This window comes from Lepus europaeus, chromosome 16 (assembly GCF_033115175.1).
Source record: "Lepus europaeus isolate LE1 chromosome 16, mLepTim1.pri, whole genome shotgun sequence".
Classification (NCBI taxonomy): Eukaryota; Metazoa; Chordata; class Mammalia; order Lagomorpha; family Leporidae; genus Lepus; species Lepus europaeus.
Genome location: NC_084842.1, coordinates 49,640,590 through 49,710,738, shown reverse-complemented (window position 1 = coordinate 49,710,738; position 70,149 = coordinate 49,640,590). Strand labels below are relative to the sequence as shown.

At 52.8% G+C, this 70,149-nt stretch overlaps 1 protein-coding gene and 1 long non-coding RNA gene across 2 annotated transcripts; one reads left to right on the top strand and one right to left on the bottom strand.

Moving 5' to 3' along the window:
* Positions 1-25,692: 25,692 nt before the first annotated feature.
* On the bottom strand, positions 25,693-50,521 carry LOC133775338 (uncharacterized). Its single transcript, XR_009868230.1, has 3 exons — positions 50,352-50,521; positions 35,913-36,059; positions 25,693-26,408 (listed from the first exon to the last, which is right to left on the bottom strand). It is a non-coding gene; the product is annotated as an uncharacterized LOC133775338 (long non-coding RNA).
* Positions 50,522-53,078: 2,557 nt separating this feature from the next.
* CTSB (cathepsin B) lies at positions 53,079-69,917 on the top strand. The gene is made up of 10 exons (XM_062213223.1): positions 53,079-53,178; positions 63,473-63,623; positions 64,059-64,144; positions 64,982-65,096; positions 66,293-66,411; positions 66,643-66,728; positions 66,983-67,126; positions 67,451-67,567; positions 68,521-68,649; positions 68,965-69,917. Exons 2-10 carry the CDS (start codon positions 63,498-63,500, stop codon positions 69,060-69,062), a joined length of 1,020 nt encoding a protein of 339 aa, XP_062069207.1. The 5' UTR covers positions 53,079-53,178; positions 63,473-63,497; the 3' UTR covers positions 69,063-69,917.
* Positions 69,918-70,149: the final 232 nt, after the last annotated feature.

Below are 70,149 nucleotides of genomic sequence, written 5' to 3'. Positions count from 1 at the left end.
TCCCACAGGGCAACGTTCAACCTGTCGGCCAGGGCCAGCGCTCATCTGAGGACCGCACTGGGGAAGGAACCTCTTTCAAGCTCACTTACCCGGCAGGATTCTGTCCCTTCAGTTCCAGCGATGCTGGACGGAGGGCCTCAGCTCCCCCCAGGCCGGTGGCCAGCGGCCGCCCACCCAGCCTCACCACGCCTCCTGGGCCTCCCAAACCTATGTAATCACAGAGGTGACACCCTCTCGCGTTGGGGCGTCCCGTTCACCAGCAGCAGGCTGCTCACGGGGAGGAAATCACACAGGGTGTGAAACCAAGGCGGGGATCTCAGAGGACCGGCTCGGAAGCCTCGCTGTGCCAGCTCCAGGTGTAGACGGGAAGTCCCCAGCAGAGCTCAATGTGTTGCTGCCTCTCTCCCTCTAGGGGGCACTGTGCTCCAAAGTCAGCCAAGACATCTAAGAGTCCTGGCTCTGTCACGAGTTGAGTGACCTTGAACTTCCTGGACCCTTGTTTCCTAATCTGTTCACTAGGAAAACAAATAACCTCAAAGAGCTTACGTAAGCTAATATCCAGCCGGAATGCACCGACGCGGGCTCAGCAGTTCTTCAAATACTAAGATACTTTCAACCCAGCTGCTAAAATCCTCAGTTCCCCCAGGCTCCTGGCTGTCCCCTGGCCACTCTCGTACTCCCGACCCCTCCCTAGGAACCTTCTCGAACCCCACTCTCCAGAAACTGCTGGAAAACCATCCAGCCAGGCAGCTGACTTCTGAGGACCCTCTGCAGGGCCTGGGGGGGGGGCACTTCCTGTTCTGTCCCTTCCTGGACGTCCGGTGTCTCGGTCACTCTTGGTTGTTCACTTTGAGTGTAAATGTTAGGGTCTCCGGGAGAGCACACCATACACAGAAACTCACTTTCCCGCTTGAACTCTGAGAAACGCTGGAGAAGGCAAATAAGCCAGGTGGTGTCTGGCTTTGAGCTCACTCGCCAAGTGCTAACTGCAGTGTCAGAATCAGCCCAACCAAGCAGGCCACAGAGAGGCTTAGGGAGCCCCTCTTCCCTGGGAGGACGGGGCTCTTCTTCCAGATGTCTTGCAGGCTAACACAGTAGAGAGAGGAGGTTCTGCGTTTGCCCTTGGAGGTCAGACTCTGTAGCCCCACCGCGACTCTGCAGGGGACCCTGGAGTCTCCACCAGCAGCTGTGTGGCTTGAGCAGGGCCTCGTCACCTCTCTAAGAAGCGCTCCTTGCCGTTAGGAAGTGCGAGGACTCTGGCGTCAGACCCCCCGGCTGACTCCCTGGTCGGCCAGCCCCTCAGTGATGCACTGACGCTCAGCCCCGTTTCCGCATCTCTGCTGCCTCTTAGGGTTTGCTAGTGAGCCAATGAACCCTCGCCCAGGGATGTGGGGTTTGCAGCAGGTACTGTCCACAGCCTCTTCACACGCATGGGGAACCGAGACCAGTATCTGCGCATAAGCGTCCAATCAACGCAAGCCATTATTGACAAATATGTAAAGCAAATACAGCGCTTGGAACTTCCCAAGTGTCCAATCATACTTATTTATCATGCCTCAACTTACTCACCTACAACGTGGGGATAACTATACCCACTTCAAAATGCAGAACAGGCTTAATGAAACGCTACTTGCAAGTCAGTTCATCTCATCTAAAGGGGTCGTTTTACAAACCTCCTTTCGTCCTTCCCCTACTGGATGCTAGGGCTAGAGTGACGAGGGCAGTTAGAAAACCAGAGAGCCTGTTAAGGAGAGGGCCTGAGAAACGGGCTCAGGGCAGGGGACAGGGCCAGGAGCCTACTGGGCCTCTTCCCGACATGGCCACCTCTCGGCAGCCCAGCCAGCTGCCATAGTGACCCCTCCCTTATTGGGGGAGAGCTCTGAAAAGTGCTTTTTCCAAGTCTCCTTGGAAGCTGTGAGCACAGAACTGCGAGAGACTGTGGAAAGCACCTGCGCCAGACCCCTCAGTTGACAAAAATGGAGGGAGGAGTCACAGGGTGGCCACGCCCTCCGTGGAGGGAGCCAGAGGACACTCACACGTGCCCAGGGCCAGCTATGTCTACACCTGTCTCCACAGAGGAGGCTGTGCGGGGGCTAGGACGCCCAGAGAAGGAATGGACAGGGCCTGGGCTAAGGAGGCCGGGGTCCAGGCCCAACCCGAGCCCTGCTGTTGATGGCAAGGCCCCTCTCTGAGCCTCAGTTTCTCCATCTGTAACAGACACACCACCCCAGCCCTGCCTACTCAATCTCCCACTGGCCGGCAAGTCCAAACCCCTTTGTTTCTGAACCATTTACAAACCTGGATGAAGCCTGCCTTGGCCTTCGGAGTCTCTGGAAAATGCTTCTCACCCCCATGTCCACGCCAGCGAGTGTCCCATGTCAGGCAGCCGCTCCACCACTGGATGCCTGCTCCGACACGCGTTACACTGATGGGGAGCAGACCTCAGGGCTCCCTTCCTGCTTCGCCATTTGTTAAATGACTCGTCTGGCACCTACTGCGCGTGTGCAGCCCCTGCTGGGCTCTGGGATACAGCCACTGTCGCCAAACGAGGAGAATTAGCTTACCGGGGTCGGGAGCTGACCAAGGCAATGGAACCAGCGCAAGGTTTCTAGGAGCAAGCAGAGGGTGCCTCCCTGAGCTGCGCCGGCCAGGACACAGCCTGGACTGAGGGCTGGGGCTGAGCAGGTGCTGGCTAGCAGGTGCTCAGAGCAGCACACAGAAGCCAACAGCCCTAGCAGCTGAAAAATCGATCCCTATGCTCTGTGTTGGGTTAGAACGCCCAGAGTAGGGCAGGCATTTGGTGCAGCAGTTATAGATGCCACGTGAGACACCGTGTCCCATATTAAAGGGCCCGCGTTTGAGTCTCGGCTCCACTTCCAGTTCCAGCTCCCTGCTCATGCACGCCCTGAGAAGCAGCAGGCAATGGCTCCAGGACCGGAGTCCGTGCCACCCTTGTGGAAGACCCAGACTGAGGTCCAGGACCAGCCCCAGCTGTTCTGTGCCTTTGGGAAGTGAACCAGCTGTTGGAAGATCTCTCTGTCTCTCTGCCTTTCAAATACAAATAAAATAAATATATTTTTAAAAAGTCGACATTTTTAAGGCTTCTTTTGGGGCTCCGTGTCTGGGGCTCTTTTCTTCCTGTTCTGTAAATATCTGAACAGCGTCCTCTCGGCCAAGACCCAAGCTCAAGCCTCTGATGTCTGAATCTTTCCTTTCTCAGACCCGAGTTGCTGTCGTCCCAGCCAGGGGTCTGTGGCCACCCACTCAGCTGCCCCCTCTCGGCTCTGTGTCTGCAGCCACATCCGGGACCCGGGTGTCCCTGAGGAGTCCCCAGGCGGGGGCCAAAGGGCATGCAGGCCACCTCGCAGGGAGACCTGGGGGAAACCCAGGGTGCAGAGCCAGAGGGAGCAGGAAACAGGAAGGTGGAGGTGATAAGGACAGAGTCTCAAGGGAACCGGAATGTTTTGAAAAACAGCAAGGTTTGGGGAAATCCTGGCCTAAAGAATAGCAGTTCCTGGTCACGGGGTCCGGAGCCGAGCTGGCTGAGGAACGCCTCGGCACAGGGCCCCGGTGGGAGACGCGCCCACGTGCCACCACGAGGAGCTCCTCCAGAGGCCGCCCATTCCCTCATTCACCGTGGCATTGTGCAAACACGGGTCTGGCAGGCCCCCTGGGCCCAGGTGCCTGGGAGCAGTTCTCCTGAACCTGCCAGGCACGTTGCTACCCAGGGCCTTTGCCCATGGCTTTCCCCTCCCCTGGAGCTCTCCTCCACCGACATCCACCTCACTCCTTTCCTCGTCTTTGGAAAAGTGTCCCCTCCTTGCTGATCCCTTCCCTAACGCCCTAGTTACAACACCCAGCAACCCCCACCCCCGGTCCACCCCTGAGTCGCAGGCCCTATCTTCCCAGGGAGCAAGAGTGAAATGGTGGTCTCCACAGTAAACCCTGCCGTCTCCTCTTCCCACCCCCTTTCCACACTGCACCTCACACGTACGTGTTGACATCCCTGCCATGTCCCCAGAACACAGGCTCACAGGTACACACACCTGCACCCCATGCCACTCTCTCAAGGTTAGGCCGACAGGAACCCATCCAAGCCTTGGACACGGGCTCAGCGCCGCTTGGGCCAGAACTTCTGAGGTCCTGGGAGTGCAGAATGAAGTCTATAAAGGGGTTCTGGGCTCCCAGTGGGCACAGTCTCTTGACCTGGCAGACTCCTCACCCAGGAAGGGGTAGGGCAGGTTCCCTAAGGCGTGGGTCTTAGGCCAGGGGTCACTCCTGCCCAGTAGGGAGGAGACTGTCATTTCCTGACTTTGAACCAGCAGGTGGAAGATCTCTCTATCTCTGTCTCTCCTTCAGTAACTATGCTTTTCAAATAAAATTAAATAAATTATGTTTTCCAAAAGGAGAATCGTAACTTTTGCATGTTAAGCACAGTTAGCCCTTGAGGCTGGCATCCCATGTGGGCACCAGCTTGCATCCCAGTTGCTCCACTTTTGGTCCAGATCCCTGTTAATGGCCTGGGAAAAGCAGCAGAAGATGGCCCAAGTGTCTGAGTGAGTCCCTGCTACCCCATGGGAGACCAGGAAGAAGCTCCAGGCTCCTGGCTTCAGCCTGGCCCAGCCCTGGCCATTACAGCAATCTGGGGAGTAGACCAGTGGATGGAAAACCTCTCTCTTTCTCTGTCTCTCTCTCCCTCTCTGGGACTCTGACTTTAAAAATAAATAAATCAATCTTAAAAAAAAAAAAAAATCTGGGTTTTTTGCTTCAACCTGGCCCAGCCCGAGCTATTGTGAGCATTAGAAGAGTGAGCCAGCAGCTATAAGATCTCTCTCTTTCTCTCCTATCTCTATGCTTTTCAAATAAATAAACAAAAATTTGTAGGACAGTAATTATATCAGAGTAACAGGATAGCAGGTGAGTCTCACTTTTTCCTTAAACCTTTGAGAAAACACAGGTAATGAACAGGCCACACCCACACATCCCACATGAGCATCTGTGCAGGTTTCAGGCAGGGTGAGCTGGGAGACATGGGAATGGTACCTCCAGCGGCGGTGCGGGGGAACATGTTGGTATTGGGGGGAGGGGCTCAGAGCCCCACTGCTTGGACAGACAGTAACTGGAGTTGAGCCTGCAACCCGAGACTGATGCCAGACTGGGGGGTCTCAAATGACCGCAGTGGCTTTTGGCCTCCAACTTAGCGACCCAGGGGACGCCACAGCCCAGGCTGGATCTGACAGGCTCTGTTTCCCAGGGCGATGTCTCTCCTCACTCTGTTTCACAGACAACAAAGGGCTCACACGCGGCAGAACTGAGTCTGGTACCAGGTCACTCAGTGCTGGAGGACCTGGGTGTCCAGCAAATTGTGGGGCAGAGGTGCAGGCGAGGGTGGAGGTCAGGCCGGGTGGGGGTGGAGGAGCAGGTGCAGGTGGGGGTGGACAAGAGGCAGTGGAAGTGCAGGTGGGGGTGGAGGTGATCCAGGCACCCTCGTGTGCCCTGCAAATGTGCTAGAGGATGGACAGGAGGGACACAAGACAGACAGACAAAGCCTATCCTCAAACCGCACTCCACAGGGTCCAGGAAGAGGGAGCCGCTCTTATGTCACAGGAGCAGAGCTGGAGAGGAGGACCTCAGAGTGCTCCTGCAGCCTCCCAGCACGACCAACGCGGCGCTCTCGCCGCCGCCTCGCACCCGGGTTCACTCACGCGGTCCTCACCCTCGTGAACCAGCTCCACGCTCCGCGGATCGGCCGCTTGGTGGCGCTGCGGCCACGAAAGGTGGGCTCCGCCGCGGGGAGCGCAGTCCGCGCTGGGCGCCTGCGCAGAGCGCTCCGTGCCGACTTCAGGGGTCTTAGCCTGCTCGCGGGCCTGACTCGGGAACCAGGGTGGACCCGGAGACCCTGCCAAACCTGCGTGAGGTGGAGAGGGCAGGACGCCCGGGGGCTGTCCGTTTCGTGGTGGAAGAAGCTATGGCCCCTGGAACGTTGTGGGACCGACTCAGATTTGGCATAGCGTCTCTTCTCGCTGTTTTGTGCACCTGTGTCACGAATTAAAATGGGACTTCGCAGAGACCGGGTGGGTCCAAGCTGTTGCCAGCCGGATCGGGGTGGTAAAGGCCAGAGGTTGGCTTCGGCTGGGAAACTGGGAGGTCACGGGGAGGCTGCGAATCCTGGCTGCTGCTCCCAACCCCCGCTGGGAGCCTGGGTTAGTCCGGCTGTAAAACGACACTGGCCAATGCCGCACCCAGCGCAGAGGGAGGAAGTGGGGTAGGCAAGGAAATGCTTCGTAAATTAGTGCCTGCCCAGTGCGGTAAAGACGTCGGACAGCATCACCCCAGTCATCATCACTGGCAGAAGACCTCAGCCAGCTCCCACAGAGCTACAAAGCCTACCGGGGGAGTCCCCCAAAGACCACCAAACCGAAAGATGTATTTACTTATTTGAAGGGCAGAGTTAGAGAGAGGGAGAGACAGATCTTCCAGCTGCCAAGTGGCCACAAAGGCCAGGACTGGCTGAAACCAGGAACCTGGACCTCTACCCAGGTCTCTCACGTGGCGGCAGGGGCCCAAGCACTTGGGCCTTCTTCGGCTTTCCCCGGGCGCATTAGCAGGGAGCTGGACTGGAAGGGAGGCCCCAGGACTGTATCAGCAGTCTGCTATGGGATGTAGCAAGAGGCAGCTTAGCCCGCTGCGCTACAGCGGCGGCCCCACCAAGCCACACTCCTGCTGCCTCTGTGTAACTCAGACAGCACCTGGTGTTTCCACCTTACAGCCAGATGCCTCAGTCATGTATAAATCAGTCGTTGGAGGGATAGTCAGCCTGGGGTCGTGTGGGTGCTGGCCCCAAAATGTGCATCAGGGTCCTCAAACTCGGTCACCTTCCCGCCCCAGACCCCATTTCAGAGGTTAGGATGCCATGAAGACACCTGCTGAGCTCACCGCTCCCTCCTGTCCCTGTGACTGCCTGCAGCCGCCCTCCACCATCACCATCCCCGTCAGATTTCTGGTAACTGTGGGGGCAGCGAGCCTTAGAAGCCATCAGGACGAATGGACACAGACCACCGCCCGCCCCGCCGTGTGAACAGCTTTCACACTCACAGCACTCTGGATAACTTGCATTGTACACACTCAGAAGAAGCCCAGTTGCAAAACCAGGCAAAAAGCCTGAACACACTCTCCCACACACAAAGATAGCCAACTGAGCTCACTAAAGAATGCTCACCATTGTTATTCACCGGAGAGGTGCACACGGAAGCCCCAGTGAGGCACCCCTGCACACCCACTGGAGACAAGACACGGAAAAGACCGAATGCACCAGCTCTCACGGGGTCCATAGGATGACGAAGTCTCAGTTACCGCTGGTGCTTGGGGGGAGTTTCTCAAAGCTAAACGTACACCTACACAGGGTCCAGTGGTTCCACTTTTAGATACTTACTGAAGGAAAATGAAAACACAGCAACTTTCTCTATAATAGCCAAGAAATGGAAACCCACGCTTCTGCCAACAAGTGAATCTGTAAACAAACCAAGGTCTATCTATTCAATAGAATATCAGCAATAAAAGGATTCCAGCAATGATGTCCCGGCTGCTCCACTTCCGATTGGGCTCTCTGCTAATGGTCTAGGAAAAGCAGCAGGAAATGGTCCAAGTCCTTGGGGCCCTGCACCCATGTGGGAGACCTGGAAGCTCCTGGCTTCTGGCTTCAACCTGGCCCAGCCCTGGCCACTGGGACCATCTGGGGAGTGAATCAGCGGATGGAAGATCTCTGACTCTCTTTCTGAAATTCTAACTTTCAAATAAAAAAATAAATCTTTGGAAAAAAGAATATATAATACATAATTTATGTAAAATTATATTTCTATAAGTCCATTTTTAGACGAGCCTAGAAAATGCAAATGAATCTGTAGTGAGAGCAAGATCAGTGGTTGCCTGGAGATAGAAGCAGATGGAACAGGAGGAAGTGGGTATAAAGGAACAGGAGAAAATTGGGGGGTGGGGGTGATGGATATTTTTGTTGCTGGGATATAGAGATGGCTTCACAATGTAGGAACATGGCTTGAAACTTACCAAAATGTATACCTAAAATACATGCAGTTTGTTGTATGTCGATTATATCTCAATAAAGGTATTCATGTTTTCAATTTTTAGTAAGGAATAAATAATAATAATAATAAACAATATATAACAATCTGAATAATTATCAAAATCATGATGTTGAATCAAAGAAGGCAGACACACAGAACAACGCAATGTCAGGTTTCAGTTCTAACAAAATTCTTGAAAATGAAAACAGAGTTGGGGTCGGCACTGTGGCATAGCAGGTTAAAGCTGCAGCCTGCAGCACTGGCATCCCATATGGGATGCCCATATGCCAGTTCGAGTCCCAGCTGCTCCAGTCCCATCCAGCTCCTGGCTCATGTGCCTGGGAAAGCAATGAAGGATGGCCCAAGTGCTTGGGCCCCTGCACTCATGTGGGAGACCAGGAAGAGGCTCCTGGCTCTTGACTTCAGATAAGCCTAGCTCTGGCTGTTGCAGCAATTTGGAGGGTAAACCAGCAGATGGAAGACCTCTCTCTCTCTCTCTCTCTCTTTCTCTCTCTCTCTCCATCTCTCTGTAACTCTGTCTTTTAAATAAAATAATTTTAAAAAGAAAACTAAAAGCAACATACAGCATGCACCTGGGACAAGGGAGGATTACAAAAAAGGGTACAAAAAAAGGGACAAATTACAAAAGGGTACAAGGCCACTTTTGAAGGTGATGGAAATCTTGGTTGTCTGTACTCGTGGTTTCATGGATGTATGTGTATGTTAGAACTCATCAAACTATACACTATATATGTGTGTGGTTTACCATAAGTATATCTCAATACACTTATTTAAAAACACAACAGTGCACCAAAAATATTAGGACCACAGGTGCTGGAAGCACAATGAATCAATAAAAATCCACAAGTCCACTAACTTGTACATGTATTAGAATTACCTTCCTAGCACCCCGACCTCTGCCCCAAGCCCTGAGTCATTATTGCAGGTTAAGCAGAAGTTTCTACCACAAAACTGTTTAAGGAAATGGAAATGCCCATGCCAACCACCCTGTCTGATCAGTACACATTGAACACATGTAACGATACAGCACACAAACACAATCTGGAGCTGGGCCCAGTATGCATGGCAGAGCAGGTTCAAGTCCCGGCTTCTCTCCCATCCAGCTCCCTGCTAATGCTCCTGGAGAAACAGTGGAAGATGGCTCTATCGCCCACTTGGGAGACCCAAATGAAGCTGCTGGCTCCTGGCTTCAGCCTGGCCCAGCACCAGCCATTGCTGCTGTCTAGGGAGTGCACCAGCGATGGAAGATCTCTGTGTCACCCTCTCTGTCACTCTGCCTTTCAAATAAATAAACAAATCAGTTTAAAAAAAAGATTTATTTATTTGAGAAGCAGAGTGTGGCGGCAGGCAGAGAGATATCTTCTATCCACCGGTTCACTCTCCAAATGGCCACAATGGCCAGGGCTGGGCCAAACCAAAGCCAGGAGCCTGGAACTCCATCTGGGTCTCATGTGGGTACAAGAAACCAAATACTTGGGCCATTTTCTGCTGCTTTCCCAGGCACATTATCAGGGAGCTGGATTAGAAATAGAGCAGTCAGGACTTGAACCAGTGCCCATTTGGGATGCTGGCTCTGCAGGCAGCAGTTTAACCTGCTGCACCACAACACCGGCCCCTCAGATAAATAAGGTTTTAAAAATGGGGCATTTGGAGGCCGGCGCCATGGCTCAACAGGCTAATCCTCCACCTTGTGGCACCGGCACACCGGGTTCTAGTCCCGGTAGGGACGCCGGATTCTGTCCCAGTTGCCCCTCTTCCAGGCCAGCTCTCTGCTATGGCCCAGGAAGGCAGTGGAGGATGGCCCTAGTGCTTGGGCCCTGTACCCCATGGGAGACCAGGAGAAGCACCTGGCTCCTGGCTTCGGATCAGCGCGGTACGCCGGCCATGGCGGCCATTGGAGGGTGAACCAACGGCAAAAAGGAAGCCCTTTCTCTCTGTCTCTCTCTCTCTCTCTCACTGTCCACTCTGCCTGTCAAAAATAAATTAAAAAAATAAAAATGGGGCATTTGGGCCAGCGCCGCGGCTCACTGGCTAATCCTCCACCTGCGGTGCCGGCACCCCGGGTTCTAGTCCCGGTTGGGGTGTTGGATTCTGTCCTGGCTGTTCCTCTTCCAGTCCAGCTCTCTGTTGTGGCCTGGGAAGGCAGTGGAGGATGGCACAAGTGCTTGGGCCCTGCACCAGCATGGGAGACCAGGAGGAAACACCTGGTTCTTGGCTTCAGATCGGCGCGGCGCACCGGCTGCGGCGGCCATTTGGGGAGTGAACCACGGAAGGAAGACCTTTCTCTCTGTCTCTCTCTCTCTCACTGTCTAACTCTGCCTGTCAAAAAAAAAAAATGGAGCGTTTGGTGAAACCATTAAGATGTTGTTGAGATACCTACATTCCACATCAAAGCGCCTGGATTTGAGTTCTGGCTGCGCTCCGAATTCCAGCTTCCTGCTCATGAACACCGTGGGAGGCAACAGGTGCCAGCATGGGTCGATGGGTTCCTGCCACCCACATGTTAGACCTGGATTGAGGTCCTGGCTCCTTGCCGTGGCTTGGCACAGCCCTGACATTTGAGGAATAAACTAGCAGATGGGAGATTTCTCATTTTCAATCTCTCAAATAAATAGGTAAATTTAAAACATTTTAAAAATTCACTTGTTACTATTTGAGAGGATGATAAAAACAAACCCTTACTTTGTAAATTAGTATTTTAAAGGGAAAGGAGTCAATTTTAGTCTACTTTTCCAGTAGGAACTGCATTTCCATAAATGAGGGAAAACTACAGAAAAGAATGTCACTAATAAGCATAAGCATGATAGAACTGGAATATCATTTTTCCCAATCCTTAATAAAATTACAAATTCTACCCTTGACTACCCCTTAACGCTGAGATCCTGGTGTAGATTGGAAGTGGTGAGCTGGACCTGTGCACACACAGTGCTTTCTGGCCACGAGGGGAGAAACACAACTATGCAATAGGGCGATCATGGTGTCACCCCAAACCAGCAGTTGCTGTAAACATACAGAGGGGTGTCTTCCGATGTGCAGAAACATGCAGTGTATCTCTTATCACGAATTCTAGCTCAACTAGTTAAATCTAGCAAGCTTTAGATCTAACTCTCAATGATGGGAACTCAGCAGATGGAGAAACAGGCTAAGCCTCACAACAAGCAAAAAATAATCAGCCAAGCCAGAAGGTGAAGCATTCTGCAGAACTCTTGGCCTGGCCTCGTGCCAAATCAGTGTCAGGATAAAGGGGCCGACTTTGCATCGGAAAGTTAAAAGACACAGCCACCAGACACATGCATCTTCTGTATAAACCTCCAGAAAAGGACATTTTGGGGACCACTTGGATTAATATAGCAATAGCAATAGCAATTGATATATCAATGTCACAGAGTGATATTAAAGAATTGTTATTTAATTTTTCTTATTGAAGACAGAGACAGAGAGATCTGCTATCTGCTGGTTCACTCCCCAGCTGCTCACAACAGCCAGACTGGGCCAGGCTGAAGCCAGGAGCCAGGCTCTCCATCTGAGTCTCCCATGCGGGTGTCAGAGACCAAAGTCCTGGAGCCATCACCTGATACCTCCCAGGTTGTACATTAGCAGGAAGCTGGATAAGGAGCAAAGGCAGGACCCTGTCCCAGACACGCTGATATAGGATGCTGGCGTCCCAAGCAGTGGTTTAACCCTCAGTGCCACAATGCCCGTCTCTCTCTTTTTCACTAAGCATATACTTCATCATTAAACCTTTCAAATGTGCTAAGACTCACAAACCAAAATCCTAACAGTGTTTATGTTGATCCCTTTTAATGTTCACATTATTGGTGGGCAAAAACCCTTGAGTCCAGTTTTTCTTATGAAACTGGGGAAACCTGAAAGCTTCATGTTGTCAGATTCTGAAATCTAGGGGCCGGTGCTGTGGTGGAACAGGTTAAGCCTCCACCTGCAGCACCGGCATCCCATATGGGTGCCAGTTTCAGTCCCGGTTGCACCACTTCCAATCCAGCTCCCTACTGATGGCCTGGGAAAGCAGTGGAAGACAGCCCAAGTCCTTGGGCCCCTGCACTCATGTGGGAGACCCGACCCCTGACTCCTGGCTTCGGATCAGCCCAGCTGCAGCCATTGCAGCCATTTGGGGAGTGAACCAGCAGATGGAAGACCTCTCTCTGTGTGTTTGTCTGTCTGTTTGTAACTCTGCCTCTCAAATGAAAAAATAAATCTTAAAAAAGATATTCTGAAATCCAGCTGACACTACAAAAATGCTATCTCAGGACTGAGTGTTTTTCAGCAACCAACACTGACACGCCACAGCGATGAACAACATATGTAGTACTGTGGCTGGTACCCAAGACGGCCCCATAAGCCCCGTCTCCTGGCGTCCATGCCTGTGTGGTAACCGATGGGATACTGCAGAAATGACAACGTGTGGCATCTGAGGTGAGCTCCTAGAAGACGTGGACACTTATTTCTTGCTCTCTCTCTGCTCACTCGCTCTGGGGGAGACCGGCCATCAGGGCGAGAGACTACCACAGCCCTGGTAAAGAGAGATGGAGCAGAGCTGCCAGCAGCCGGCGCCAGCTCGCCAGCCCTGGGCAAGCGGAAGATAATTTACACAAGTGGCAATGGGCAGAGCCCTAAACACCAGACACAAGAGCTAAATTTCTGCTTCCTGCTAGTGCACCATGGGAGGCAGCCAGTGATGGCTCAGGTGCTTGGGCTCCTGCACCCATGGAGGAGACCCGGATTAAGTTCCCAGCTCCTTGGTTTGGCCTGGCCCAGCCCCAGCTGTTTTGGGCATTTGGGAAGTGAACCAGCAGATAGGAACTCACTGAGTCTCTCTCCCCCTCAAATAACAAGTGAATTCTAAAAAGGAATATGAAGATGCTGACTTCCCAAGTTTATTTTAAGGATCATAGAGAGCCGCAGGCCCCCAGAAGACCCTTCCCAAGCGCTGGTTCTCGGCTCTGATCACACTGTCCCCACTGTCCGTGACCGTGTGAGAGGCACTTGAAACTCCTGGCCCAGGGCTCGCTCATTCTGCGGGTCAGATGGAGCCTGTCCTTAGAGCAGATTTGTAAAAGCAGAAGTAGGAAAAAGCGCTGTTGTCAGCATTTCAGGATCTGCCTGGGGGGCGCCCACGGCGGGGGTTCCGCCACGTTGTCTCTGCGCTGGTGTCTCGTGGTCGTGGGTGGAAAGCAGCACAGAGACCGCGGCTGGCGTCAGGCGCGAGAGGCGTGGCTTCAGGAGGTTCAAACTCCAGAGTGGAGAGGGGCATGTGATTGCAGGGTCGGGGCCGCTGAGGCCGCTGTGCAGGCCACTCAGAGAGGAAGCAAAAACAAAATCCCCTGCGTAAGGACTTGCGAAGGAACAGCTGGGTTTCGCTGCACTGGCGAGCTTGTGCCCCCCACCCCACCCCCATCCCAGCCTTTGCAGTCCAAGGGCCAGGCCCACAGCCTGCCTGGGAGTCCTGCGAGGTGGAAGCTGACCTGCGGATGCCAGGATAGGCTAAGCAAGCAACCCTGGGAAGCTCTGCCTTGGCAGCTGGCACCCCGAGCAGACGGGGTGGGGGAACAGGGACAGGAAATAAAACAAAACAACCAGGGCCGCCAAGTTTGCTTCTCTCAATTTCGCCTTTAGCTCCAGCTTTCCAGCCCACCAATATGTAGAGTTACCGTCATACAAAAAGATGTTTTCAAATATTAAAGTAATTACCATTAAGAAAAACACTTTTAAAAGACAAAAAAATCATTTAATTTTTTAAAAATTCTTAAATCCTTTTATTCAATTTTCCTATCCTGTCTTCCACCAAGTAAACATAAACACACCACGTGCGTTTTGAAAAGTAAAAGGGAGAAAAGTCACAGTCCTAAGATCTCCGTACTTCTGCTCGTGCCCCACCCCCCCCCCCGAGGCCTTGCACACACAGCTGTAACACACGATCATACCACATGCGCAAGGTCTTCACCGAGCCCTTGGGGAAAGTGCATTATGAAAACACTACGCACAGGTTCCAAAAACGCTTGGCTCCCGGGCTGGGAGTCTGGCCTGGGAGTTAAGACACCACGTCCCACATCGGAGCACCCAGCGCGGCTGGTGCAGACCCGGGCAGTGGTGGTGCTGCCCTTCGCCATTGTTCCTGGCTCTCAGCCACTGTGGGCATTTGGGGTGGTGAGCCAGCGAGCGATCGGAGCACGCCTGGTCTCTCTGCTTCTAAAATATATAAATAACTGCTTAAAATTTTTGCACCAAAATAAACATATCTTAATTCTCCTTTTCCATGAACTTCTTGAAGTCATCTTATACTTTTCCTTTTTGCTCTGATTATATATAAACAATGTCCCAAATTACTTAAAATCTTTAAAATCCTCCTTCTTAATGGCCGCATGGTGGAACATCTGTAATTCTCATGAAAATGCCAAGAATCCTAATGACTTCTGAATAATACAGCTGAGTTTTTAAAAGAAAGCTCTTACATTAGCTTACTCTGCACAGACTGGATGGCTTCAACCAAAAGAAACCGATGACCCTGCAGGTCTGGAGTTAAGTTGTGGTGCACCTCGAAAAGCTCTAGGGAAGAAGTCTTCCTCGCCTCTCTCCTAGCTCCCGCCCACGGCCCTCGCTCCCTGTTGCGGGGCTGATCACGCTGGGCTGTCTTCACAGCTGCTTTTCTCTGTGTCTCTGCGTGGCTGCTCCTCTTCTCCGAAGGACATTGGTCACTGCATTTAGAGCCCCCCTCACACAGTGCCATCTCAGTTCTATCTGCCGTGAGCCAGTTTTCAAGTGAGGTCACACTCTGAGGTTCCGCATGGACATCAGTTGGGGGCAGGGCAGGAGGGGGGCACTATTCAACCCACCACAGCTACCTTCTGCAGGAATCTGGACCACCAAAAGCTGGCTGTCAGGTGAAACACTGATGGGCTGCTCGCAGCCACTCTTTGTAGGAGGCTTGAGTTGACAGAGGTCTTGGAGATGTGTCCAAAGCTCTCATGTCGCCAATAAGAACTCGGAGAGGTGGGTCAGTGGTACAGGGCCTTAGTCCAGGAGACTCGAATGGTCTGTGTACTGCACCTCCTATTAAGTTCACATAGTCCGTTTCAGGCTGATGTGAATTGTAACCGGCATCAGGCAGCTTTTCATCGCTAAGTGCCTGAGAAGAGCCAACTTCAGGCCAAAGGAGGTGCACACGGCAAGCCGGGGAGCAGCGAGACGTCGTCTCTGCCCAGGTATCTCTCTTTATGAGCCCATTGCAAGTATTTGGGTCCTTGCCACCCACGTGGGAGACCTGGATTGCGTTCTGGGCTCCTGGATGTTGTAAGCATTTGGGGAGTGAACCAGCAGATAGGAGATTCTCTCTCTCTCTCTCTCTCTCCCCCCGCCCCCTCTTTCTCTCCCTCTCTCTGTCTCTCTGCCTTTCAAACAAAATGGAAATAAATACAAATTTTAGGAGTTTTATTTGTGAGACTGGTGTTGTGGCTCAGTGGGTTAGGCTGCTGCCTGTAATGCTGACATCCCATATGAGCCCTGGTTTGAGACCCAGGTGCTCTGCTTCCAGTCTAACTCCCTGCGAATGCTCCTGGGAAGGCAGCGGGAGATGGGAAACCACCATGTGGGATGGAGTTCCAGGCTTCAGGCTTCGGCCTGACCCAGCCCTGGCCCTTGCAGCTATTTGGGGAGGAATAGTAAATGGAAGAGGTCCACCACACCCATAACTCTGCCTTCCAATAAATAAATATTTTTAAAAGGTTTTGTTATACAAATTAATAATACTTCTTATTTCCCCAGAATTTATCTATGTCTAACCCTGGCATGCATAAAATCCCATTCATGTTAGTAAAATCCTTTATAGTAAGTCCTCATAAATCTTTCTTGGATGGACAGATGGAAGTTTTCAAGGGTCTGCTTTGGGTAGACGGTAGGAAGGAGGAGCTGCTGTTACACCAAATATATAAGTGCTGAAGAAAAATCCCTGAATAGTGTTGAGGTGGGCCACTAGCGACCCATTCTGGAAGTTTCTAACTGAGTCGATGAAGTCTGGAGCAGTCTTGTGCACCTGCCAGCCTACTTCCTTGTGGTAGCCCCTCAACCTCCTCCATAAACCTCGAAGCCCTGCCGTGGTCGTGGAGCTGCACCATACTGTCTCAGTCTCTGAAGGCTCCAGAGCACAAACCCAGCAGGCTGTGTGGTTCACGGTAGACTGTCTGGGAGTTCTGGAGGCTGGCACTCCATGACCCCGGCGTCAGCAGGCTGGGTTTCTCCTGGGACCTCTCTCCTGCCTGACGGATGGTGGCCTTCTCCCTGCATCCGCAGCAGGCCATTCCTCTGTGCAGGACACCATTCCTCTTTAGGACACCATCAGGTTGTCTTAGGCCCCATCCTGGGTCCTCCTCTGAACTTCACTATCCCTTTAAGGACCTCATCTCCAGTATGCGGCTTCCTAAGGCAGTGGTGTTAGGGCTTCGCCACATGAATTGGGATGGCAGAGGGGAGGGAACTATGCAATTCAACCCATAGTGCAGACCTGACCTGGGGTTTGTAGTGAGCCTAACCTGCTTGGCTCTCAGTATCAGACCCTGTCACCCCTCCACACACCACCACCACCAAGGAGTCCTTTATCATCCGCTTCGGGGCTCATGGGAGACCATTGTTAGGCTGTGGGAGACCCTGGAGGATTTTACATCCCTGTGTTCTGCTGTTCGCTGCTGGGGACCACCCCGGCATCCCGTCACTTCTCAGGCACATCTCCTCCCAGGCCCTGGCCCTCGCTGAACTGCCCCCCAGTCTCTACCCGAACACCCCACCTCCTCCGGGGCGGAGGCTGATCGTGTCGCGCTCGCGGGCTTCACTCACTTCACCTGGCTTTATCCCCCGATTTCCCGAGGCACAGAGCCGCCTGCTCGCCCTCCTGGCGGGGCTGCTTCTCCCATTGTCCCTTCCTGGTGCTTTCCTCTACCTCTGACCTTTTCTGCCCACAGTCTAAAGCTCACTGCCAGGATTCGTTTTCTGGAGCTTTTGGGGGGAAGGAGTGTTCGTGCTACTTTGGCCAAGTCTTGTCCTGTGACATCCGACACCAACCATACGCTGACTAGCGCGAATCACGTGTCTCCAGTTGATTCTCTCCAAACTCCGGACCCAGCTCTCCACCCAGCATCTTGGCCTTAACGTCTAACAAAGCATCTCATCCCGACATGTCCACGCTGAACTCCTGGTCTTCCTCCCCCTCCCCCACCCTTGAAAATTCCCTCCTCCAAGTGTTCCTCCTGAGTTTATAGCAACTCGAATTCTTCCAGTAATTTAGGCACAAAACCTGCAAGTCATCCTGATTCCTTTTTCTCTCCTTGAAAACTTCGGACCACTCGGGGAGTGTGTGGCTCTGTCTTTAGACTACAAAGGAATTTCAAAACACCCATGAAAAGATCCGGTTAACAGGTAAAAATAAAAAATATAAACCTTATTTCTCAATATAAGCGCCATCAAATTCAGGTCCCTCTTCTAAGGGATGATCTGGCCCATCCCTGAAGCCCTGGGAGTGTGACCATGTCAGTGCACTCATTCTGACGTCATCAACCGATGCAGAAACAATGCCCTTTAAAGATTAAGATTAGGAAACAGAGGTCAGAAGCCGCCAGATCAGGATGATAAGTGTTCCTGGACAAAACCCGAGATGAGTGCTGATAAGAGGGAAGGATTTATGTCCAGTAGCTGGCAGCCTAGGGGAGAGAGTGGATCTCTGCACCCAAAACTCTGCTCTTTCCACCCAGTAGACAGCAGGGGGATGTTTAAAGAAAAGAGTAGCTTCAGGAGGGAATTTAGAAAACAATGGGCCTGGTCAGTTCATTATGAGGCAGATTTTCAGGATGTGTGCGGAGGCTTAACCTGTACCTGTCAGGTGGAGGTTTCCTTAGCACGGAGCTTAGCTGTTTGTAGCTGGTGGTTGCAGATTTCCTCTGCCATTCTAGTCATTTCCTTTCAGCTGGCTCCCGGAATTCTTACACAAACATACTATTCACAGGCCTAGTAGCAGATCACAAGATTAGTCACAAGACACGTCACAAGACTAGTAGTTTTTCTTAGTTAAAATGTGGAAAAAAAGGAAAGGGAAGGCGCATTTGTTAGTTACACAAAGTAGATGGCTAATTTTTTCCCATTGAGGCACAGAATCGCCTTTGTTTGATAAAGGGGATGAGAGGAGCATTGTCTGTGGTGGGAGACCCCTCCCAATGGTTGGTTTCCTGTATGAGGTCAGGTGGTCCTCTCCAGGTGTGAAGCCACCTGTAACTCTATGGCACCTCTGCAAGTCCCCGGTGGAGCTCAATGTCCATATTTCCATGGTGTCCTCCCCCCCAGGTCCCTGGCTGAAGCAGATGCATTGCGATTGACAAGTAGGAGGCTAGAACTACCTGGGGCTGTTGACTTCCAGCTCAGCGGACCCAGTTAACTGCCCGCCTACCCCATGTCACTTCCTTCTCAGTATCCTACCGATAAAGCCATCTTCTGTTCCCGTTCTTTGAAGAAATTCTTCAGGATCTTGACTCCACTCGTTTAAAATTTCCATTGAAGGCTCTACTGTTGGGGCCCAGCACTGTGGCATAGCAGATTAAGCCTCCACCTGTGGCACCAGCATCCCATTATGGGTGCTGGCTCAGTTCCCAGCTGCTCCACTTCTGATCCAGCTCCCTGCTGATAGCCTGGGAAAGCAGTGGACGATGGCTCAAATGTTTGGGCTCCTGCACCCATGTGGGAGACTGGAATAAGCTCCTGGCTTCGGATCGGCCCATCTCTGGCCATTGTGGCCATTTGGGGAGTGACCTAGTGGATGGAAGACCTCCCTCTCTCTGCCTTTCAAATAAATAAATAAATCTTTAAAAGGAAAGAAAGAAAGCTAGCTCTTCTGTTGGACAGAATAGTCTTGGCATCCACTGAGCAGAAAATGTGTTCCATTTCAGTTTTTCAATCCGAAATGTGCAAGCTAACCCAACTGAGATGTTTCTGGCGGTGCCTATCACTTCTACTTTTAATCCTTTGGCATCTTCAGCCAGGGAACTAGCAAGGTTAAGCTTGTCCTCCCAAACTGACCTAGGTAGTCTGCAACTGCAGGCTTCATCTTCAGCATCCTCTCGGCCCTTCTTAAAATGAGTTACCCAGGGGCTGGTGATGTGGCGTTGTGGGTAAAGCTGCCACCTGCATTGCTGGCCTCCCGTGTGGGCGGCGGTTTGAGTCCCAGCTACTCCTCTTCCAATCTAGCTCACTGCTATGGCCTGGGAAAGCAGTGAAAGATGGCCCAAGTCCTTGGGCCCCTGCACCCATGTGGGAGACCTGGAAGAAGCTCCTGGCTCCTGGTTTCCGATCAGACCAGCCCTGGCCGTTGAGGCCATTTGGGGAGTGAACCAGCAGATGGAAGATCCCTCTCTTGCTCTGCCTTTGCCTCTCTGTAACTCTGCTTTTCAAATAAATAAATCTTTTAAAAAAGAACTGAGTTATCCATTCTCAAACTGCAGTCTTTAGGGACGTCGTCCCCATAAAGTTAATAAAGCATCATGGTTGGCAGAATTCAGAAGAGAGGCAGAGACTTTCAGTAAGCAAGCAAGTGAGGTTTAGTGAAGGAGGCATCTGGCAGACCAGGCGGCAGCTCAGGCGAGGACCAAGCACTGCACCTGTGTGCAGACTGTGGCTTTAATGGGCATGGGATGGTTTTCTTCCCGCCAGGTTTCCTAAACCCACCTGCTGAGGGTGTCACCAGACAAGAAGGTTCCCAGATGGGACAGGATCTCTTTGCCACCCCTGCCTTTGCTTTCCAACACACAGGGAGAAAGTTGAAGGGGGAATGGGAGCTGGTTTTTAATGGGTGCAGCATTTCAGTTGGGGAAGACGAAGGGTTCTAGAGATGGATGGTAGTGATGGCTGCACAGTGGGAATACACATAATACCACCTGCACTTTTGATGGTTAAAATGTAAATTTGGGTTATGCAGATTTTACCACACTTTTCCACACTCATTTATTTTGCTTATTTATACTTACACGAAAGGGAAAGTGACAGAGAGATTAGTCTTTCCACTGCTGGTTTACTCCTCAAATGCCTTCAAGGGACTCAGAGATTTCGGCCATCATCTACTGCCTCCCAGGTGCATTAGCAGGAAGCTGGATCAGAAGCAGAGGAGAGCGGCCAGTGCTGTGGCATAGTGGGTAAAGCCACTACCTGCAGTGCTGGCATCCCATGTGGATGCTGGTTCGAGTCCCAGCAGCTCCAATTCCCATCCAGCTCTCTGCTATAGCCTGGGAAAGCAGTAGAAGATGGCCCAAGTCCTTGGACCCCTGCACCTGCATGGGAGACCCAGAAGAAGCTCCTGGCTCCTGGCTTCGGATTGGCCCAGCTCCAGATGTTGTGGCCAACTGGGAAGTGAACCATCGGATGGAAGACCTCTTTCTCTTTCTCTCTCTCTCTGTCTCTCTCTCTGCCTCTCCTACTCTCTGTGTGTAACTCTTTCAAATAAATAAATAAATCCTTTTAAACACTAAAATTCCTAAAGCTCTTAGGTGCAATGTGTTACTCTGTTACTTCATGTGCATTCTAGGTCATCAGGTGGGAACAGCAAGGTTTCACTACCTTCGTGTGGCCCTGAGTCATTCAATAATTTTACTCCCACCCCTTCCCACTGGGAGAACCTATGTGAGGGAAGGGAAGCTGAAACTCTGAGGTTGTCTCCGATCTATTGACTGAAGAAGGCAGTGCGACAGATGCTATGTGCAGTCTGGCCACCCAATTCTGCCCCCCTTCTTGTTACCCCAATCCCAGGATAGGAGAAGAAACAATCACCCCTCCTAGCCAAGCTGCCCTTCTTCCTTCACCCCTACATTCTCCCTCCGCCCCAACTCCATTCAGTGCAGACTTCAGAACAGTAATCAGGCTGTTGATCTCTCTCCTCCAAAATCTATCACAAACCACGAATCCAAGCGCTCCTTCCAATGCCCAGTGAAAACATAGTCTTTGAAATGCAGAAGCCTGCTCGTGGCTTCTCTGTTTTTGAGGACAAGAAGTATACACTGTGTACATAGAATATAAGCACAAACTAAGTTTTTTAGACTTTTGAAAATTAAAAAAAGCAGTTGAAATGTTTAAATGTTCTTAAAAGTGATGAAGATCTAACAAATCAGTAAGAAAATTCTCAAACAAAATCTAGAAGCATGGTAGACAGTCTCTCAGAGGGACCCCAGAGATCCCTGCTTTGTAGTAGTTATGCATTTTATTGCAGAATTGGAAGATTAGCTCTAATATTCTAAGCCCGATCAATGAAATTTGGCACAAGTCTTAGAGTTGCCTCAGAAGCAAACTTCCAGACAAAGAGGCAAGAAAATAAATTATTTGCAGTGTGATCCTAGAGAGTACCAATAAGAGAATTGGAAAATGCAATACGGAAGGGAATGAAGCAAAGCTAACAAGTTGTGTTGTCAAGTCAATGGCCACAGTGGATGGTCTCTCTTTCTCTGCCTCTCTGTAGCTTTGCCTTCCAAATAAATAAATAAATCTTTAAAATAAAAATAAAAGAAGCAGAGGAGGGACTTGAGCTCAGGCTCCCAGATACAGGATGCAGGCAACATCTTTATATATATATATATATATTTGAAAGCCAGAGTTACACAGAGAGGAGAGGTGGGGGGAGAGAGAGAGAGAGAGAGGTCTTCCACCCACTGGTTCACTCCCCAATTGGCAGCAACGGCCAGAGCCAGCCACTTCTTGTGAATGGGCACCCACGTGAGATGCTGGCATCACGGGCACTGGGCCACAACACCAGCCACTACCCGTGTCCTTTCTCTCACAGCGTTGCTGCTTCACCCCTGGTGAGGCCCTCAGGAGCTGTGCTGCTCTTAAGAATCAGCACCCAGAGCTGTTACATACCTGGCAATTGCACGTTCTCGGGACAAGAGAGTTGCCAAATCTGGACCCCAGCGGCCTCCTACTTCTGCCATTCACCAGGCGGGCCATGGGCAAACCTGGGGAAATGTCTACACTTCCTCTCGCTGTCCAATAGCAGAAACCATGCGAGTAACACTTGAAGCACTTGCTACCGATGCGACTAGAAGTTGAAGCTTCCCCCTGGCCAGATCTACTTCTTTTTCCTTAAATGCAAAGAAAGCAGTGGTTTCACAACCAAGGGAGACGAAAAGGGAAATCTCCTGAGGCAGACAGGCCTGGCAGCTGCTGGGGGAGTCCCTAATCTCTCCCAGGGGGCAGGGGAGGTTAGGGGGAGCAGCCCAACCCCTAACGGCATTGCCAGTAAGGCTGGAACAGTGGGCATTCACCCGAGAGACGGAGACCAGCACTAAGCAGGCAGACCAGGTGGGCAGCTCTGCAGAAAACCCAGAGCCCCCTCTGTGCTTCAGCCGGGGTTTTTGTGGGTACGGGGCAATCTCCCTACTGTTTTTCCTGCCCCCTTCTCCTCTGCAGGATCTTCCAGGGCACGGGGTACCCCCGCTCTCCCGGGAGTGTCCTGGGATAGGAGGAGTCCCAGGCCCGGAAGCTCCCCTACCACGGGCGAGATTTTGATTGACAATGACAGTGGCTCTCATGAGCGACAGGCCCCTTCCTGCGTGAGCTTCTCATTCTTTCTTCTCACACGTCCGACTCCCAGCCTAACGACGTGCTGGCCAGCTCGGTGCCTGGAGCCTCCCTGCCTTGTACTTGCTGGGTCCCAGGAGAGCCTTGGAAGCTGGAGATGGGCACTCAGGGGCTCTCTGTCATTACAAAAGTATTTAAGTGTGTCGCGATCACAAGGGCGCACCTCTGTATCCAAGCCGATGGACGTCCCTGGAGACCACACATCCCAGCCTTGCTAGGCAGGCAACGTGCTCCTCAAGGAATGACTGAACCAGTGGGAATGAAGCCATCGCCATGACGGGACCCTAAGGAGGAGAGGAGAGGCAGAGAGAGCCTGTCCATCAGAGAAGCCAGGCCTGGGAGTCACAGCAACCAGCCCAGGCAGAGATGGGGAAATCCAGGCCCCCAGGCCCCCTGTGGTGGCCCTGTAGGAGCCTTCACACCTACCTGCTGTGCCCCAAAGGGCTCAGTCACAAGAGGCACAACCGCTGCCAATGATCGTTTCTGTCTCTATGACAACTTCACCTTTCAAGAAAGTGAAACATGGGACAGGCACCATGGCCTAAGCTTTTGCCTGCTGTGCCAGCATCCCACAAGGGCATGGGGCTCAAGTCCCGGCTGCTACACTTCCAATCCAGCTCCTTGGTAATGCTCCTGGGAAAGCAACAGAGGATGGCACAAGTGCTTGGGCCCCTGCGTCTGCGTCAGAGACGTGGAAGAAGCTCCTGACTCCTGGCTTCAGATGGGCCCAGCTCCGGCCATTGCAGCCACTTGGGGAGTGAACCAGTGGATGGAAGATCTTTCTCACTTTCTCTAACTCTGCCTCCCAAATACATAAATAAATCCTGAAAAAAGAAAAGAAAAAAAAAAAAAAAGGTGAAACATGAAACTGAGCCCCAGACAGTGAGGCTCCAGGCTCCCAGCCTCCTCCCCCCTAATCAGCCACTCACTAAAATTAACTCACTGAACTGAGGGGTGGTGCAGCTGGCCCTCAAAACCTTGTGAGGTCATTTGTTGCTCCAGTAGATAACATCTTCTGGTGCATTTTGTCCTGAGGGATTTCTTTTCCAGGAACGCAGGCCTGGGGCAAAAAATAACTCCTCCCCGCATGTGGCCCCCAGCCTGAAGCCCCCTTTTCCATCATGAAGAACACAGTCTTGCTGGACACGTGGCTACACACACAGCTTTCATCCCAACTCCAATCCATAGGCATCTGCACCCCCAGCCTCTCAGGGAGCCAGGGATGTAAGCAAAGCAGCCCAGCTCCTTGCTCTGAACTTGGCAAGAAATGCCTCCTCCGTCCTCCACCCCAGCCAACCCGATGTCGGTGATGGGTTTTCTGCGCATCGGGCGGGTGGATCCAGGTTTTGGGGTTCTGCAGCAACTCGTCCGACCTGTGCTGGACAGGTTCTGTGTCAGGCAGAAATCCTCGCCTGCAGCCAGTGGGGGCGACATCAGTGCACAACCCTTTCCTTTGGCCCTCGCAGTCTTTGCATGCTCTTTGTGTGAACAGCGGGAGGCTTGCCCTAGAGAGCTGAGATGTCTACTTCTGCGGAACCGACCAAGAGATGTGCGGAGGATCTTGCCCTGGTATCCCCTGCAGGGCGGGGACCTGCCGGAGCTGAGGAGCCTTTCTCTTTCTGAAGGCCTGCACGCTCCATTTCTCCCCCCCAGTCCCCGAGTATCCCCCCGACACTGAGGCCAGGTCATCATTACTGCTCAGTTCTCCTGAAAGAAAAGTATTTCTCTGTACCTGATGCTCCAAGTATGAGAAAGGGAGGGGTTCAGGAGCTGTGAGATGCCCACACCCTGCATCAGAGGGCCTGCGATTAAGTCTCACTTCCACTTTTTAAAAAAGATTTATTTATTTGAGAGGCAGAGTTAGAGAGAGAGACACAGAGAGAGATCGCTCATCTACTGGTTCACTCCCCAAATGGCCTCTATGGCCTGGGTTGGGCCAGGCCGAAGCCAGGAGCCTAGAATTGCATTCGGATCTCCACATGGGTGGCAGGGACGCAAGCACTTGGGCCATCTTCTGCTCTTCCCAGGTGCATTAGCAGGGAGCTGGATCTGAAATGGAGCAGCTGTGACTCCAATCAGTGCCTAAATGGATGTCTGGGTTGCAGGCAGCAGCTGAAACCACTGTACTACGGCGCTGTGTGTCATCCCCCCACCCCCAACCTCCACTTTGTCCGTGGGAGGCAGCAGATGCTGGTGCAAATACTTGGGCTCCTGCACCTACATGGCAGACCCACATGGAGCTCCTGGCTCCTGGCTCTGGCTTGGGCCAGCCCTGGCTTTTGTGGCCATGTGAGAAGTGAACCAGGGGGAAGATCTTTCCGTCACTCTGCCTTTCAAATAAATAAATACAATGTTTTTAAAATGGGAAAGGAAACTCAGAGTTGTCAGCCTGTCTTTTCTCTGGCAGGCCTGTTTTCTGAGGAGGGGGACACACGTCTTGGGGAGGCATCCGGAGACGAGGTGACAGCCACCGTGGATCCCACCTGCTACTCCAAGAACACTGAGTCCACCGCATGGTGGGTGCCCAGGCCTCTTGAGGCCTCTTGGGGGGGTGGGCTGAGGGCTTCCTATTACAAGCCCATGGGCTAATTGGGCAGGAAGGGGCTGGGAAAGGCCAGGGGCAGGTGTTAAGGTGCCCACATGGGGCGCGAAGGACTGTCATGGGCATTTGGGGAGTGAACCAGCAGATGGAAGATCTCTGTCTCTGCTTCTCCACTTTTCAAATTAAGTGAAAATAAAAAATGATGCCCTATGTGCTAGACCAGGAACTGGTGGGTCCTGAAAGGGGGCAGAGTGGGGCAGGGCACCGCTGCTCACAGAAGAGCAGCCCTGTGCCCGAGAGCATACAGGTCCACGGTCAAGGTGACTTCCCGGCATCAACTCCCCCCCACCCCCATCTTGCGCTCGGAGACCAGAGCTCACTTCCTGCCACCAGGATCAATAGCACTGCAGGGAATAGATGCATTTATTCTTGGCTCCAAGTTCTGAGGTGGAGATGGAGAGCGAGGAGGGCACTTGAAACACAGGGAGCAGCAAAAACAAAGATCAAAGGCGTGGTTGGGAGATGGGGCAAAGAGATCCTGGGTCCCTCCTTGGGCTTCACCTCCCTCCCTCAGCCGCACACATAGCCCTCCTCCTTGGGGCTGGAGTCCAAGTTGCAAAGGCAGCAGTTCTGCAGTGGTTGAAGGCTTGCCTTCTGGAGAGTTCGATTAAGAAATGCACCAGCAGAATTGCCTCACACAGTAATGTATTTGCAGTAAATAAGGAGACCACAGCAATCATTGCTGCAGCTCCCGGGTAAACAGGTGTCTTTGATTTTAGTGGGAAATGGATAAGCAATCCCATGCAGGTGCAGCTTGGAAACACGCTCCAACGCTGGTCACATGTGACGGCAATAAGGCTAAGTCCTCCAGGGGAAGAGACCTTCCTGCGGAAATGGAAGGAGGAGTCTGGGCCCATGCTGCCCCACCTGCACAGGTGGTGCTCCTGCAGTCAGGTCTGGGGGGCTGGGGGTTACATGTCTCCCTGCAATGCAATGGAAAACAACTTTGGAAAACATCAGGTGCTTTTAGAATCTCGAAATAGGAAGGAGTCACAATAAAGACATTGGAACTGCTCAGAGCACTCGCTGTGACACTCTCTTTGCTTGGGTAGAGCAGTGCTGGTTCTCCTGGCCAGAGTTCTGCCTTCTTCTGCTTCCTGCTGAGAGAGAGAGGGAGAGAGAGGGAGAGAGAGAGAGAGAGATTGTGTGAGTCTGTGTGTGGGTGCACCAGCTCAGCCGGCTCCCCTCCCAGCACCTGGCCCCAAGATGGTCCTCAGTCTGTTATTGCTGTTTGTTTGTTTTTTTTTCTGCAGTAACTGCCAGGTTTATTCCCCTGGCTAAGAGATCCAGACGTAATTTGAGATTTACATTTTTTTTGTATAGTTCTTTCCAGAGTTTAGGTTGCTCTCATTGCCCACATAACTGGTTGCAAAATTATTTAACTCTTACTTATACATAAAAAAATTCCCATTACTTTTGTGTGTGTGAGACCCAGAATTTCATTTAAAAATACAGATAAGTAAAAAACAAAACAAACAAAACTTCCTACCACACAGAAACAAGCAGTTAAGTTTTTGCTTTATGATTGTATGTACACACACACACACACACACTTTGGAATTTTAACCCGTTATGTTTGAATTTACAGAATGAGTGTTTCCGTGCATATGTGTGAAACTTCCCAACTGGAAAACAGACTGAAGATGGGTCAAAATCCAATGAGGTGCTGGTAACGAGGAAATTGCCTAAAACAAAACACTCCCAGATGACTAAAAGTAAAATGAAGGCGAAGACACATGAGAAAACGCTCATAGAACGAAAGCAGGGGCCAGATTTTAGTGTGGGAGCAAACCAGACCTCACCGCCTGCAGCCCGGGGACAGGACTCTGCTGGATGTCTTTGCTTCCAGTGCATTTCCAACTCATCTGCTCCCTGCTCCGTTCTTCAGGGTCCAAATGCCTCATGGGAGTGTGCTCTTCCTGACCTGCGGGCTGAGTCAGCCCTCCTCCATGGTTCCTCTGCCTCCTGCCCTACTTCCTGGGAAGGTTCAGGGTTTCCCTCTGCCCGGCCGTCTTCCTGGGCCTTGGGCGTGGTCGGAGATTTTCCTTCGCTTTCTTCATAGGACTGTGGCGTGTTCAGTGTTTCTGTCTGTTCCCTTCTTGGCTAAGTCAACCGTGCAGGGATCCAGTGGATTCTCGTCCCGCTTCCCTCGCCTCCATTTCTGGCCACCCCAAAGATCCACAGTCCTGAAGGGAGGGACCCAGAGCACTTGCTTCCTTCTCTAGCAACAGGGAAGCCGCTCCAGGGGAATAGGCTTGGACCATAATCCTGAGGCCGACTTGCTGCTGAATCCCAGGCAGTGCGCTGGGTCCAGGCCTGGCCTTCTCTGACTCACCCTGGGACCTTGGACAGGTTACCGCGCCCCCGTGCCTCAGTTTCTTCCTCTGTCGAAGGATGTTACCAGGCCTGAAGTTAGACAAACAAATCTGGAAGGCAGCAAATGACAGCTCAGGTATTCGGGTCCCTGTGACCTTTGGGGAGGACCCAGGTTGATTTCTGGGCTCCTGGCTTTGGCCAGGCCAAGGCCCTGCTCTTGTGGGATGGAAGGTCTCTGAGACAGAAGATCCCTTTTGGTCTGTCTTTCTGTCTTTCAAATTAAAAAACTGAAAACAAATAAAGAACTGAATGGTATTATCATTGAAAGTGCGTACTAACTATTATTATCACCTAGGTGGACTTCTTTTTTTTAAAAAAACTTCTTATTTATTTAAAGTCAGAGCTAGAGAGAGAAAGAGACATACACAGAGAGAGAAAGAGCTTCCATCCTCTGGTTCACTGCACAGATGGCCACAATGGGCAATGCTGGGCCAGGCTGAAGCCAGAAGCCAGGAGCTTCCTCGAGGTCTCCCACATGGGTAGCACAGGTCCAAGCACTTGGGCCATCTTCTGCTGCTTTCTCAGTCCATAGCAGAGAGCTGGTTGGAAAGTGGAGCAGCCGGGACATGAACAGGTGCCCACATGGACGCCAGCATCACACGTGGCAGTTTTACCCGCTATGCCACAGTGCCAGCCCCAGCGGACTTGCTATGTATACAAAGCATGTAGTTGGTCTTCTGGTACCCACATGTTCCAAATTCAACCAAACTTGAACAGAAAACACTTGAAAAGAAATGCTCCATGTTGCTAACACGAACTGTGTAATTAATCCTACAATGGTTGTACCTGTATTGAATGTGTACATAATGTTTCCCATCATTATTCCCTAAGTAATACAGTATAACAACTATGTGCGTAGCATTTACACTGTATCAGGCCTATGAGTAATCTGGGCATGATTTGTGGTAACAGGAGACTGCACATAGGTGATTGGCAAATACTACTAGGCTTTTGTAGTAAGAGACCTAAGCATGCACCAATTTTGGTGTCCTGGCCCAGGAACCAACCCCTTGAAGATGCTGAGAGACAAGGCCTACTGCAGTTCTTAGTCTGCCTTTGAAAGCCACAAAGTGATTTTCACCTTGTACGCAGAGAGAAGAGTCTGCTTGGGCTCCCAGGGACCTGGGACTATCCTGAAAGAAAAAAGGAATTCCTGACATTCTATTTGCAGCCCAAACCACAGGTCAGCCTTTTAGAAGTCGCTGAGATAATCAGGGCAGGTCCTCTTCCCCACCTGACTTCCTGCAGGCTGCCAACACATCAGAGTCATCATCACATCACTGTTCACAAGGACAAAGGGGAGGAGAGAGGAGGCAGCCAGCCTGGTGGCTCAGCCAGCCCTGTCCCACATCGCAGTGTCTAGGACTGATTCCCAGCTCTGGCTCCTGACTCCAGCTTCCAACTCACGCAGAGCCTGGGAGGCAGCAGTGACGGCTCAGGGAACCGGGTCTCCACTTGGGAGAACTGGATTGAGTTCCCAGCTGCCGGCTTTGGCCCTGGCCCCAGGAGTTGTGGGCATTTTGCAAGCAAACCAGCCAATGGGAGCTCTCTCTGTCTCCCTGAATCTCAAATAAATACATATCTTTAACATCATATTTAAATAATAAATAAATAAATAAATAAAGACAGGGGCTGAAAGAGGCAGAGGCTGTGGCACAGCAGGTTAAGCTGCCACTTGGGACACTTGCATCCCACAGTAGAGTGCTTGGGAGCCAATCCTGCCTCTGCTTCCATTCTGGCTTCCCGCTAACGCACACCCAACAAGGCAGCAGAGGATGGCTCACTCAAGTGCTTGGATCCCCGCCAAAACATGGCAGATCCTGAGGAATTCCTGGCTCCTGACTTTGGCCTGCCCGGCCCCAGCTATCGTGGGCATTTGGAAAGTGAACCAGCAGGTAGAAGACAGAAGGTCTCTCTCTCTCTCTCTCTCTCTCTCTCTCCCCTCTGGTTGCTCTGCATTTCAAATAAATAAATAAACTTTAAAAGGGGGAGGGACGAGAGACATGTGACTTCATTGTGGCCCCCGAATGTGAAGAAGTCATGTGAGGCAGAGACAAGTAGAACATGAGGAATCTGAAACAGGAAGTCTTTCCTTCCTAGTGTGGAACAGTGCAGTGGGGAGCACCGTGCCCTAAGGGAGATAGTGGCACTTGGTAAAAAGCCAGGATATGGCCGGCGCCGTGGCTTAACAGGCTAATCCTCCGCCTTGCGGCGCTGGCACACCGGGTTCTAGTCCCGGTTGGGGCACTGGATTCTATCCCGGTTGCCCCTCTTCCAGGCCAGCTCTCTGCTGTGGCCCGGGAAGGTAGTGGAGGATGGCCCAAGTCCTTGGGCCCTGCACCCGCATGGGAGACCAGGAGAGGTGCCTGGCTCCTGGCTTCGGATCGGCACGATGCGCCGGCCACAGTGGCCATTGGAGGGTGAACCAACGGCGAAAAGGAAGACCTTTCTCTCTGTCTCTCTCTCACTATCCACTCTGCCTGTCAAAAAAATAAAACAACAACAACAACAACAACAAAAAGAAACCACTTAAACACAGTGAAAAGGAACACCTTATAATACAAAAGGAAAGCACAAGAATGAAATTCACTTTAAAAAAAAAAAAAAAAAGCCAGGATAGTGGCCGGTGCTGTGGCAAAGTGGGTTAAGCCACCTCTTGCAATGCCAGTATCCCATACGGGTGCCGGTTTGTGTATGGCCGTTCCACTTCTGATCCAGCTCTCTGCTAATGTGCATGGGTAAGCAGCAGAAGATGGCTCAAGTGCTTGGGCCCCTGCAACCTAAGTGGGAGACCCAGAAGAAGCTCCTGGCTCCTGGCTTCAGCCTGGCCCAGCCCTGGCTGTTGCAGCCACTTGGGGAGTGAACCAGTAGATGGAATCAATCTCTCTCTCTCTCTCTCTCTCTCTCTCTGTAACTTTGCCTTTCAAATAAAATAACTACATCTTTTAAACATTAATTAGTTAGCAGTAAAAAGAGAAGCCAGAATGACAGAAGGTCTGGGCTTGTAGCTAACAGCATGAGAGAATGGACTGGCGCCATTCGGGCCAACATTATAGGATGTGGCAGCCTCAGCTGGGCAGGGAGTGACATCAGAATCTGGGGAAGGGGTGGCGACTGAGGCTGAGGCCCAGCTCCAAGTCAGGGACTGGAAAGGCCTTATGAGGTAGCAAGCACCGTAACACCCCGTTGTTCGGGTGACCAGTGACCACCGGCTGGGGTTTGCCTTCCAAAAACAAAGCACCACCACACGGCAAGCTTTGGATGATGGGGTGCTGCAAGACAGCCTGTCAGTCCCCCTGGTATCCCCAGCAGCAGGTGAAGGACCCAGCACATGAAAGACCCTCGGGGAGGTTTGCTGTGCCTTTACTTTTTTTTTTTTTAGATTTATTTATTACTTGAAAGGCAGTTGGGGGGCAGGGGAGAGGAGGGGGAGAGAGAGAGACAGACACACACAGGGATAGAGAGAAATACATCTTGCATCTGTTGGTTCACTACCCAAATGGCTGCAATGGCCAGGGCTGGGCCAAACTGAAGACAGGAGCCAAAAACTCCATCTGGGTCCCCTACATGGGTATAGAGGCCCAAGCACTTGGGCCATCTTCTGTTGCTTTCCCAGGCACATTAGCAGGGAGCTGGATCCGAAGTGGAGTAGTGGGGACTTGAACTGGCACCCATATGGGAAGCCAGCATTGCAAGCGGCAGCTTAGCCCACTGTGCCACAATGCCAGCCCTTGCATTTATGTTTAAAGATTAAACTGTTTCAAGAACTATAACAAATGAATAATAATGCTATTAGGAAAGACCTTCTCACCAAGGAGAGACCACTCATTAGGAACTGTGATTTCCAGGCACACAGTTCCCGGGAGGGTGATGTCATTTTTTGTATGCTAATAAGATGACTGATGTGGGAGACTCCTGAACAGCCTCATGTGATTAGAGGATTAGAATTAGCCTCACCCATCCAGTCTCCTCCCCTACCTCCAGGGAGGGAGAGGGGCTGGAAATTGAGTAGATCGCCCATAGCCAGTGATGTCATCAGTCATGCCTGTGCAATGAAGCCTCCGTGGAAACCTAAAAGTCAAGGTTAGGAGAGCTTCCCAGTTGCTGAACTTGTAGGTACAGCATGGGGCTGGCATTGTGGTGTGGTGGGCACTGCCTGCGATACCGGCATCCCATTTGGTCACTGGTTCAAGTCCTGGCTGCTCCATTTCTGATCCAGCTCCCTGCTATGGCCTGGGAAAGCAGCAGAGGATGGCCCAAATACTTAGGCCCCTGCACCCATGTGGGAGACCCAAAAGAAGCTCCTGGCTCCTGGCTTTGGCCTGGCCCAGATTCGGCTGTTATGGCCATCTATGGAGTGAACCAGCAGATGGAAAACCTCTTTCTGTGTGTCTCCCTCTCTCTGTCACTCTTTCAGATAAATAATTTTTTTAAGAGACAAACAGCATGGACCTCCATGCCTTTTCCACGCTTCTTTAAAAAAAAAAAAAAGATTTATTTATTTATATGAAAGAGTTACACAGAGAGAGGAGAGGCAGAGAGAGAGGTCTTCCATCTACTGGTTCACTCCCCATTGACCACAATGGCCAGAGCTGCGTCAATCCAAAGCCAGGAGCCAGGAGCCAGGAGCCAGGAGCTTATTCCAGGTCTCCCACATGGCTGCAGGGGCCCAAGGACTTGGGCCATCCTCTGCTGCTTTCCCAGGCCACAGCACCGGCCCCGTGCCTGCATCTTGCCCTCGTACCTCCTCACTGCAATCCTTTGTGTTATCCTTTATAACTAACTGGTACATGTAACCCAGGTTCTTTGAGCCATCGCTAGCAAGTTACTAGACCCAAGGAGGGGGTCATGGGAACCCTAATTTATAGCTGGCGGATCAGAAGCACAGGTCATAGCCTGGGACTTGTTGTGGGGTTCCAGGGCGGGGGGCAGTCTTGTGAGACATGGCGGGGTCTGTTGCTAACTCCAGGCTGCAAGTGTCAGAATGGAGTTCCCTAGGAGGGATATCTAGTCAGCATCTGTGGGGAGGGGGTCGGTGGGTGGGAGAGCCCTCCCCACATCTGGTGTCAGAGCGTCCTGTTCTGTGTTGAGAGCACGGGAAGATAGTCCGTGAGGTGGTTCTCCCTTAGCAGCAAACAACCCGTGGCAGAAGGCGTGTTAACAGAAAGGAAGAGGACCTGTTAATATCAGTTTTTTTTTTTTTTCAGGGCAGAACATGAATGAGCTGGGTTCACGAAACAGAGCCGGTGGCTTTCCACGAGCCACAAGAAGTATCCCAAAGCGGTCAAATTCTAGTCAGAATGTAGGTATTACGGGATGAGCATACGTTGACCTGGCCCCCAAAGAAGGGTTTTAGGTAATGAGCGGCTAAAAACACCTTCAGAGATGTCTGAAAAGAGAGGATTGGCAGGAAGGCTGCTGGTTAACTTTCAAGGAGGAGTCCCTGGGAATGGATAAGGGACACAGAGATAAAGAACAAAGGATTACACAAGGCTGCCCCAGATGGCTAAGACAAAACAGACCCTTTGCCACATCACCCCGCAGGGCTGTCACCTGACAGATAAGGCTGAGAGCTCTGTCCCACCAAGCCAGGAGGAATTTCTCTCCAGTGCAGTGTTGGACTTTTAGGGGCACTTTGTTCTCAGGCAGGAAAGTGGGGTTGGTTCAACACAGCATGTGGTTCCATCATATTCTGGCACTTTCCAGAACCAGCAAACAATTTCTTGCTAATATTGATGTGGGTCTGAATATCTTAATTTTTATTCCAGGTTCTTGTCTGTAACAGAGATAAGAATTCTAAGGGGCATAGGAACGTGCACAACTAGGAACAGAATTTATAGAACAGGAAGAGAGAAAATGTGTATGAGTGGGCCAGAGGGTGACCCAGAGAGAGGAATAAGTCTGTCTAGCCCCACCTCCCCACCAGCCGTGGTCAGGGGCTAAAAGAGAGCTCTCCCCCATTTTCAGCCTCTTCTGTGAGGTAGGGGTTAGTGCCTTAGCATGCATGAAGCCGTCCGGGAACTGTATGGCACCCACGGTGGAGTTTAATATCCACGTGGTTGTCAAGGTGTCTCCCCCTTTTTTGTCCTGGATGAGGCATGGGGCATCCCGGGAAGGTGAAGAGGCAGCACTGCGTGCAGGCCTGCAAGGCTTCCAGCTCACCTGGTGCTGGCCAGCTGTCTGCCTGTTCATACCATATCGATATTAGCCCACAAAACCCCTGAGGGGAGACTCTGCTCATAAAGTCGCTGGCTGAACTGTTTTCTTTCCTGACATTTGTTATGACATTGATTACGAAGCTCTTAAAAAAATCACTATTACCACCTGCACAATTATCAGCTCCAAACCACTGAAACACTGCAGAATTAAGAAGTTGCTGGAGAAAGAAATTACAGGATCTCATAGTAATGAGTACCTAAGGCAGCTACCACTCAGCAGATGCCTTATCTGGGGTCATGGGTGGACTTGTATCCCTCAGATTCCTCTGTTGAAGCTCCAGCCTTCAGTGTCTCCGAATGGGACTCTACTGGGGGATAGGGTCTTTAAAGAGGGGCTAAGCTAACATGACGTCATCTGGGTCTGACGGGTATCCCTTATCATCAGTTTCCTGTTATCTATTCCAACACATTACAGAAACCAAGGAAATCATGGAAACTCTAATTTACAGCTGGTGGATCAGAGGCTTAGGTCGCAGCCTGGATCTGGTCATTGATATCCACAGTGAGGGACAGCCTGGTGAGACTGAGCCTCCAACCCTGGGGACCTGACACTTACACCAGGTAGTGTCAGAACTGAGTGAGGAGGAGACTGGACACACAGAGACTAACTACAAGCCAAAAAGGCCCACACCTTCAACCTGGACTTCCAGCCCCCTCAACTGGGAGAAAATGAACGTCTGTTGTGTAAGCCTCTTGGCTGGGGTCATTTTGTCATGGCAGCCCTAGCAAGCCACCATACCTGGGCTATTTCATTTCGTCCTTGTAACTGGGATGACTTTTCCCTATATTGCAGAAGAAATCTGGGCTCACAGAAGTCAGTTTGTGTTAGTTTCTCATATTGAGTGAATGCCGGAGCCAGGATTTGAAATCAGGTTGAGTATAATTGTAAAATCCATCCTCTTTTGGCCTTAGTAAAATGATTACCGAAAGTACTCTAGAACACCCAGTACTGGACCGATCATTGGAGGATATTCCGAAGGAAGGGATATCTTGCTGAGGCCATGGGACAACTGGGCTATGCTGGTTTCATGGCCTAGACCTGCATCACCACCACCCGTGGCAATGGCATATGGACCTGCAGTTTACCGGCCTGAGAGGGAAAGCTCCATCAAGTGCTCAAGACCTGAGCTCTTTTGTGGCTTGAATATTAGTTCCATAGTCTGTTGAGCAGATCCAACAGGAAGCTGGACCTCAGACAGCAAGGCCCCTTACCTTATGACAATAATTGTGATGGTGGCCATTAGGTGCAACCCAGCCCCTGCAGTGACATTTTGTCATTTCTAATCTGCCACCCATTTGGGAAGGTAAATATGATTCACATACCACAGATGATGCAGAGAATGAAACAAGTCCCCAGCCAGGAGCAAACCAAAGGGGAATTACGGACAGCACGTTCCCGCCAAGCCATCTCAACAGCTCCCGGCACTCTGCCCTCCTCCCGCTGCCCGCCCTTCATTCACACTCCAACATGCAGCCGGCGGGCTGGGGAATCAGCCAGTATCAACACCGTGACCTTGGTATTTGTCAACTCAGGCCCAGGGAACATTAGCAAGAGGACGATTCCTATCAGTTGAATCTGATGTCATGTTTGTTGACATTTATACCAACAGGTGATGTCAGTCAGTCATTTGGGTGTGCCTCGAAGGACAAGCACTGCAGGGACTGGGGATTCAGAACCACAGTGCTTGACCCAGGGGTCCGGGTTCTGCCCACTTCAATTCAAATGTGTTGCACGTCCTTTTTACTTCTCTGGGCCTGGATCCTCCTCATCTCAGTAAAGGGATTGAGCTCACTGTTTTCTGAAGACTGGTAAAACACCCTCGATTTTAGCTGTCACCGAGCGGCTGGACCAAACTCCTAGATGACAAAGAGTCAATCTGTGTAATAGATACCTTTATCTCTGTACTCAATCATTCAGCCAACAACTTTGAAGTGCTATTGTGAGCCAGGTATTGGAAGAAATACAGAAAGTTCTGGGGGAAAAAAAATAAGAAAGGACTCGATCACCTGGTACAGCAGGCCCCTGCAGGTGGGCAGCCTTGAACGTCGCCGCGGTTGGTTGACTTGGCTGTCTTAGGGGCTCTGTCTCCCCATCGAGACCCTAAATTCCATTTGCATGGGCTTGCCACTCAGTTCCCACTGCTAGGGCAGTGCCTGCAAGAGAAATATCAACCACTCTCAGCCCAGGAAAGGGAGTTGCTTTTCTGTTAATACAAACATGGACACGGCACTGCAAACTCTGGGAAAAAGTGAACCTCCCAGATGGCTCCTGAGTGGCAGAATGAGCCAGAGAGTCACAACGGAGCCAAGGAGCCGTGTGCCGCCGGGAGGGTACACACGCTCTGCCATGCTCTGTGTTCCTGGAAAAGCCACGGTGCAGCCCTCGCCAGGGCGTGCTCCTGTTTCAGCTGCTGAGGTCAACAGCCTTTGAAAAGGCTCCTGTCAACACTCAGACCTGACAGCGAATCTGACCTATGGTCAGTTTTAAACATCAACCAGGCATCTGGTCCGGTGATTAAGACACTACTTGGAACACCTGCGTCTCGTATCAGAGTTCCTGAGTTCAAGGCCCTGCTTCTGGTTCTAGCTTCCTGCTTGTGTGTACTCTGGGAGGCCAGCAGCTGATGGCTCAAGAACGTGGGTCTCTGCCACTCAGGTGGGAGACCTGGATTGAGTTCTGGGCTCCTGGCTTCTGCCTGGCCCAGCCTTGAACCTAAAGATGGAAGATTCTCTCTCTCCCCTTCCCTCTTTTTCAAATAAACAAATTAAAGCTCGTTTAAAAATCAGAACTAGGTGCATTCATGAAAGCTTGCATCCCTTGTTTCCAGCAGTGGAGCAGAGCGGACACCTGGGAGGGAAATTTCTCTACATAAGACAACCCTTCCCTCTGCCCCTTCAGAGTGGACTTTGATTATGTACCCGTGGCTATGCCCTCCCAGTTTGCAAAGTGCTTCCTGAAATAAAGGCTCCCTTTTATCCTAAAATATTTTTCCAGTGAACCACCGTTGACAGTGTCACGGAATGGAAGCCAAATCTCACACACATTTTTAAGATGAAAACGGTAGGGAAAGCTGGCTCTGCAGGCATGGCTTTGGAATACGATCTCTCTTCTGGGAGAACTTTGGGGGCACAGACACAGGGGTTGTGTCCTCTGGGCACCCCCACCTGCTGCTGGGTGTTTTGGATGAGCACACCTGGGACTGAGGGTGCTGGCACAATGACAGATCTCCAGGTGTAAACAGCCCTGCCAGCAGCTCGGCCCTGCCCTTCTCCATGGAGCTGAGCAAGGCTGGAATGAAGTGCACTTTTCTAGAGAAAGGAAATGAAAGAAAGGAAGTGCCGCTGGCCCCAGAGTTCTAACCGGGGCAGGGGTTCTAAAGCCTGGAGAGACCAGGGTGGCGCAGACAAAGGTTGTGGGCCAGCAGCTAGGACCGAATCACAGAGTGAGGGCGGCTGTTCTGCAAGGGACAGGAAGACGCGGGTTTGTTTCGCCCCTGAAAGGGAACAGGAGAGATCTGTGAAGCAGGCAGAGAGAAGCAGAAAGGATGGAAAAGTTGAGATGCAACAGGATCCAGCAGGGCAGGGTCAACGTTTTCAGAAAAGAGACACCTGCGTTCCAGGCGCACTTTTCCTCCGTCGCGTGGCTGCCTTCCCCCCATCCTGTCTGCCTAGCCCCAACACTCCAGAGAAGCCTGCCAAACTCACCATGACTCACATGTGTGTGGAAGTCCAGCCAGGGCTTGAGCTTTGTGGTCAGACAGAGCATGCCCAGGAGACAGGACACGGGAAAAGACGGGCGAGGGACGTGGAAGACGCCACAGCCGCCTCCCCTCCCCCAGTGGGCCTACTTGGAGGTTTGCCAACATCTTGAGGATAAGTTTCTTTTTTTTTCTTCTTTTTTTAAAGATTCACTTTAATTTATTTGAAAGGCAGAGTGACAGAGAGACAGGGAAGGACAGAAAGAATTTTCTTTTTATCTACTGTTTCACTCCCCAAATGGCTACAACAGCTGGGGCTGGGCCAGGCCAAAGGCAGGAGCTTAGAACTCCATCTGGGTCTGCCATGTGGGTAGCAGGAGTCCAAGGACCTGGGCCATCTGTTGCTGCTTTCCCAGGTGCATTAGCAGGGAGCTGGATCGGAAGTGGAACAGCCAGGATTTAAACCAGCACTCTGATATGGGATACTGGTATCACACGTGGTGTTTTAACCCACTGCACTACAACACCAGACCCTTGAGGGCAACTGTCAACAACCAGAGGCCACGGAAGTGGGAGGCTTCTGTCCATTTTACTAATCTAAAGCAGAGAGAGGCTCCCGATGAAGACTTCAAGGCCAAGCAAGAAAGCAGAAAACCATACAAGGGAGAAGGTAACAGAGCACAGTTGTTGTCGTTGTTGTTTGGCTTTAATTAACTCAGGTTCATCTAGGCCACATGGATCGCGGCTCCCCTCCTGCCCCTGGTCTATAGCTGGTGCACTGATTCATCATGAAGGCTGGCTCCACGCTTGGGCAAAGCTAGGCCTCCTGCTTGGACCTTCTGACCTGCATGTGGCCCAGTGCCTCCAGTGGCTCTGACCCCACACCCGGGCATGCTGGAAGCCTGCCTCCTCACGGCACCTGTCCACTGCTGGCAAGAGGCTCTGCCCAACAGCTTTACTTGCCCACGACCCCAGCAGCCTTCACGCAGTCCTGTTCCAGCTCACAAGTCGCTTCTGTTGACTGTCAGTCAGTGACCCAGCGCAGGGGAAGGAGGGGGCTAGCTCAGCGCACACCCCTTCCCAGCTCCTCCAACTTGCCGTGCCACCCCGATGACAGATCCACTACTTCCCCCCACACACACACACACACAAAGGAGAGTTAGCAACAATGTTTTCCTATGTCCAGTCACACGCACGTGTCAATCAGAGGAAGTCCTCACACCTACACAGAGCCCCACACAAATGAACAGGGATGGCGAGCTCAGACAGGTGACCATCTGAGCAACAGGTGAGTTCATGTCTCCGCGTGGATTTCTGACATCCAAAGACATCCTTGAGCCAAAGCAGAGTTCAGCAACAACAAAGCACTTCTTCAAAGACCAGAACAGTTTAGAAAACGACTTACTAACCAGCTATACAAACATGCCAATGTTTCTGAAATCGGTAGCAAACAGAGACCATTCTCCCTGGTGGATCTCGCTGGTATCGAAATGAGCTGGAGCAATGATGACACGCTGAAATCGAAGCAGCCTACTCTATCTTTCCTTAGCAAAAAAAGATCCCCCTCAAAAACTCCTTCTGCTGACCTATGGTCACGAAACTTCTGTTGGTCTCGTGGGTCGTGCCAAAAATGGCCGAGAAACCCTGAGTCGGGTACTTCCCAACTGTCGCTCCTCCTTGGCCACAACTGAGAACTTTCCCGGCAGATACTTGGAATCCACCGCCAACAGCACAGAGCTGTTGTTCTGGGAGCTGAGTCTGTAGGACTGTCCATGGGGGGAAATTCATTCCCCAGGACAAAAGTGTTCTGAGACAGCCCGCGAGACTCCAAGGTGTAGGACCCGAAGAGGACAGCCCACTTCCCTGTCACTCAGACAGCTGCCTTGGAGGGGGCCCCGGGTACTGCAGAGCCACAGGGGTGGTGGCTGCGATCTCAACAAGAGCCAGGAAAGGCACGGGGCTGAGTCAGGAGGCCCAGCTGCTTCCGCGCCGTATGACCCTGGCAAACGTCCCAGGCTCTCTTGGGCCTTCTCGTCTGTAAAATGCCTGCCTCACCGGGTTGCTAAGAGGCCCAAGTCAGAAAAGCTTCTGAGGATGAGAAGGCACCATGAGTTGCCAGGAGCTGGGTGGGGGCAGTGTGTCCTGTGGGTTGTCAGTGCACTCAGCCTTGGTATCTGCAAGTTCCACACCCACAGAGTCTGCCAACCTTGCCCGGGAAGATTCAGGGGAAAAAACATGGAACATACACAGACATTTTTAAATATAATTTTATTTTCTATTTATTTTCATTTTCTTTGAAAGGTGCATTCACACACACACACACACAGAGGGAAGGAGAGAGAGAACCTTCTATCCACTGGTTCACTCCCCAAATACCTCAAACAGTTAAGACTGGGCCAGGCCAAAGCCAGGAGCCTGGTACAGAATTTGGGTCTCCCACAGAGACAGACATGTGAAAAGAAAATGCTAGGAGGTATCCTGAAGATACCACAGCTTCCCCTTGGGGTGGCGGGGACCTCAATACTTGAGTCATCATCTGCGGCCTTCCAGGGTCTGCGTTAGCAGGAATCTGGATCAGAGCAGAGCCAGGCCTGGAACACAGGCCCTCTGACATAGGATGCAGGCATCCTAAAGGGCAGCTTAAGCCCTGTGCCAAACACCTGCTCTCATAGCTGCGCTTGTTAAAAAACAATTCTTTATTGAGATAGACAGTTAGCTCTCTCCACTCCCCGAATGACTACGATGGCTGGAACTGGGTGGGAGCTGAAGCAGAGGCCAGGAACTCAATGCAAGTCTCCAACATGGGAGGCAAGGACCCCGCTACCTGCTGCCTTCCAGGGCGTGTATTCGCAGGAAGCTGGAGTCAGGAGCAGAGCCAGGAATTGAACCCAGGGACCCTGATGTGGGACAAGGGCATCTGAGCCACTAGACTGAAAGGCATTTACATTATATTGGGAGTTTTAAGTAACCTAGAAACCATTGAAAGTATGCAGGAGGATTGTGTAGGTTATACGCAAATATTAGGCTGTTTTATAGGAAGAACCTGAGCAACTGCAGATTTTGGGATCTGCGTGGAGGCAGGGGGAGGCCTGGAACCAATCCCCTGTGGAAATCAGAGACCATGCCCTTGTGATATGGAGTGGTCTGGAGGGCAGCTCAAGTTTACCGAGCTTGCTCTATGCTGGCCGCTGAGTGTCTTATGAGTAGTAGTGCCCTCACCACGTCCCGGTGAGATCAGCCCCATCATCACCCCTTGCTACAGATGAAGAAAACCAACCCAGAGGGTTTCGTGAGCTTCCCCAAGTCCCTAAATGGGAAGTGGTGGAACCAGGATCATAAACTTGTGCCACTGGCCAGTCAGAGCTCACCAAAACCATTTCTTGGTTCCGGGCTGCTGTGCGTGTGGCTAAACCACACTTCCCAGCCCTAGGACAGCCACACAGCTTCCATGAAGGGGCCTTGTGTAGAAGCTCTACAGACCACTGGCAGGCGAGGGCTACTGAGAGGTCCTGGGGGACCCCCACTCTGCCTCTTCCCTCGAGCAGGGTCCTCACAGGCGGATGGTAGTGTGGGGACTCAGGAAGCTGCTCCGGTTTCCTGAGAATGCAGACCGGGGGAGGCAGCGGTGATGGTTCAGGTGATCAGGCCCCCCCACCCACAAAGGAGGCCTGGATTGAGCTCCGAGCTCCTGGCTTCAGCCCCAACTAAATAAACAAGCTTTATTTCTAAACATTTTTAAAAGAAAAAAAAGGAACTAAATTTACTGTTGTTGGAATAGGCCTGTTTGTTATATAGAATTTTTAAAAATGTTTGTCTATGTATTTGAAAGGCAGAGAGACAGAAACAGAGAATCTTCCATCCATGGGTTCAGTACCCAAATGCCCACTACAGTCAGAGCTAGGCCAGGCTGAAACCAGGAGCCAGGAGCTCCATCTGGGTCTCCCATGCAGGTGGCAGGGACATAAGTACCTGATCTGTCACCTGCTGCCTCCCAGGGTGTGCATTAGCAGGAAGCTGGAATCAGAAGTGGAGCCATGGGGCTGGTGTTGTGGCACAGCAGGTAAGGCTACCCCATTGATGCTGGCATCCTACATGGACACCTACATGGACATCCTACATGAGAAAAGAAACAGAAGATGACTCAAGTGCTTAGGCCCTGCCACCCATGTGGGGGACCCGGATGAGGCTCCTGGCTCCTGATTTTGGCCTGGCCCAGCACTGGAAGTTGCAGCCATCTGGGGAATAAATAGGTGGATAGAAGCTCACTCTCTCTCTCCTTCTCTCTCCCTTCCCCCTCTTTCTTTGTAACTCTGACTTTCAAATAGATAAATAAATCTTAAAAAACTAAAAGAAATGAGGCCGGCGCCGTGGCTTAACAGGCTAATCCTCCGCCTTGCGGCGCCAGCACACCGGGTTCTAGTCCCGGTCGGGGCACCGATCCTGTCCCGGTTGCCCCTCTTCCAGGCCAGCTCTCTGCTGTGGCCCGGGAGTGCAGTGGAGGATGGCCCAAGTGCTTGGGCCCTGCACCTGCATGGGAGACCAGGAGAAGCACCTGGCTCCTGCCATCGGATCAGCGCGGTGCGCCGGCCGCAGCGCACCGGCCGCAGCGGCCATTGGAGGGTGAACCAACGGCAAAAGGAAGACCTTTCTCTCTGTCTCTCTGTCTCACTGTCCACTCTGCCTGTCAAAAAAAAAAAAAAAAAAAAAAACTAAAAGAAGTGGAGCCAGGCACTTTGACACAGATGCACACGTTCCCAAGCAGCATCTTAATTGCTGTACCACATGCCCACACTATCAGCTCAATTTTTTAGAAAGTCTATTTCTTTTGTTCTAAATATTTATTGATTTACTTGACAGAGTTGCACACACATATACACACACTCACACACACACAGAGCTCTTTCATCTGCTGGTTCGCTCCTCAAATGGCTGCAACGGCCAGAGCTGGGCCAATCCAAAGCCAGGAGCCAGAAGCTTCTTCCAGATCTCCCATGTGGGTGCAGGGGCCCAAGCACTTGGGCCATCCTCCACTGCTTTCCCAGGCCATAGCAGAGAGTTGGATCAGAAGAGCGGCAGCCAAGACTCAACTAGCGCCCATATGGGATGCTGGCGCCACAAGTGGAGACTTAGCCTAAGACATGACAGCGTTGGTCCCTGGTTTAATATCTTGAGATTGCATATATGAGTTTTAGAATCAGTAGCTAAAAATCCACAAAAATGGATGGGCTCAACAAGAGAGATTCAAGAGTGTGAAGAGAAGAATAAGGAACACTTCTCATATAGATATTTACAAGGAGGCACAGGAAGGTAGAGTCGTGGAAAAGACTCTGAAGCCGTCAGAAAGAGGAAGCCAGTGAGGAAGAGTGTGATTGTGGTACCCACCAGTACACAGTGTTCAGACAGAGAAAACGGGGCAGGGTGACAGGACAGGCCAACTCAGACAGGGACCGAAAATGTGCATTGTATTTGCCAAGGAGGGTCTTGTTAGATAACGCAGCAGGAGTCTTAGTGAGCTGATGAAGCCAGAAACAAGATTTTAATGGCTGAGAAGTAAATAGGGTGACAGAAATTTGGGGCCATGGGTACAGAACATTCTTGTGAAGTGAGGTGAATGAGAGGTATTTTAGGAATGTAAGGTGAATGAGAGTTTTGCTGGAAGAGTCTGAGAATTATATTTGGATGTTGAGGTGGAGTTTAAAAAAAGAATCTGAGTACGGTCATGCATTACATAATGACATTTCACTGGACAACAGACTGCATACACAGAATGATTTTTTTATCAGCTCAATTTTTAAAAAAGATTTATTTTATTTATCTGAAAGGCAGAGTAACAGAGAGAGAGGGAGAGACAGAGAGAGAGAGAGAGAGATCTTAAATCTGCTGGTTCACTCTACAAATGGCTGCGACAGTCAGGGCTGGACCAGGGCAAAACTAGGAGCCTGGAACTCCATCCAGGTCTCCCATGTGGGTAGCAAGGGTCCTAGCACTTGGACCATCTTCTGCCTTCCCAGGTGCATTATTAGCAGGGAACTGGTCTGGAAGTAGAACAGCTGGGACTCAAACTGGCACTCCTAATATGGGATGCTCGTATTGCAGGTGGCAATTTAACCCGCTCCCCCACAACACCAGGCCCCTCCACCTCAAATTTTTTACCCTACAATAATACAAGGGTACTTCAACAAGTTCACAGGAAAGTGGAAACAAAAGAATTTATTTTGCTGTAAAAATGTTTGGAAAGCCACACACCGCATTTTCGCAATACACATTTTTCATGAACTCTTTGTTTTTTGTTTTTTGGGTTTTTTTAAAAGATTTATTTATTTATTTGAAAGGCAGAGTTACAGAGAGGCAGAGGCAGACAGAGAGAGCAGTCTTACATCTGCTGGTTCACTCCCCAAGTGGCCACAACAGCCAGAGCTGAGCTGATCTGAAGCCAGAAGCCAGGAGCCAGGGGCTTCTTCTGGGTCTCCTATGTGGGTGCAGGGGCCCAAGGATTTGGCCCATCTTCTACTGCTTTTCCAGGTCATAGCAGAGAGCTGGATCAGAAATGGAGTAGCCAGGACTTGAACCGGCGCTCATATGGGATGCCGGCACTGCATGTGGCAGCTTTACCCACCATACCCCAATGCCGGCCCCCTCATGAACTCATTGAAGACCTCTAGTACATAAGCGGGGTTTATTTTGGACCAAAATGAATTTACTTTCCTTGGCATCATCTTGACTTTGATGGCATCAACAATGATTTCATCAGGAAGGCGCTTGAACACTGCACTTCGGGTTATCCAAGTGGACCACGCTTGCAGCCAGATGAAGACACAGGATGTCTTTGTTTGGATTAAGTTCCTCAGCGCCACTGCTAAAATCATCGCCTGTCATCCAGGGTAATGGATGCCCCGTGTGACATGCACACGCCCTCTCAAAACAAAACCGGGGCCTCAAGCTTCCCTGGGGCTACTCAATCTTCTTCCGTTTCTCTTGCACAAAAAGCCACCCCTGCTGAGTCACTTCATAGGAGTTCTCTGGAGCTGGGCTCAGCAGCAGAGGCAGCCATCTGGTCACCAGGAGGTGACTCTCTGGACTGGGTGGACCTCATGATGGCCCAGACTGTGGATCACCACGGCCCCGAGGGGCCTGGAGGCACACACTTGCTGCTGGTCCCTGAAGACTGTGTTGTCTATAGCAGAAAATTGCTCCTGCCCTTGGGCAAAGAAGCCCGTGTTGGATTCAGGACAGAGCATGACAGCGACTCAGCCCTGGAGCCTCCAATGGACCCTTCTCTAAACAGACACCTAAACTTCTAATTATGCCACCTCCCGTCATTATAGAACAGCAATTCCCAAACCTGCATGAGTCTGAGAATCCCCCAGAGGGAGAGTCTGAAAAACACAGGTGGCCAGGCCGGCCCAAGGATCTTCAGGGTCCAACTGCCAGGGTGGGAGTTGTGGCTCAGTTGCTGAGCTGCGACTTGGGTCACCTGCATCCCACACTAGATCCAGTCCTGGCTGTTCTGCTGTCGATCCAGCAACCCGGCTGATGGCCCAAGTGCTTGAGCCTCTGCCACTCCCATGAGAGACCTGGCTGGGGTTCCTGGCTCCTGGCATCAGCCTGGCCAAAGCCTGGCTGTTGCAGGCATTTAGGGAGTGAACCAATGGATCAAAGATCTCCTTTTTTAAATCTCTCTCTGTTGCTCTTTCATGAAGATGAAATTAAATAAACCATTTTAAAAAAAAAAGCCAAACAGTCAAAAGTTGTGAGAATGAGAAGTGTGAGAGGTTGGGTATATTGCTTATAGTTGCAAAGGCAACAGCTGGGAAGCTGGAGTGGGATGATACACACATCCAGTATGGAGACTGGGGAGCTAAGGAGGTCACACAAAGTCAGCTGTCCTGCATCCTGGCGAGGAGGCCACAGATAGGGGCACAGAGGCTGCATCAGAAACACGAAGGGCTCTGAATGCTGGCATCAGGGGGCAAAGCTGAAGGGATGAGGCGTTGCCAGGCCCAGGATGCACACTGGGCTTCCAACCCAGTAGAGCACATGGAGCTGCTGAGGCCCTGGTGGGCACCAGAGGAGACCGCATGTCTTTTGTCTGCAGTAACTCAATTGCCCTCAAACCAACCCACGAAGGAGATACTGGCATGAGAATAATGAGATTTCTTTCTGGAAGCCAATGGAAAAATGACCCAGTCAGCCGAAGAAAGCTAGACCCAGAAATTCAGAAGTTACTGGAGTCAAAGTATCGCCATGTCCCCTCTCACTGCTGATGGTCACCCCCAAAGAAAGAGAGCTGGCCGGCGCCGTGGCTCAACAGGCTAATCCTCTGCCTTGCGGCGCCGGCACACCGGGTTCTAGTCCCGGTCAGGGCACCGATCCTGTCCCGGTTGCCCCTCTTCCAGGCCAGCTCTCTGCTGTGGCCAGGGAGTGCAGTGGAGGATGGCCCAAGTGTTTGGGCTCTGCACCCCATGGGAGACCAGGATAAGCACCTGGCTCCTGCCATCGGAACAGCGCGGTGCGCTGGCCGCAACGCGCTACCGCGGCGGCCATTGGAGGGTGAACCAACGGCAAAAGGAAGACCTTTCTCTCTGTCTCTCTCTCACTGTCCACTCTGCCTGTCAAAAATAAAAAAATAAATAAATAAATAAAAAATAAAGAAAGAGAGCTGTCAGAGGGAAAGTGGAGGTGTCCCAATGCACGGCCCATACCTCCTTGCTGGAAGGAGGAGAATAGAGGGACTGAAACTAACACAAGAATAAGATGGTGCTCTTCCCCAGAGCACCTCAGAGTCTGGACAGGCAAAGATAACGTATTTATGAAAGTACTGAATATGATTATAGTCAACTAGGAAACCCACCTCAGCTCAACACTATCAGTTAGGCACTGTTGGGTGTTCAAGGATAATTTTTAATGTTTATTTATTTATTTTAATCCACTTGATAGGCAGAGAGGGAGAGAGGGAGATCTTCTACCTGCTAGTTCACTCCCCAAACGTTGGGCCAGGTCAAAGCCAAGAAACTGGAACTGCATCCGGGTCTCCCAGGTTGGTGGCAGGGCCCCAGGTATTTGAGCCATCTTCGCTACTCCCCCAGTGCATTAGCAGGGAGCTGAATTAGAAGCGGACCACCCAGAATTCAACCTGGCACTCACGCACAGGATTTGAGAGACCCAAGCACGGCTGAATGCATGGCGGCACCCCACTGCCCCAAGGATGTAAGAAAAATCATGAGTCTCAAATAGACATAAAAACATACACGTATCAGGGAGCTTGCCGAACTCCCCTGTGTGGAAACTGGTAAGGTGTCATAAGGCTCCAATGGAGAACACCCAGAGCAAACCCATGCAAAGAGCACAAACACCACAGCAACTGGCCAAATGGGAGCCCAAGTGTCCACAGAGGGGGTTTACACGTTAAGGAGGTTATTTTGCATTGCTGTCAGTTATCTGCAAATTAGAGGAATGCAGCACAGTTAGTCCCATAAAGTCAGAATCAGATCATCTGCAAGGATATGCCCTAGAAACTGAGGCACAGTTCCTATGTTCCACCAGCTTATAGAGTAGTGAGGAACAAGGCTGGTACTGTCGCCGCAATACATAAGTGATAGTAACAAAAGTAGCAATGGCGGGGCCAGCACCATGGGGTATGTGGTGCTGGCATCTCACATGGGCGCCAGTTCAAGTCCCAGCTGCTCCACGCCCAATCCAGCTCCCTGCTAATGGCCCAGTAAAGTAGCAGAGGATGGCCCTAGTGCTTGGGCCCCTGCACCCACTTGGGAGACCTGGAAGAAGCTCCTGGCTCCTGGCTTTGGATTGGCCCAGCTCCAGCAGTTGTGGCCATTTGGGGAGTGAAAGATCTCACTCTCTCTTTCTGTAACTGTGCCTTTCAAATAAATAAATAAATATTTTTTTTTAAAAAAAGAATGTCATTGTTATTAAAAAAAATTTAAAAAGCAGTGATGGCAAGCATGCCACCCACACCTGCTGAGTGGCTTGTTCTGTAGCTAGAAGCAAGGTCAGTGGACTGCAGAGGCAGGAACAAACATTCTTAATAGGTAACTGGCTCGGCTGATTTTTTGGAATAATGGATATCTGAGCCTACCTTGAAGAATAGTTTTTGTGAAGTCCTTTTTTGTTTCAGGTTTTGTTTTTATGTCATAGGCTTAAAAGACTATGTGTACATTTTCAAGACAGAACAAAGCTGAAAGTACGTCACAGTGAATTTTTACAGGGCACACTGGGATGCCCATCTAGATTCTACTGTGAACATTTCATTTCAGCTGGTGTATCACAGATCCGTCCGTCTACCCTGCCTCCCGACCTCCATCCATCAGTCTAGCATGCTAATGCATCTCAAAGTAAACTGTGATAACTGTCACTTCCCTTTCAGCATCCTTATCATTAGCCAGAGTCCAGCATGTGAGCACACTGGTTTCTTTTGATGCTAAATGTAGCTACAATGACAAAATGTACAAATCTCAAGTGCATAGTTGCCAAGTGTTGACAAGCACATCCACCCATGTAACCCAAACCTCCGTCAAGACACACAGAACAAAATCATCACTCCAGAAAGTTCTCTGGGGCCCTTGCCAGTCAATTCCCAACCACAGAGGCAACCAGCTATGATCTTGCTCCTCCATAGATGAGTTTTGCCTGTTTCAGAACTTCATTGAAAAGGAATCCTATGGGGCTGGTGGCCCTGTGGCATAGCGGGTTAAGCCGCCTCTGCAGTGCCAACATCCCATATAGGTGCTGGTTTGAGCCCTGGCTGCTCCAGTTCCAATCCAGCTCCCTGCTAATGCACCTGAGAAAGCAGCAGAAGATGGCTCAGGTCCTTGGGCCCCTGCACCCATGTGGGAGACCCGGAAGAAGTTCCTGGCTCCTGGCTTTGGATTGGCCCAGCTCTAGCTATTGTAGCCATTGGGGAGTGAACCAGTGGATGGAAGCTCACTCTCTCTCTCTCTCTCTCTCTCCCCTCTGTAACTCTGCCTTGCAAATAAATAATTTAAAAAAAAAAAAAGGAATCCTATGGTAAGCACTTTTTTGAGCAAGTTCATTCACTTAGCACGCTTTTGAGACTCATTTCTCCTACTGTGTGTAACACTCAGTGCTTAGGAAGCACTGTTCAATATTCAACAGGTCTTGATCCACTTTGCTGTAGATGGATCCCTGATCTCTTCCAGTTTTTTTAGCTGTTATGAAGAAATATACACATTCTTGTACAAGATTTCTGTGGTCATATATTTTCCTTGCTCTGGAATAAATATGTAAAAATGTAATGTCTAGGGCAGCCATTCGGCACAGCAGTTAAGACACTGCTCAGGACACCTGCAACCTATATACTCATATCAGAGGGCCTGGTCCAGTCCCAGCTCCACTTCCTTTTTTTTTTTTTTTTAAGATTTATTTATTTGAAAGTCAGAGTTATACAGAGAGAGGAGAGGCAGAGAGAGAAAGAGAGAGAGGTCTTCCATCTGCTGGTTCACTCCCCAGTTGGCTGCAATGGCTGGAGCTGTGCCAATCTGAAGCCAGGGGCCGGGAGATTCTTCCAGGTCTCCCACGTGCGTACAGGGGCCCAAGGACCCGGGCCATCTTCTACTGCTTTCCCAAGCCACAGCAGAGCCAGCTCCACTTCCAATCAAGTTTCCTGCTAATGCGTACCTTTCCAGGTAGCAGGTGATGGCTCTGTACTTGGGTCCCTGCCACCCATGTGGGGAAACCCTGAGTTCCTAACTCCCTGCTCAGGTCTGGCTGTTGTAGGCATTTGACAATGAATAAGTGATAGACGATTTCCATCTCTGTCTGTCTTTCAAATAAATAATTTTTTTTAAACGCAATTTCTGGGTCACAGGGTAATGAGATATTTAGTTTGGGGGTTTTAAAAAACTATCAGAGTATTTCCTTTTATTCTGCCACCAATAATATACAAGACTCCCTCACATCCATTACTCTACATCCTTGCCAACATATGGTGTTGTAGGTGTTTATGTATATATGTGCTTGTAATATATCTGGCGATGGGTGCTAGAAAAAACAAGGGGCTTTGTTACCACTACATAAAGTTTCTTTGGGCCAGGTGCTTGGTGTATTATATAAATCTAATGTAAATATATTTCTTAAATACTAGCATTGTGACACAGTGGGTTTAGCTGCCACCTACAACGTGGGTTCCCATATGGGCACCTGTTCAAATCTCGTCTGTTCTGCTTCTGACCCAGCTCCCTGTTCGTGCATCTGGGAAAGCAGCAGAGGATGGCCCAAGTCCTTGGGCCCCTGCCACCCACGTGGGAGACCAGGATGGATTTCCTGGCTCCTGGCTTTGGCCTGGCACCACCCCAGCTGTTGCGGCTACTTTGGGTGTGAACTGGTGGATAGATGTAAGATCCCTCACTCATGTTCTCTCCCTCTCTGCCACTCTGTCTTTCAAGAAAATAAGTGATTGAACCATTAAAAAAGTAAATTATCCTCCAAAGACCTTCCGTCTATCTGCAAGAGGTCTCAGGAGATGAGGCTTTCTGACTCAGAGGGTCTCACTCGCTGCCTTGCGCCTTCAGGAAGGGCTGCTCCAGGGGCAGCTCCCAAAGTGGCTGTTGGACCAGGGGAGGCTATCTGTCCCCAGGGAGCGTTCACATTTGTCTAAGGAGTTGTGTGCAGTGTTGTGGCTTGGAACACAAATGGAGAGGAAAAGGATTTAATCAATAGCCATCTTCACTAGCCAGATAAGGACCCTGGAAAACAGGGTGATTAAGACACTTACCCGGGTGTCACATGGTTCTTTGGGGCAGAGTCTAAGCTTGCTCTACCTCCTTGTGGAAGATTGACAGCGGGGCTGCAGACATGGAGCTACAGTACTAAGAAAACACTGTGTAGCCTTCCTTCAGACACGAGGATCCACACCAAGGTCACATCCTCACCCAGACAGGATTGTCCTCAACTGTACCACTCTGCTTCCAGACCCACCTGTGAGACAAAACGCAAGCCTGGGATCAGAGGGGCTTTGCAGCTGGCCATCTTAGCAGGAAGGAAAGCCCGCCCCCCAACCCCAGGACACACCTGGCGAAGTGCCCAGGCGAAAGTAAAGGAAGAGAGTGTATTTTTTCCTTTTGGAAACAAAATGTCATGCATCTACATGAGGCTTGCAACATGAGGCTATGGGATCCACAGAGATTCATAGCTGCATATAGACAGGACCTCATGGCTATAGTGAAGAACCCGGCTACTTTTTTGTAAAACAAAGAGCAGCAGAAAATACAGCTGGGCAACCTGCTACCTCTCCAGATTATGTATTTGCATTTTAATGCCATCTCTTGAGGACAAAATACCTTGTCCAGAAAACAAGGCGCTCTCGGTGCCTTCCTAACATCCCATCACAGCCTCTGTGGCCCACAGGTTTGGGAGATGTGGCCACTCCTTCACCTGCTGAGCAGGAGAGCTGCCCGGGTTTCAGAGTCCCTGGCTGGCGTTACAAAAGCCTGCTGCACTGCTACACTGTGGCATTGACTGACTGACTGGCTACTGTCAGGACGTTTCAGGCCACTGAGGCTCGCTGGAACCCCTTAGGTCACTGGGCCTGAACCCAGGCTGGATGAAATAGCTACGATCCCAGTGTTACTCAGGAGACCCAGAGAAGTCTGGCGTCTGATCCAGGCTCTCCTTACACTTTCTCAAGGTGTTTCTGTCCCTACTAAAATAGCCTTTTGTGCTTTAGCTGCCTCCTTGCCTTCTTCGAACCCTAGAACCTAACAGTAACTTACTAGAACTTTCCTGGGTCCCCTTTTCTGCCTCTGTAACACAGTGTGGGGGGTGGGGGGCTTTCTCATTTCATCAGGTGCTGATTTTCCTTAGACCACGTGTCTCGGTGGCTGTTGTAGCGCAGTGGGTTAAGCTACGCTAGGGATGCCACACCCTCTGTCAGGGAGCCGGGCTGAGTCTCAGCTCCTCTGCTTCGGATTCAGCTTCTTGCCAATGCCTCCTCGGAAGCAGCAGATGGTGGCCCATGCTTAGGCCTTGCCAGCCTCATGGGAAACCCGGATGGAATTCCAGGCTCCTGGCTTCAGCCTGGCCCAGCCCTGGCTGCCATGGGGATACAGGGAGCGGGCCAGCAGATGGAAACTCTCTCTCTCTCTCTCTCTCTCTCTCTCTCTCTCTCTCGGTCTCTGTCTTTCGGTCATGGTCATATCTGTGTGCTCCCTGTTTGTACCATCTTCTGAGCTCTTCCTGGAGGCCTTCGATGATTTGGTGGTGTATAGAAGACCTATCAAATCACTCATGTGCAGTCTGGAGTCCACAGCTCTCAAGACACGGCCCAGGGGAGCAGGCAGCTGGGGACACCTGGACTTCCAGAACTTTCTGCCACTGTGGTAAGCTCCCTGGCAACCCACTTGGCTGGACGCTCAGTGACCATGCTTGAATACTGGAGATCTCTTTCCTTCCACTCCTATCTAACTTGGTGCCAAGCAGGTGGTGTAGACATGTCAGATAGCTCCCTGATGGGCCAGGGCAGGCTCAGGAGCTGTGTGACAGCTGATGGCTGGGCATCTGTACCTACAGCAGAGAGCCAGCCTCCTGCGGTCAGCCGGACCCACAGCTCGCAGGTGCCAGACTTTTCTGGGTCTCCTAAATGAAATCGGGGTCATGCCTACCTTGCAAGCTTGTCGTGAGGGCTAGAGAGGTTTGGGGGTGCTTGTGGGGGGGAAATGGGCCTGAGCCACCCTACCATCTCCACCAGCCTCTCCATCAAAAACCCTGTGCTGGCTGCCTATGTCCCTGTTTAGACTCTGTTTGGCCCCACTGTGTAGCCGCCGCCCTTCGTCCCGCTGGTGCCGGGCTGGCCCTCTGGGAACGTAGCACCCAGAGGGTGGCCAGCTCCCACACGGCAAGGCCAGGCAAGGTCCGATTCTACTTCTAGGTTTTCCAGGTGTAGGCGCAGGGTCCCAGCTGCTATGACTTAGCTGGGGGAAGAGGCAGTCTAGTTCCTGCGCCTGTTTTGGGGGAGAAAGGGCCGCCAGATGTGGCGAGCATGCTTTTTTGGGCTCAAAGTTCTCAGCACGCCAGCGCACTGCGTTTGGGTGCCTTGTCCCGAATCTCCGCAACGCTCTCTCAGAACGTTAGCGCTAAGGAAGCCCCGCGTTAAGGCTCCTCTGTGAGGCTGGCTGTCCCCACACCTGCAGCCCCAGCCTCTGCTCTGCGAATGGATGGCCACACGCAGGCATCCCGCAGCTTTGCCTGGTGGGGACCTGGGCCCACTTGTGCGCCTCCCGCCCGCGGCAGGTCCCCCTGGAAGCCGGGGGTTCGCTCCTCCGGCCCGTGCGCCCTGGGCTCGGAGCGGCCCCCGCCGGGTCTCCCGGAACCGAGGCCCCGCGGGGCGGGCGGGGCAGGAGCCGGGGCGGGGGTGCGGGGCCCCGGGCGGGGCGGGGCGGGCGCGGCGTCACGTGACGAGTCAGCCGGGCGGCGGGCGGGGCCGGCTGGGTAAAAGGGCGCAGGGCGGGCTGCGGGAGCTACGGCGGCTGCTGGGCTCCGGCTGCGGCGCGGCGGCGGCGGCGGGCGCGAGGAGGCTGCAGGCCCGGCTCTCACGGCTGCGCTCGGTGAGTCGGCGCTGGAGGCGCGCGGGCCCGGGTGGCGGCGCCCCGCGGCGGAAAGTGACCTTGGCCGGGCCTAGGTGCCCCGGCTGGCGGAGGAGAGCCACCCTTGGGGCCGTCGCTGTGATGCCAGCAGGGGTGGCCCCGGGCTGCCTTTGCGCCATCGCTGGGCGCAGTGACCCTGGGCCTGCTCGGCTCACACCCAGGGCCCGCCCCGAGTGGGGTTGCCGAGGCGCGCAGATCAGACCCCGGCCTCGGGGCTCTTGGGGACACAGTCCTGGGCTCAGGGCACCCCGTCTGCCTGCGTGGTCGTTTTTTTCTCGTTCTGAAGGGCTTGCCTGCGTGCCTGACTGCGCACAATCTCCACACCATTCCTGGAGTCCCAGGAGTCGGGTCCCTTCGAAAACAGGAACCTGGAACTGGGTGGCTAGGGTGGAACCGGCACGAGGAGGAGTGCGATTCATAAACAGGAAGAGAAACTGAGCGGAGAGGAGAGGAGCCCGTCCCGGACTTGGGGGCCCCAGGCTGTCCCCGGGGTGCCGGGGGCAGGGCTGTGGGAGGGGAAGCAGGGTGTTTGCGGCTTCACCTCCGCCCTCGGTTCATGGCCCTGAGGAGCAGCTGGGGCAGGGGGACGACGGGTGGGCAGGCAGACCGGGGGACGTGAACTGGACCCTCCTTGGTAGCGGGTGCAGGTGTGAGGTGCAGGACTGTAGCTCAGGCATTCGCCATCCGACCTGGGAGGGACCCCATTGCCTGGTGGTGGAGGGAGCGAGGTTGCGGGATGCAGGGGACCACCTAGCACCTCGGGTCTCTTAGGAACACATCTCCGGGTGCCTCTCACCAGAGGAGACCGGCAGAGGTGCGGCCACCCGGGCTGGGGTCACTGGGAGGTAGGTGAAGAGGCCTGGCAGGGAGTTGGCTGAGGAGAGGCCACTCCTTCCCTGCCATCCTTTCCTTAATGGAGGAGCCCGCTTCCGCGTGGCTCCGGTGATGGAGACCTGGAGCTTTGTTGGAGAAGGGCAGGGCTGCCTATGCTGCGAAGCCTCTCAGAAAGTCGGAGGAGCCCTGCAGAACAGTGGAGAAAACCCGGGGGGTTCTGCTGATGGCACAGGTGCAGGGCCCTCCTGTGGCTGCTTCTGAGGCCCTGGCTCCCGGGTACCCCGAGGCTGGCTTGGGCAGCACAGCCCTGTTTCCAGGCTGGTTGGATTCGGGCGTGGGTGGGAGCCCTTTGGCTCCAGGGCGAAATTGCCCCTGCGGTGCTGACTCAGCAGCTGGGGCCGAGGTCCCTGCTTCTTTTCTTTCCCCAACTGCTGGGCCTGGGGGTTGCACACACTCAGGGTAGGGTAGAAGAAGATATTTTATTCTGCTCTTGGCAGTGGCTTGGGAAGTAGAGGGAGACCACTATTGCCTGATTTTCTTTTAAAATTTTATTATACTTGAATGGCGGAGACAGAGGTTTCTGTCTCTTCTTCACTCACTCCCCCCAGATGCACACAGCAACCCAGACTAGGCCAGGCTGAAGCTACAACCTAGAACTGAATCCGGGTCTCACTAGCCTGGCAGGACCCGAGTAGCTGAGCCAGCTGCCTCCCAGGATGCTCCTTAGGAGGAAGCCGGCAGCAGCAGTGGAGCTGGGTTTCACACCCAGGCACCCTCACGGGATGCGGGTGTCCCAGGCCACGGCTTAACTGCCCACCGTGTGTGATTTCCTTAGAGGCAGTGGCGAGTTGTGTGGAATACCCACGCTTGGGAGAGAGGAGGCGGCACAGGTCTGCTGCCCGCTTGTGCTGCTCTGGCCCAAGGAAAGTATCCGAAATCCGTGAGGTTGAACTACGTGAAATGCGTGCTTTTGCCTTTCACAGAGTTCTCAGGCAGGGAGGGTGCTGGTAGGGGCTGGCAGGAAGCTGAGTGTGTATGGGGGTGTATTTGCTCACTGGATGTTGGGGTGCAGTCAGCAGTGCACACCTGGTCCCGTTCCAGGAACTAAGGGAGGCTGTGTCGCTGTGGATGTTTTCATTCCGCCCTGCTCTCTGTGGGAGGGGCGGTGCAGGGATGTAGCATGGCCACACCTGGAACCAGACCCCCTGAAATCTCATGGGTTCAGGCCCTTGCCCTTCCCTTACAGACCTGGGGCCGCCCAGTCTCAGGTGCAGGAACCAGGGTAGGCAACCCCCCTGTGAGGCAGCGGGTTCCTGGCGTCAGCTCCGCCAGCCTCACAGCGATCAGGTAATATTTGCCAATCCATAAACTCCGGCAGACATGTTTCACTTTACAAACGAGAAAACCAGGGTGCCTGCAAGTGTCCCTGTAGTTGGGGGGTCACTCAGCTGTGAAATTCCACCTGGAATTGTCTCCTGACCGTTATCAGTTTCCACTTAGGTCCACCCCAAGCCTCAGTTTTCCTCCCGTGGACAATGGACTCCTTAGACGAGCGTGATGGTCCTTTATGGGGATCAGTACTGTGTGCGTGCCAGGTGCTGGGGAGGATGCGTGGCTTGTATCCTTGACCGTGTTATCTGTAATGAGCAAGCCAATACCTCCTGTGGTCTGGTCAAGATAATCTCATGTTATCGGCAAGCATGGGTGGAGGAGAAAGGGACTGACAGCACCAAGATAGTTGGCAGACCCGGCACAGGAGCACTGCAGAGTGGCAGGATGTTCTGCCCTCAGAGCAACATGGGCCGCGACTGCTCCACGGCCCTGTGCCCTGCTAACCTGCACTTGGGCGGGATGTGCCCACACAGAGGAGTCAGGTGCCTTCCTGGCTTGCAGAAGTCGTGGGAGGGTGCTGCCAGTCACGGGCTGCTGCCACTCGAGGACCAGTCAGACCTCCGATGGCTGGCACCTGCTGCAGCTCTACTCAGTTAACTCTCCTGGTGTGTGTGTGTGTGTGTGGGGGTGACTTTTTGTTAGTCAAGACAGCAGAATGAATAACGTTGAAGGCCTTCTTACTGATAGGTCAGAGGCCATATCTTTTTTCATCTAATCTGGGATAGATTTGAAAATAAAATTACCCTGGGCAGCATGTGTCACCTGCCATGTGCATGGGGAACTGTGGAGTCCCCTCCTGGTGATGCAGATGGCCCGTGGGGAGCATCCCCTTCCGCCTTCTGTTAGCCCTCTCCCCAGGAGAGGAAACCAGTGCCGAGCTGGGGGGCAGGACATCTGTGCTGTGTGCTCTCCTCCTGCCAGCGGGAAGTATAATCTACTGTAATCTAACCTGCAGTCGAATTAGGGCACTTTGGTGTGCTGCAAGCTGGAGAGGTCAGGAGCACTAATCTCATTTAAATCCCAAAGGATCAAAAGCTTTTATATAAAGTAGACCCAGCATCCTTCAGTATCCAGGCGCCATGCCCACTTTAGCAATGGAGATGTGCATCTCATTAAGCGAGTAACAGAGCCATCGAGCAGAGCTGGTAGACAGAAGCTTCCAGAACTTTCCAGAACATTGCCTAGATTGTCTCACTAACAATAAAGACATTTTGAACTGCTGGGAGCTTTCATGGTGTCTGTGGTTGTAGGCCTCCAGTCGTCATTTTCTTTGATGCACGACACGCTGGGCACGGGGTTTACTGCGCTGGTGTTGGGCTGGGTTCCGAGTGTGGGTGTTGTAGTGAGACATTGTCCAGGCATGTGGGGGAGTAGCTTTAGTAGGCTGGCCCTGCTGCACCTGGTGCAAAGGAGTGGCTTATTGTGGGTAGATGGCTGACAGGTGGGCAGTAGGGCAGTGCCTGTGCATGGCCTGAAGGGCTCTGGTGGGTGTGAAGGGGCAGGGTCGTCTAACAGCTTCTCCGGCTCTCTTGGGTCCTCCAGGGATGGTCAGCACCTGCCAGCTGCCTGCTGCCTGCCCTGAATGGCCTTTCTAGGCCACACAACCAATGGCTGCCAGGAGCCCAGCTCCCGGGGACAAGTGGGCAGCTGGTGTCTGTTCCTAAGGAGATGGACGGGGCTGAGAACTGGGGTTTTTGTCCTTCAGCGTTGTCAACCAGAAGGCATTGAATACCATAAAGGGCAAAAACAGAACATGAGAGACCACATCAAGGCTGTGATTCAGACCAGACAGGCAGTGTCTTGGCCTCCGTCGGTGTGTTCAGAGCGCAGGTCAGCGCGCTCCCAGCCGCCGCAGGGCTGCTGCGTTCTAACCGGCTTGTGGGGGATAGCAGATCTGCATGGTCTTGTCTGTGACTGCACTGAAGTGGTCGAAACTGGAAGAGCAGCTGCCTCTAGCAACACAGGCAGGAGGAGTTTTTATAGAAGAGAAAGAAGCTTACCGAGTTCTCACAAGGGCCCGGCCGCGTCCTCGCAGCCCGCCTGCCTTCCGCCATCCCCAAACCCCGAGCACTGCTGCGCTGGGTAAGGCACACTCCTAACTGGCGGTGTCGGGAAAACGCAGGCACTCGAAGTTTCTGATTCCTTCCAGCCCACTGTGGAAGGAGTCAGCAGCGCTGTCACAGAGGGGTGATCAGGGAAGAGCAACGGACTGCGTCAATACCGTGTTGCTAGACGTTCGTTCACTTTTCAAAAACGGCTTACTTATTTTCATCTACTTGAAAGTTAGAACAAGAGAGAGAGAGAGAGATCGTCCATCCACTGGTCCATATCCCAAATGACCACAGTAGCCTGAGCTGGGCCAGGCCAGAGCCAGGAACCATGAGCGCTGTCCAGGTGTCCCACATGGGCGGTGGGGGCCCAGGCACTAGGGTCGTCCTCGGCCGCCTCCTGGGTTGCACTAGCAGGAAGCTGGATCTGAAGCAGAGGAGCCAAGATTCGAACCAGCACTCTGATGCGGATACAGGCATCTTCTCCTTCGATGTTCATTCCATCTTTCAGGGTCCCAGGGTCCCTGTGTGTCCTAGGTGTGGCTTCAAGGCAGTCTGAGGAGTGGCTTTGCTGGGACAGCAAGGTGATTTGGTGGACGGTCTCGCCTGGCGACATGACAGCATTCTACCCACCTTGGTGTGACTTAGAAACTCCTGAGTGCTGCGTGGGTTTGGAAAAGGAAGAAGTGAGAAGAGCTCGGGTACTTTCGCCAGAGGTTAGCTTGGGGAAGGGGCAGAGCACGTCTGCCCAAGGGCCCAGCTGCCTGAGGAGCGGCAGTCACTCGTGCCCACAGCTGTTAGCCCCTGGGCCACACCTGGAGAAAGGGGATCTGATGACTCCCAGCTGTTCCCCATCTGCTTGGGCCCCTTCCCTCCTGAAATTAGAAGTGAGGGAACGGGGAGGAGAAGGGAGGGCAGCAAAGCTGCTGGGCTGAGCAGTTTCATTACCTTCTCGCTATACCCCTGCAAGGGGCTTTTGCCCGCCTCGGTTCGTTCCTGGCTTCCACCCAGAGACCTGGAGGCCATTACTCCCACTTTACAGAGAAAAAAACTGCGGCTCAGGCAAAGTCAGCAGGTGGCAGAGCTGAGATGTAGGTCCCTGTCCTCCAAGCCCAGGCCTCGCTTGTGGCCCCTAGAATCCTAACCCAGAGGCTTCGAGGAAGGGGTGGAGGGTCCCTGACACCCTAGCTGTGTGAGGGCGCCACGTCGTGTCAGGCATTAATGCTGGCTAACAGTCCCCAGCTGTCAGCTTGGAGTTCACATAGGGAGAACAAGGTTGGCAGAGATGGATGGAGGATTGCAGAGCCGAAAGAGGAAGAGAATGGAGCCCATGCAAGGCCTGCAGGCCAGGAGACTCGGCTGGGAATGGCGTGGCACTGGCCATGGCAGGTGGGCGTGCAGGAGTTAGGGCCCCCTTGGGAGATGGGAGCGCCTGTGTTCTGCCAACACAGAAACCAAAGAGACCTTGTTTAGAAATTTGAGTTGCCATAGAAATGAGCTGTCTTCCGCTTGGCTTGTGACTTAATGTGACAACAGATGCCAGTCTCCCAGGGGCACCTGGGGACACTCTGCTGCCATTGGACACGTGTGCAGCATCTTGTCTCACGCGAGGCTTTCCTGAGGACCCAGCCAGGTCCTGCATGTCACCTTGGACCCGTGCTGGTTAGAAGCCGAGCGGGGCAGCCCTTGTGCTCAGGCCCCGTCCGCTGATTGCACCTACAGCGAGTGATTCCGCGGGGTTCCTGCACCGACTTCTCCCATCCTGGGGAGAGGTTAAAGTGCCCTGTGTAGGTCAGAGGGTACCACTGAAAGGAAGGAAAAGAACCAGCCTGCTGCACCTTGCTGCCCAGGAGACACATTTACGTAACAGTTCAGAGGCCGTGTGGGTGGCTGACATGTGGTCATGTGGCCATGTGACACCCAGTCCCCTGTGAGTCACTGGAAACAGAAGTGAAGTGTGTGAACAGAAAGTCACTAGGGAGGCAGTCTCAGAAGTCACTGAAAATGCATTTGGGGATCAGATGTTTATCAGTTTGGTGGCTTAAGGTCTCAGAAGCAGTGCTACCATTCTTCCTAAAAGAAACAAAACTTTAAAATTCAAGAACAAGGAGCCGGCGCTGTGTCATAGCAGGTAAAGCTACTGCCTGCAGTGCCGGCATCCCGTATGGGCGCCGGTTCAAGTCCTGGCTGCTTCACTTCCAATCCAGCAGCTCTCTGCTATGACCTGGGAAAGCAGTAGAAGATGGCCCAAGTCTTTGGGTCCCTGCACCTGCATGAGTGACCTGGAAGAAGCTCCTGGTTCGTGTCTTCAGATCAGCATAGCTCCGGCCATTGTGGCCAATTGGGGAGTGAGTCAGCAGTTGGAAGACCTCTCTCTCTCTCTTTCTCCTTCTCCCTCTGCCTCTCCCTCTCTCCCTTCCTCCCTGTCTCTGCCTCTCCTTCTTTCTCTGTGTAACTCTGACTTTAAAATAAATAAATAATTTTTAAAAAAATACAAGAACAAGGGGCCAGTGTTGTGTGTTCAAGTCCTGGCTGCCCCACTTCTGATCCAGCTCCCTGCTATGGCCTGGGAAAGCAGCAGTGGATGGCTCAAGTACTTGGGTTCCTGCTACCCATGTGGGAGACCCAGAAGAAGCTCCTGCTCCTAGCTTTGACCTGGCCCCACTCAGATCATTGCAGCCATTTGGGAAATGAACCAGTAGATGGAAGATCTCTCTATCTTTCCCTCTGTCTCTGTATAACTCTGCTTTTTGAATAAATCAGTTAATTTTAAAAAATAAAATACAAGAACAAGTTTATTTCTTAATTTAAAGTATTTATTTGAGAGGCAGGAAGATCTCCCATTATCCACTGGTTTGCTCCCCCCCATGCCTGCAGTGGCTGGAGCTGGGAGCCTGGAACTCAATCCAGGATCCCTCTGTGTGTGGCAGGGACCTAGGGGATCAAGTCATTTCCAATAGGAAGCTGGAGTCAGGAGCAGGGGCCAGGTGTTGAACCCGGGGACCCTGATGCGAGGTGTGGGCATCTTAAGCCGAATGTCTTCCCCTGTTTCTTTTTTAGAAGAAGGATCTGTAGTGACAAAAGTCCCTGTACCATTCCTCACCTCTTCTGTATCCTTGCCATGATGCCCTGGATGCAGTAACAGGACTGCAGCTATAGGCACACGCTGCTTAATAGACTCGTGCACTGATCATCTGCAACTCGCTTTCCCCCCACTGACAGTCTGACTGGGGCATTTTTATTTTAGCTGTGTGGTAGGAGGCAGTTCAGCTAGCACAGTTGTTTGGTGGCTACTTTGTATTCCATGTAACCACTTACCATAATTTAACTGTTGCTTCCTTGTCAGCTTTTGTTTCTGGCCTTTTGCTACTACAAACAAGGACTATTTAGTAAAAATCCTGTACTTGTACCTCTCTGCTTGTAGGGACTACTCTACCTGTCCGATGAATTCTAAATGTCAAATTGCTATGTTCCAGGGCCTGCAGATTTAAGGATTGGTAGGCATCGCAGGCTGGCCCTGCCATGGCTGCCCTGCCCCAAGCACCTGTTATCAGTGCTGGCCTCTTTTTCCCCACTGGGAAAGGCTGGGTGGTGTGGCCTTTGGCCTTTCCAAGTCTGACATCTAATGAATATCCCCTTGATTTTATCTACATGCCTCTGAGGCTCGGCATTGTTATATCTATGCTGCCATTTGTAGTTTTCTATAAAGTCACTGTATATCCTTTTACCATTTTTCTTTTATGCTGCTTCCATTTCTCTGATTTTTTGAGCTGTATTTAAAGATTGATTTGTTTATTTGAAAGACAGAGAGAGAGGGCATGACACAGAGAGATCTTCCATCCTTTATTTCATTCCCCAGATGGCTGCAATAGGGCTGGGCCAGACCGAACCCAGGACCTTGGAACTCCATTCAAGTCTCCCACATGTGTGGCAAGGGCCTAAGTACCCAGGCCATCTTCTGCCGCCTTCCAAGGCTTATTATCAGGGAGTTGGATTGGAAGTGAAGCAGGGGCCAGCGCTGTGGCATAGCGGGTTAAGCCACTGCCTAAGGTGCTGGCATCCCATATGGGTGCTGGTTCGAGACCCGGCTACTCCACTTCCCATCCAGCTCTCTGCTATGACCTGGGAAAGCAGTGGGAGATGGCCCAAGTCCTTGGGCCCCTGCACCTGTCGGGGAGACCCAGAGGAGACTCCTGGCTCCTGGCTTCGGATTGGCGCAGCTTTAGCCGTTGCAGCCAATTGGAGAGTGAACTAGTAGATGGAAGATCTCTCTCTCTCTCTCTGTTTCTGCCTCTCCTTCTCTCTCTGTGTAACTCTCAAATAAATAAATTAAAAAAACAAAACAGGAAGTGAAGCAGCCAGCACTAGAATTGGTGCTTGTGTAGGATGCCAGCATTGCAGGTGGCAGCTTTACCCACCATGCCACTGTGCCAGCCCCATGTTACTGTTTTTTTGAGAGAGGCAAAGAGACAAAGTGACAGAGAGCTCCCATCTGCTGGTTCACCCCCCCAAATAACTAGACCAGCTGGGACGAACCTGGTGGAAGCTGGGAGCCAGGAACTCGGTCCAGGTCTCCCACAAAGGTGGCAGGGTCCGAACTGCTTGAGCCAATCAATGCTGCCTCCCAGGCTCTGCACGAACAGGAAGCTGCCGCCAGACTCAAACCCAGGTACTCTGATGTGGAACTCTGGCATCTTACGTTTGTCTTTATTTGATTTTTTAAATAAATTTTATTTTCATGTAATCAGATATTTCTCCTTGAAGGTCGTGTTTTACATCAGTCTTAGGCATTCCTCAAAATGATAACAATTTTGAAAGATCATGGGTTTTCTTCATAAGACTTTTCTATTTTTTTATTTGTGAGCTTTGTCTCACTGAGGCACTTTCTGTGCAGTAGGAGTCAAGTGCAAAAATTCAGCCTTACTCTTTTTTCCAAAATGGACAGCAGCTGTGCAGGCAGTACCTGCTGCGGCGTCGCCTGTCGCCTCCTCGGGGGCCTTGCCCAGCTGCCCTGGACTCCCCCGTTGGGCGAGCTTCTGAGCACCCCGTTGATGAGCTGCTCCGGTGCTGCAGGAAGCAATTTGCTGCCCTGGAGGACCAGGCTCCTGTCAGAGTCATCTTGCTGTCCTCACACGTTTGTTCTTCCGGATGAATTGTGAACTAAGCAACAATGAAGTCCAGATTATCCCTGAAATAGACCTCACCAGGCAAGGCAGAGTGTCACGTGCCAGCTCCTACATCAGGTCGGGGACAGGTGCCCACGGGGCCCCAGGTGCCGGTGCCCAGGGAACACTTCTTGCTTTTGTTCAACTTGTGTAAGAGGGTGACTCATGGGTTGGCTGGAACTCGTTGGTCTCTTAACCAAGGAGCGAGTCCAAGGGCAAAGGCCGAGGCAGTGATGTGATGATTTCTCAGAAGCCTCATCTCAAGCCGGAAGTGGAGCCCTTGGCTGACCGGAAAAGCCAGAGCAGATCCCAGAAGGCTGGTGCCACCAGCCAGACCTGCTCCGTGCCCCAGTCGGCACGCGGGCCGGCACTCTGGGGCCTGTGTGTGTTTTGTCGAGAATGGTGCTCACGCATCTTTCTTTCTCTCAGGTTTCTCCTCCCCTAGGACATGATCACACAGTTTCAGATCTCTCACTGGGGAAAAGTCTCAACCTTTGTTCTGCAGATCTGAAAATAGAGCGGGCCCTGGACTCAGTGTAGCTGCAGCACAGCTTCCCCGCTCCTGGCTCTGGCACACCCAGCACAGACAGGGCTTTGCACGTGACCCTGTGCTCCGGGCACAGTTGGGGACTTTGAGTGGCCATGAGGCTGGGAGCCCATGGGCTCTCTGCTCTTGCACCACGCTTCATTCACCTAGGGGGAAATGGGCGGGGGCGGGGCCAGGACAGGTGTGCACCGGGACTGTGCCCTATGAGCAGAGCAAGGGAGCCCAGTGGGGGAGAAGCAGCCTGATGTTTGCTGTTCCATCTTTGGCAGGTGCATCAAGGATCTGTCTTCCAGAATGTGGCGACTCTTGGCCCCTCTCTGCTGCCTGCTGGCACTGACCAGCGCCTGGAGCAACTCCCATCTGCACCCGCTGTCGGATGAGCTGGTCAACTTCATCAACAAGCAGAACACGACGTGGCAGGTGGGCCAGGGGCTGCTCCCAGCCTGGGTCCCCTCCGCGGGTTTATCTGCACACGGATCCCCAGGGAAGAGACGCCTGCTGTGGCCACAGGACTATGTCCTGGGCAGTTGAAGCTCAGAGGACCGGGCCCTTGACCTCCCATCCTGAGCACTGTGTGTTGGGGGGGGGGGGGGGCGTGTGTGTGCACGTGCGGGAGTAAGCTAGCTTCAGAAGTGTCCACAGCCAGAGAAGTCCCGTGCTGCTTCATCGGTACTGGCCCCTGTGTTCAGGGTTGGGAGGTTCTGTCTTCTTGCCAGCAAATGGTGGAGATGAGAGGCCCAAGGATCGCTCCAGCCATTCCCCAGCTGTGCAGGACCCCTGGCCTTCCCACGCCAGCTTTCAGAGGAGGCAGCACCCGTCTGCTGCTGGGTGACTGAGAGGGTGGCTCTCTTCCAGGCTGGGCACAACTTCTTCAACGTGGAGGTGAGCTACCTCAAGAAGCTGTGCGGCACCTTCCTGGGAGGGCCCAAGCTGCCCCGCAGGTGAGTGCCCTGTGAGAGCTCCAGGGAGGGAGAAGGCCCCCAGGCCTCGATGTCCCCCGGGGCTGCAGAGGCCATGTGAAGTAAGGGCTGCCCTGGATGCTGGATTGCCCCCAGGTGTCTCAGAGCAGGGCCGGTGTGACAGGGAGGTCCAGGTCTGCCGGGACTCAACCTTGGGAAATTTAAGGCAAAACCTAAGAAAAGCTACGTGATCTCCCATTAATGCTTTTTTTTCCTAGCAAACTCTGCAGTGCACATTTTCACACAGATGCTACTCTTGAGCAAGCATCAGATGTCTCCCCAAGGCCGGGTAGTTGAGTGAGGGGAGACCACACCGTCTTCTGATGGTGGTGATACTTACGGTGATGTCAGGGACCTGGGCAGCTGCTTATGCCTAGGAGCAGGGGAAGCAGGAAACCCTGTGTCTGAAACCCTCGAAACTACCCAGGAAGTAAGTCTAGAAGGAAGCAGACAACGCAGAGAGAGAGGTCTCCCATCCGCTGGTTCACTCCCCAATTGGCCTCAATGGCCAGAGCTGCACCGATCCGAAGCCAGGAGCCAGGAGCTTCTTCCGGGTCTCCCTCGTGGGTGCAGAGGCTCAAGGACTTGGGCCATCTTCTATTGCTTTCCCAGGCCATAGCAAAGAGCTGGATCAGAAGAGGAGCAGCTGGGACTAGAACTGGCACCCATATGGGATGCCTGCACTTCAGGCCAGGGCATTAACCCGCTGCGCCACAGTGCCGGCCCCAGCCAGCTGCTCTTAAGCCAGACAGCCTCTGCAGGGAGGCAGGGCACGAGCTATGGGATGAGGGCTTCTGATAAAGACCTTTCCTTCCCCAGAGTTGAGTTCGCTGATGACATAAAACTGCCTGAGAGCTTCGACGCGCGGGAACAGTGGCCAAACTGTCCAACCATCAAGGAGATCAGAGACCAGGGGTCCTGTGGCTCTTGCTGGGTAAGCCCCTGATGCCTGGGACGGGCGTCGGGCACAGGGGGCGGGGGCAGTGATCCCGGGGTTAGGATCGGAACAGCCTGTGACAAGGCCAGCATGTAAGCTTTCAGCATCTCCGTTTCCATCCATTAAAAAAAGATAAATCATCGGGTGCCTCTGGTTGGTTGTGAGTTCTCGCCAGGCTTAGGTGGAACGACAGATGGGCGAAGCATCCTGCACACCGGCAGTCCCAAGTGCCTGGGTTGTGTAGCTGGTTTCCTTGCTGTCACACGCTGGCTGGCCTGTCAGGAAATACCAGTGCCTCTGACTGCTGCTCCGCTCCGTGAAAGTGCCCCATCTGTGCAACGCGCTATCTTGATTTTGTTTAATTGTGACACAGGGTGGCCAAATGTAGCCATCAGAACCATTTGTTAAATGCACAGCCCGGTGGCATTAAGTGCCTTTCCAGTGTTGTTTTTTTTTTTTTTTTTAAGATTTATTTATTTATTTGAAAGGCAGAGTTACACAGAGGCAGTGGCAGAGACACACACACACACACACACAGAGAGAGAGAGATCTTCCATCCGCTGGTTCACTCCCCAAATATGGCTGCAATGGCTAGAGATGGGCTGATCCAAAGCCAGGAGCCAGGAGCTTCTTCCAGGTCTCCCATGCAAGTGAAAGGGCCCAAGGACCTGGACCATCTTCCACTGCTTTCCCAGGTCATTAGCAGAGAGCTGGATTGGAAGTGGGGCAGCCGGGACTCAAATCGGCGCCCATATGGGATGCTGGCACTGCGGATGGTGGCTTTACCTGCTGCACCACAGCACTGGCCCCAGCCTGCCCAGTGTTGAGTAACCATCTCCATGCCCAGCAACCCCCACTCCCCAGGTCCCTGCAGGCCCCGCTGTAGTTCCTGTTTCTGTGAGTTTGGCGATGCCAGTGCTTCCTCTAAGTGAAATCACATGGTGCTGGCCTTCTGTGTGAGTTGTGTTTTACGTTAGACACACAAGCTACTGTCTCGGAAATGAATGGAATTCCCTAGCGGAAGTTTCAGGTGGTCTCCTACAGTACAGCTGAGTCGGAGCCCACCTGCTCATTGCCAGACGTAGCAAGAGGTGGGGCCCCCAGAAGGTCTGTGCCGCCGCCCCCAGTGACAGCTGGAGCTGGCCACCGGCCAGGGATGCGGCCTCCTCAGCCCATGGCGCTTGTTCCTGCAGGCTTTCGGGGCCGTGGAAGCCATCTCCGACCGGATCTGCATCCACACCAACGGGCACGTGAACGTGGAGGTGTCGGCGGAGGACATGCTCACCTGCTGCGGCGGCCAGTGTGGGGACGGGTGAGTCCGCGGCGGGGTGACCCATTGTGCCTGGTGCGGGGAAGCGGTGCTCCATTGAATCAGAAGGAATGGGAGACCGGCGGGGCTCCCGGAGTCCTAGCGAAACTGGGTCTCATAACCTCGCTGAAGTCTCTGGGCCCGGTGCCCCCCTCTCCTGGCCGTGCTCTGGGGAGCAGCTAGAACTCTACAGTGGCTCTGACTAGAGCTCCACACACGTGTGTTTCCTTTCAGCTGTAATGGCGGCTACCCCTCTGGAGCTTGGAACTTCTGGACCAAAAAAGGCCTCGTGTCCGGGGGCCTCTATGACTCCCACGTAGGTGAGTGTGTGCCCTTAGCCCAGATCTGCGGCTGGATTTTATAGGCTGAGTCCTGATGGCTCCGTCCTCCGTTGTAACGTGAAGGTCCAGGGCACAGGGCACAGGGCTGGGCTTAGAGGTGGGGTGGACACAAGCCAGTCACCCAGCCGGCAGCGCCAGCACTGTCAGCAGCAGGTGGAAGGCGGCCCTGGCCTGCAGGGTCTCCCAGTGGGGGCTGGAGACCAACCACCCCTCTTGCTCCTTGGTTGCCTTAGGCTGCAAACCCTACTCCATCCCTCCATGTGAGCACCACGTCAATGGCTCCCGGCCTGCATGCACGGGGGAGGGAGACACGCCCAGGTGCAGCAAGACCTGCGAGCCCGGCTACAGCCCGTCCTACAAGGAGGACAAGCACTTCGGTAAGGTGGGGGGTGTCTGCCGGCGCTCCCTGGAGCCGCGGTGGGGACAGGCCAGCCACGCTGGATCCTGCAGTCGGGGACACCGGGGCGGACCAAGGAACGGCAGTGAGGCCTGCCTTGCCTCAGGCCACAGTACACTTGCCTTGTCTGCTGGTTCCCCACTGCGTTCCTGTAAGCCGGAAGGGATGGCGGAGCCGTCCGTCCGAGGGGCTCCCTCGGGCCTCCTGCAGGCCCTTTCTCTGGGCGCCTCCGTGGCTCATGCTCCCTTGGTGCCACAGTGTCCCCTGTGGGCAGCACCGTCACCCTGCCCGGTTGCCTCCCCAGGCTACAGTTCCTACAGCGTCTCCAGCGACGAGAACGAGATCAAGGCAGAGATCTACAAAAACGGCCCGGTGGAGGGCGCCTTCACCGTGTACTCTGACTTTCTGATGTACAAGTCAGGTGCGTGCCTCCGGTGGAGGGCTACTGCAGGGGCGGCGCGGCACGCGGCCCGGGGCTCTGGGCTCTGGGCTCCGGGCTCCGGGCTCCGGGCTCCTGGCTCCTGGCTCCTGGGAGGACCGCGCAGGCCTCCCCTGGCCCAGCTCACCCTGCCTGTGTCTCCCTGGCTCCTCAAAGTCTCCCCAGGGTTGTTTCTCACTGGCTCTCTCCTTCCCGTCCCTGGGGAGCCCAGCTCTCCTGAGAAGCCTTCACCCTCCCTTCCCGTCCTCCCGCCTGCCCTAGCCTCTGGGCTTTGTCGGGCCCCTCGCCTGATGCCCCACTGCTGTGGGCAGAACTTTCTTCCAGAGCCCTTCCCCCTGGATCTCCTCTATGCGCAGTTAAATCGGTTCTCATGGAAACCAGGACCGGACAAAGTAAAAAAAAAAAAAAAAAAAAAAATCTGCTGTAAAGATGCAACTCTGAATGCCATCCCAACTCCTGGTTTTTTGTTTTGTTTTTAATTTATTTGAAAGAGTTACAGAGAGATCCACCAGCAGCTGGTTTACTCCCCAGATGGCTGCAACGGCCAGAGCCAAAGCCAGGAGCCAGGAGCTTCTGGGTCTCCCACGCGGGTGCAGGGGCCCAAGGACTTGGGCCATCTTCCACTGCTTTCCCAGGCCACAGCAGAGAGCTGGATCGGAAGTGGAACAGCCGGGACCCCAACTGGTGCCCATATGGGATGCCAGCGCTGCAGGCGGACGCTTAATCTGCTATGCCACAGCGCCGGCCCCAGAGATGTATCTGAATAATGCCCCTGGTATCATGGGAGCGTCTGGAAGCTCCTGGTGGGAGGAGCATCCGGGGGCTGGTGCCTCCCTCACAGGGCCCTCTTGATCCTTCTGGAGCCAGTGTCTCCCGGGGCTGCTGTGGGAGGCAGAATGGTGTGTGGGTGTGACCAGGCCGCTTGCCTTCCCCAGGAGTATACCAGCACACGACTGGCGACATCATGGGAGGCCACGCCATCCGCATCCTGGGCTGGGGCGAGGAGAATGGCGTCCCCTACTGGCTGGTGGCCAACTCGTGGAACACTGACTGGGGTGACAAAGGTGAGTGGCAGTCCCCTTCCTTCCAAAAGTGGGGAGCCGGGGGCCAGGACAGAGTGGACATCCGGGGCTCTGGGCTCCGCCAGCCACACAGCTCCCAACCCTGAGCCCCTGAACCCCAATCTGTGCCTGAGCCGGGTTTCCCCAAGCCGCCCTGAGGCCTTGCTTCCGGGAGTGTGGCCACCACAGCTCCCTCTGTGACATCCTGCTTTGGGCTGGCGTGGCGACCTGCTCCTGGGTCTTTTAGAGGATGGGTCTCCTTGCTTCGATGAGAGTCCAAACCCAAGGCCCACTGTGAAAGCACCTTTTCTTTCCCAGGTTTCTTTAAAATCCTCAGAGGACAGGATCACTGTGGAATCGAATCCGAAGTTGTGGCCGGAATCCCACGCACTGACCAGTACTGGCGACAGATCTAACCCGCTGTGGGTTGGCCCCCTCCCCTGCCATGGGGGAGGCGCCCCTAAATGTATCCGGTGGGCTGGGGAGGAGATGAGATGGGGTTGGGGTAGGTAGGAATGGCTTTCCACACAGGAGGTTTTAGACAGGGCCTGAAGGACTAGACTGGGCCACGCTTGTGTCCGCCGCCAGAGCTGTCTTCCAAGGAGACGCATCCATGGCTGCCCCCTCCAAGCCTGCTCAGCGGACGCTGGTCAGGAGGCAACAGGCCGCGCCGGCCACTGCTGTGAGCGCAGGAGGCTCCTCCTCCACTAGGCACCTGCTGCTCCTGCCCCAGCTGCACCCACCGCACCCACCACTCCTCTCTCTGGAACCTCCAAGAGCAGGACAGACCCGTCGGTGTGGACGGCAGGTGTTCCGAGGCATTGGCGAGTGGCGTTCCTGCTGACGCCGCCAGCAAGTTGCCTTCTAGACCTGCACCAGGTTCCGAGGAGGGATGGCGGCAACTCTCCGGAAGACGCCACCTCCCCCCAGGGCCCCTGCACCTGCCAAGCTTCACAGTGTCGCAAACCCTCTCCGGTCTTGTCCTCGGCATGGTTCCTTTCTAATAGAAGTTTTATTTTTTGCATCCTTGAGCTGATCACGTGAACGAACAGGTCTAATAGTTGGAAGAGCGGCACTCCTTTTCCAGATTGTCTCCCAATGGCGCGGTGTGAAACAAAACCTGGTGGTGTGGATTTGCTGACTGTCTCCTGACACGGCAGCTGGCAGGACTAGTGTGGGAGAAACCAGCTTTTGCTGTTTTCTAGAAATCACTGCTTCACCCTGTCCATTTAATGAGGAATGACTGTGCCAATAAAAGGTTTCTCCTTCCACCCGAGGTCTGTGCTCTGCTGGCGTCTCCAAGCCCTTGCTCACTGCCTGCAGCCTGGTGGCTGCTGTCTGCTCTCCCGCCCCGCCCCTGCAGGAATCGTGTGTGTGTGTGTGTGTGTGTGTGTAACTGCATGCCCCTGCAGCTGCAGTTTCAACTTCTCATTGCCCCAACCCTGTTTTCAGTCCATGGCATCATTCTCCTTACAGCTCCCTGCCATCCCCATCAATCCTTCT

Bases quoted from the DNA above. Each gene is read 5' to 3' on its own strand.
- CTSB (XM_062213223.1), top strand. From the start codon at position 63,498: ATGTGGCGACTCTTGGCCCCTCTCTGCTGCCTGCTGGCACTGACCAGC. The intron at 65,097-66,292 runs GTAAGCCCCTGA...TTGTTCCTGCAG, and splicing joins GGTCCTGTGGCTCTTGCTGG to GCTTTCGGGGCCGTGGAAGC. The intron at 66,729-66,982 runs GTGAGTGTGTGC...TGGTTGCCTTAG, and splicing joins CCTCTATGACTCCCACGTAG to GCTGCAAACCCTACTCCATC.